This window comes from Prosopis cineraria, unplaced genomic scaffold (assembly GCF_029017545.1).
Source record: "Prosopis cineraria cultivar Desert tree isolate PC_DT_omini unplaced genomic scaffold, ASM2901754v1 PC3, whole genome shotgun sequence".
Taxonomy (NCBI): Eukaryota; Viridiplantae; Streptophyta; class Magnoliopsida; order Fabales; family Fabaceae; genus Prosopis; species Prosopis cineraria.
The window spans coordinates 4,010,273-4,068,374 of record NW_026555334.1 but is presented as its reverse complement, the minus strand read 5'-3'; the positions used below and the strand labels follow the sequence as shown (position 1 = coordinate 4,068,374).

The following is a 58,102-nucleotide window of genomic DNA, read 5'->3' as shown; positions in this document are numbered from 1 at the left end:
TGTTTATTCACAAAAGTTCATATGAGTTTACACTTATGCTAGAAAAAGAAAATATTTATAAGTTAACTGAAGGAAATTTATAACCGAAGATCCAAAAATAATAAAAAAATTCAATTATTTACAAGAAAAAGTTTGAGTTTATATGGATTTACACTTTAAGCTTTTTAACTCATTAAGGGTAATTGGGTAATTTTAGAGAGGAAAATAATTGCTTTTGTGAGCATTAGGCTTGCTGAGTAATATCAAATTCTATTGAGTATGCAGAGAGAATTTTTTTTTTTTTTTTGATACAATGCAGAGAGATTTTGTTCCTTGAAGTGGACGTTATATGAGATCCTCCCATAATTTTATGCAAGGGGAAAAAAAAAAAGAAATACCTACATGTAAAACAAAATAGTGACTGTACTGAATAAAAAATCATACCGAGAAAACGAAGCCAGGGATAACTGAGAGAGCTTCATTTTCAAAACGACAAGACAAAACTACTTTTAGAAAGAAAACAAAACATGAAAAAGGATTTTAATTACGAACAAAAAATGCTCTTTTGCCTTTTGTCTGCTGCAAATCCAAACCGGCATGTGAGAAAACCATAAAGTGCAATTGAGCACTTAGTTCAACTGATTAATCTGTAAATAAAAAATTAAATTAATTTATTTTAAAGTTTTAAGTTTGAGTTTTAGGGTTAAGAGAGACAATTGAGTTAAATAAATATGTTAAAAATATTTTCAAACATTATTACAAAATCATTGCTGGTAATAATAATCTCACCCAATAAGAGTTCAAAATGATAATATCCCAAATTTTCTAAGAGAAGACTGATGGAATCAAAACAAAAAATCATAAAGTGTATGCATGCAAAATCTGCCACCCAACTTTTTAATTTTTCTCATCCGTCACGAAAGGCCCCAAGCAGCTTCTAAGAAATTAAAGAGTACAGCTAAGAATGAGTACAAAGGTCCAAATATTCTAAATAAAGACGACCTCATAAGAACTAAATCTTAGCATCTTGAACATTCTTGGAATTGACTCAACAATAATGGCGTACACTCACTGGCATATAGCTGTTGGGGCAAGATTTATATACTTATACTTACATATTTAATATACTTTCATTCAATCAAATTAAAGTATGTAAATTTTTATATGTTAATAAAATAAATAATAAAAATTTATTATAGAATAAGTAATCTATTATATATATACATATATCTTGATTTAATTATAAATAAGTACTTTAAATATATAAGATTAAATGTCTAAGTTTTTTTTAGTCGTGGCTATTGTGTTTTTGTTTTAAATTCCCTTAACTATCCTTTTTCATAGGTAATAAAAACACACATCGCATACAAACATCAATAATAGATTCAAATTTAAAATTTCTGTTAAAGGAAGGTCGCATTATTACTAAGATAATTAATCATTAACAATCATTATCGCTATTGTGTTGATCCCAGGATGGGTAAAAGATAGGAAATTACAGGTTATATATCGGCATACACCACAAATCCAATAATATTGTTTTGATTCTTTTACTTTTTAATGTACACACACTTCTAGTTGGCCTGGAGCTCATTAAATTAGATAAAATATATATAAATGACATACCATTAGAATGAAAAAAAAATATTAGAGTTAACCTCTATTTTTGTCTCTAAATTATTTTCATACAAGTATCCAATATTCTAAATTCTTTGTTATAATAATATCATCCTTGAAATAATTAAATTTTAGCAATGTTATCCTAATATTAAATTTGAGTCAATAAAATTAACGGACAATATGTCTGCTTATGTAATATTAAAGATAACATTGCTACAATTTAATTATTTTAACAATGATATTGCCATAACAAAGAATTTAAAATAGTGAAGGTTTCTATAAAAATAGCTTAGGGACAAAAATTGAAAATAACTCAAAATACTAAGCAATTTGGCTAAACTTCCATGAGCCTTCCAGGTCGGCTGGGACAATGAATTCAGGCACACAATTACTTGAGGTCAAACAATGGCTCATTGCACCTTCCCTCTAATTGGTTGTCATATAGACTCAACTTGCAATGTTTTGATTTAACTTTTTGGTTTTTTATGCCCCTCCTAATTAATTAATACAAACAAGTAAAAAAAAAAACTGATCGCTAAATTACAAAATTGAATCGCTCAAAGCATGCACCCAAATTTCGCATTTATTGGGTCAAGCAAGCCAAGCTTCAAAACCACCTTTTTCATACTATAAATTTTCTTCATGTGTGGACAAAAATTAAACCCACCTTGTTGGTTCATGCACTAATTTCCTTGAAGGAAGGGAAATGGAGATTTTAATGAGCTGGATTTGAAAGAAATGAAAAATTAAAATTATAAAATATGTATTTTTAATAAAGGGAAGGTGTAAAATAAAAGAGTGGTGAAAAATTAATTATAAATGTAAATTATTAAAAATTTTCCTTCCTCCTATCCAAATAAACACGCCTTTAGTTGGTACAGCATTCATTGTCGTTTTGCTATTGCCATCCAACGTCAGGTGTGCCGTGTCAGGGAGGACATATACGATGAAAGTGAAACAAGCAGCCCTTACAAGTTAACGCAAATTAATTGGGTAATATGTGGGACCTCATAGGATCGTTTATCTCTACGGTCGACATTTTTCAAGTGTAGGATACAAAATATTAAAAACCGAAACAAACATTAAACTAATTAATATATTAATTTAAAAGTTAATAGTCAAAACTATGATTGAACCATCATCAATCAATTATAAATAAAACACTTGAATAAACTCAAGATACTGATTTGACAGTTTAATGATAGTTTGATCGAGTAAATTAACTCAAATTTTCATTATATGGTGGTATATCATTTATACTTTCACTAATTAATATTCAATATGAACGTATAAATAAAATAATTTCATAATATTTTTTATTTCTCATATTAATACTCATTTATACTTTTTAACTTAGTCCTCCAATTCATATACATATTTTCTCTTTAATAAGTTTTTTACAATTAATAAGTTTATTAGAGAGTATAAACAACGTAAGGTCAATGGTCAAAAAAAAAATAAACAACATAAAGTCTCCAAATTAAAGTAACATTTTGAATAAACGTAATAATTTCACAATTTCCATGAGCCTTCCGAGAGGCTTTTAATTAGTACGACCACTTCAGTCCAAAAAATATATATTAGCAGGGCCACTTTTGTCATGGTAGCTTCCAGATTGCCCCCATTATAGAAGGGTCACAACGTATATGGTCAGAAAATAAGTCACGATTTAAATATTGAATAAATACATAATTTTTCCATCTGCTTCAATTTCACAAAAAAAAAAAGGCAACCATTTAATGGCCTCATGAAAACTGATAAAATTAGCTGTGGAAATTAACAAAAACTATAGCTTACGTTTAGTTCGTCAAAAATTTGATGTCCATGACGTCTTGAACGATTTGAAACTCATAAATTTCTTCATTTCTCCCTTACCTCCTTCCTATATCTGTCCACCTATTTTTTTTATAATATTCCTTTTATCTTATTTATAAAATACTTCTAACATGTTTTACAGAAATTAAGAAAAACTTTAAAATTTATTAACTCTGTCTAAAAATTTAATAATTTTTTAACTTTTTTCATATTAAATATATATTTTTTAATAACATATTTTTCTTTCTAACATTCAATTTAATGGAGGTTAAATAAAAAAAATTACGATAAAAATTTAATGAAGTGATTTGTAAATAAAAGAAAAAATTGCACATAAGTTTTATACAATACATTTTTTAATACAAGATCACAGTAAAAATCATGTAAAAAGATCAATTCATGTCTTGTCAGAAGATATAATGTTTCTACAATTTATGGGAGGATTATCAAGTAAAGTAATATTAAAATGCTCATTTGAAGTTTTGTAGGTTAGAAAATTTGCACAATAATTAATTTCTTTATAAACGTGATCAAAAGTAATCTCTCAATTTCTCATGATGAAATTTTTATGTTTTTAATGATTGTTGAGAGAAGGTGGTTACTCATACAATATATTTAATTACCAAAAAATTATTGACAAGTAAAGAAAAATGATAACAGTTACATTTTCTTTTGCTAGTTATTGTTAATGGACTTTAAATGTGTTGTGAGAGAGGAAGTGATTTGCCCTATTCGCTACTAGTTACTAGACATTTTCAAACATAAGGCTCATTTAGTTGTTGAGTAGGAGGTGAATGAAATGGATTAAAAAATTAAAATAAAAATAAATTAATTTTTTTTCATAACAAAATGATGAAACTCAATGCTATATACTATAAATATAAAATCATTATACCCTCTAAAAGCTTCATTAATTATGAATCTCAACTTCATCAATTAAATTATATTTCTCTCTTAAAAATATGATTCACCTTTTCTCTTTTATATTTTGATTTAGTATTTTTATCTTTATTTTTTTCAATTTATTCCATTCTAATAACCAAATAACTACTCCCTCCATTTAAAAATGTAAAGCATTTTTAATCGAATATCACTTATCAATAAAGTAGTTATTTACTTTTAAATTAACCCTATCTTTCTATATTTATCCTTATTAAACACCCTACAATAAATATAAAGTCATTATTAATAGAGATACTTTTGAAAAAAAGATAATAATTAAACCTCTAAAGATTAAAAATGTTTTATATTTTTGAACATCTAACTCTTTAAAAAATACTTTATATTTTTTAACGGAGGGATTAAATCTTTTCAAAAATATTGAAAAGGTGCAGATGGAACAACCTTTTTAATAGAAGTAAAAGAAAAAACAGTAACTAATTATCTCCTAAAAGGGTTAATTTTAAATTAGGACTTTTAAAAAAAATTAGTGTTCAAACGTAGAAAAATGAGTATTGAATTTAGGAAGTTAAGACCTAAATTATGACGAAATTTTAAGTTGACATTAATTTTTTGTGAGATTTTTAATTGTCATTTTCTTGAGATAAAATTGAAATTTCTGAATTTTCTTTTAACAAATTTAAGAATGTAACAATATTTTTTTAAGACACTTGAAAATATTGGAAGCACATTGTTACAAGGACACGAGAGGATATAAGGAATCTACATTATCATTTTTTGTGGAAAAGAAACTAATTCTAAGCATATTTTTCTTTTTTTTTAAATAAGATCAAATTTTATTAAAAAAATATATAAAAGTGATTTTAGAAACAAAAGTCCAAGGAAGAACTAAGGGCCCACACGGAAAAAAAAAATAATTAAATAAATGCAGGTGTGTGAATGGCATTAATGCAATTAATTGGAATCAAAGGGGCACGTTGGTTGGTGCACAAAGTCCAATTGGCTGTATAAATACCACACACAGGCAGAACGAGCTCATTGCTCCTCTAAAGCTCTAATAGCCATTGTAAACAACCATAGCCGAAACCCTTGTTGTCCCCAAAACAAAACAAACATATATATCTGAAACCCTAGTTATGGCTTCAGAAAGCTCAACAGTGAAAGTAAACAAACAAAGTTCATCGCTGTCGCGACTCTCGGCTGTTGCGCCACATCGGAGTGTGAAGGTTTCTAGGATTAACGTCCAAAGAACCTTGGAAACAATCTATGAAGATGATGAAGAAGAAGTCAGTTTTGAGAAATCCGAGGTTGCTTCGCCATCGTCGTTCATACCATTGCAATTGCTTATGCTTTTGTTCAAGCTACAAGGAGCCCCTTTGCCATCACGTAGTCGTAATTGTCAATATTGTGCTTAGCCTCCTCCCAAGCTGTAGATCAGAGTCTCTGTAAGAGCGTGTGAGTATATTATATAATCCATGAATATTAAATCCATTTTTTTCAAATAGTTGATATCATGGATAGTGTTATGAGTCCTACGTGCAGAGTGTGAGGTGAGGTTTATGTGTTTTCTGTTTGAGGGTCGATGAACCGATAGCGGCAGCTTCCGACATTTCACTCGACCTCTTATGATAATATATAGGAACCCGGTAATGAAGAGCATGAGCATTAATGAAATGATTAAACCGTCACGAAGGGCCAATGTTTGTTGGGTTTCAACCATATATAATTAACGTCCCGTGTGCCGTAACTTGGGGGGTATGTGTGACCCGGTAGGATCATTTTCAAAGAAAATTATTATTGTACGTAATTGATTCTCCCCATTGTGTGTGTATAGTGCATGACATTATCAATCTAAACAGAATAAAATAATATTCTTTATGTTTCAAAGCATTTATGTTCAAGTTTAATTTGTCTTTTGCTAGAAATTAAATTATTACATAACTTACTTCCTTTAGTCCTATTTACATGATAGAGAAAGATAAGATTTTTTTTTCAGATCCTATTTATAGATTACCTCATCAAATTTTTATTATAAATTTCTTCAATTGCCCTCCAAAAAATATTGGAGAGAGAAAATAAATTATTAAAGTATGTATATTTAAATGGGGTAAAGTTAAGAAATTATTAAATTTTTAAACAGAGTTAATGAGTTTTAACGTTTTCTTTAATTTCGGTAAAACATATTAAAAGTAATTTATAAATAGGATCAGAAAAATAAAATGTAACAAAAAATAATTATTTTTTAGCCTAGACCAACAAGCTTTTATTTTAGTAAAAAGAGTTATGACTGCTTAAATATGAAGTTTTGAGTTTGAGTTTATGTAAATTTAAAAAATTAACACTTTTGAAAGAGCTGCTCTTAATTGGATTTGACAGTGCTTGAATTTGACTTGGTCAAGTAATCATATAAAAAATATACTATTGTAATAAATATGATTCTCTTGTTATCTTAATTATACATTATCTCTTCCTGGAAGTCTATTAGGACCATTTTGAACCCTAGGATGGGTTGGGGTCATGCTTCTAAGGGATGAGTTTAGGGCCGTTAGGAGGGTTTTGGGTCAAAGAGTCGAAAAGGGGCAGGAGCCACAAACAGAGCCTTCGCCAGGGATACCTCATCAATTGGCCCAGGATAAAAGGGTCAGAGATAAGCTCCGCATTTTCAGCCAATCCAGCGCCAGATACGTCATTTTCAACATGACCAACGTTGGATATATGATTCTGCACGATCCCCATTAACTTTACACCAAATTAAAAAAAAAAAAACCAACCTTTTTCCAATTCATTCAAATAGCCTAACATTGATCATTAAATTTTAAAAATAAAACTTAACAAATTAAAAAATATTAATCTTTTCTATAAAAAAAATTAATATTCAATTTGAACCTTAAACTATATGTTTAAAGATAATTTGAACCTCGAACCTTGAACTATTAAAAAGTACATTTTAAATTTTAAATAATTAAAATTGAGATAATTTTTTTCCTATCATTAAATTTAAAGTAATGTTGGTCAAAATGATTCCTAATTTATGATTTTCCTCAAATGAGGACAGGAGGGGGAGGGAGAATAAAATTAGATGAAAATCGCACATTATGCTCCATTTTGACAGACGCTAGCTTAAGTTTGACAATAGAGATAAAATTGTTCAAACTTTAATTATTTATAATTTAAAATATATCTTTTAAAAGTTTAGAATTCAAATTGCTCATAAATCAATGGTTTATGATTTAAATTATATATTAACTATTTATAAAATTAATTAATACTCATGCACCATTGTTAACTTAAGAATATTAGAAGTTCTTGGAGAAAAACTTCATGAATATTTTTATAACTCAACCCTATTTATAAAATGTTATTCAAGTGATGAAGCACGAAACCATTAAAAGCTGCATGGTTAAGAGTTAAAGAGATTTTAGGCATTGCTACTTGACTTTCTAATTCATTGTGCACACAACATTGACGTTCAAAAAAGAGAGACTACGAAGAGGAAATTTTCTAAGAGTTTCCACTTTAACTGATAGTAATCAGACAAAACTAGAAATTTTATACAAGCATGCAAATAATATGATTTTAATGGAAAAGGACATAGATACATACTTGCATCTTTTTGCGGTTCTCTATAGCAAGTTTGATTGCATTGGTTGCTCGAATTCGGTTAACAACCATGATAATGTCAGAATTTGAGCAGTTATCAAGCAATGAACGTAATTCTTCAAAGGTCTTAGGAGCTTCAATTATAAAAGGAATGTCTGACTTTGCTGAAGATTTTTTAGCCCCGAAATCCATCTTCTTGGCATCTGAGTAATCCCTATCCTTTTTAACATGTTCAACATTATCTTTTTTCTTTGCATTTATAAGAACTGTAGCATTCGGCTTCTTCACAGCGTTGCCCCAGTCATGCTGTCCTGCTTTTTTCTCTCGCTCTTCTTCCTCACCACTATCTTCTTCCCCTTCATCCTCTAAATTTGGCTTGACATTCTTTGTCATAATCACTTTGTTCCCAATCCTTCAAAAAATGACTGATTTCATATTCATCAGGATCTTCATCAGAACTTTCAGAATCATCAGAAGCTTCACCATTCTCACCAGCAGAATCTTGTGCATTTTTTTCTTTCAAGAATCTCATCAATCCAGCCCCTTTTGCTCATAGTTTATTCACTAACAGAAAAGGAACCACCAAGTTCATCCCCAGAGAGCAACTTTGGTTCGTTGTTTTTTTTTTTTTTTTTTTGGGCGGATTTTCTGAATTTTCATCATCTTCATCACTTGAAGAGTAAACTGGCAAATGTTACAGTCATCCATTTCTAAAAGCCAGCTTTGCCAAGCATAAGGAATTTATAAATACCTCTAATCGCTCTAAGCGTTCTCTTTCCTCTTGAGCAATCTCTCCAGGAGTCTTTGTCCTGTCTGAGGGGCGAGCTCTCATTTACAATACCAATTCTTTGACAAGTTCGTCATAAGCATCAGGTTTGTCCTGCCATAAAGAACAAATAGGATATTGCTACAAGAAGAAACTCTCGGGGCCTACAAAAATCTTCTGAGTACCAGATAAACTATTTGTTGCTAGGTTCAATTGTAATACTCTTGTTCACCAGAGCCTCCAAGGAATTCACCTTCCTGGGTACCGCACCGTCAGAGATAATAATGCTTTAAACTGAATTAAATCAGTGAATTTCTGATCTAAATCTTCCACCAACTGTTCATTTTCTTCCTCTTCTTTTGCTTGCTGAGCCTGGAACATATTAAAGGAAAAGGATATGTGAGCATATATAGATTATAAATAAACCAATAGCCATTACTAAAGAAAACCCCATACCTTGAAAAAATTGCTTTTTGAGATAATTTCGTCCATAATTTCGCAGGTGATAAAAGTATCTATCAATCATGTGATACTCCTTCCATCGTTCAAGTTCCACGCCCAATCTCTGCTAGATTTGGAACATATCCATATGATCTTAACAGCATTGTCAATCCTCTCAATGTCCTATATATATCCTCTGTATCAGGGTGTCTCTCATCTAAGGAATAAAATTCCACCACATTATCATTGACCTCTATCACACTACATCCCGGTTGTTTCTTGAACCCAGTATCTCTTATTGCAACCTTCAATCGTGCAACATCTTGCCATCTTCCAAGATCCTTATATATGTTGGAAAGCACAACAAAGTTTGCAGGGTTGTTTGGTTCAAGATCAATGAGCTGTTGAAGAGCCAATTCAGCTAAATCAACATTCTTGTATATTCTGCATGCCCCCAGTAGGGAAGCCCATATAACTGAATCTGGTTTCATTGGCATCTTCCTCACAAAATCTATAGCCTGGTCTAAAAGACCAGCTCTTCCTAGTAAATCAACCATACATCCATAATGCTCAATTTGAGGGACAAGTGAATAACAATCCACCATTGATTGGAAGTATGAAAACCCATCTTGGACTAAACCCATATGTGTACAGGCAGCCAAAATTCCAACAAAAGTAACCCCATCTGGTTTTTCTCCTGCATTCTTCATCCGATCAAACAAACTCAAGGCATCAACAGCATGCCCGTGTATGGCTAGGCCATTGATGATGGTGTTCCATGTAATTATATCTTTTCTATCCAGAGTGTTGAACACATCAATTGCACTTTCTATATTCCCACATTTTGCATACATGTCAATCAAAGCATTTCCAACAAACTGGTTTCTTGTTAGACCAATACCATCTGCATACATATGCACCCACTTACCCATATCAAGAGCTCCTAATCTTGAACATGCAGACAGCACCGTAACAAGTGTTGCATCATTAGGAAGCACATCAGCTTCAATAAGCATCTGTTTAAAAGAATCCAATACTTCAGAAAAACGTCCATTGCGAGCATAACCTCCAATCATTCCATTCCAAGAAAAGACATTTCTTTGAGGCATATCTTTGAACAACTTCTCACAGGATTCAACATCCCCATTAGTCGCATAACCACTCAATATTGTGTTCCATGACATAATATCCCGGTTGGGCATATTATCAAAAACTTGTCTTGCTGCTGCCATATCACCCAATTCTATATAACCCGAAATCATAGTGTTCCACAAGATGATATCACGCTCTGGTGCTAAGTCAAAAAGGCGTCGTGCAGAAACTATGTCATGACAACCGACATATGCATTAATCATAGAAGTCCATGCAACTACATTCCTATCAAGCATCCCACCAAACACTTTATAAGCAGCTCCAACTGACCCCCTAGCTGAATACATATCAATCAATGTGGTTGCCACAAATGGATTTGATTTATAACCTCCTTTTATTACAAAACAGTGAACTTCTTCTCCTTCAGTTGTTGCATTGACCTTCCCACAAGATCTAAGAACAATGGGAAAGGTGAAGCAACTAGGCAGTGCGCCGGCTCTATTCATTTGAAAGAACAGCACAATGACTTCCCAGTAAGAATCATTTTGTGAATACCCTCTAAACATGGCATTCCATAGAGCAGTGCTCCGATCAGGAATTTGATCGAACGCCTTTCGGGCATAGGCCATCTTCTTGAGTGCTGCACAAGCCGTGAAGAACTTTGGGGTGACGTACTCATTTTCCTCAAATCCATGGGCAATTATCTGACCATGAATCTGGAGGAGTTGTTTATGGGTTCTACATGACTGTAGAAAGGAAATGAATTTTTCTTCGAGTACTCTGTGCGGTGGCTTCTGAACTAAACTCAACAGAATGTTCGCTATTTTCCAGAATAAGGCAGCTAGAAGCTTCTCATAGAGCGAATAAATCACAAAAATATAGGATGAAAACCAGCAATGGAACCAAGCTGCTACGCGACGTATGGGAGTTTCATCCGGAGGGACTGGAGACGAACCCAAACTTTCAGATGTTAAATAAAGTAGTTTCAGTTACAATCAAATGTTTCAACTTTCAGGACTATTCATATTATATCTCAAGCACTAAAAAGCATGTCAGTGATGAACGAAAGGGAAAAAAACGGATCACTCTATTCTTTTGATTGCAATACTCAGCAATACAGACATTATGAAAAAATTGGGGGCCAACCTTCTTCCAAAATCAACAGCTGAGAAACAGAGAGCAAACGCAGGGAAAGATAGAAATAGAAACTAGCAGAGAGCGAGTAGACAGACTGAAAAGGAAAAATAACACCACATCAGAGGGGGATAAAAAACAGCAGCGAGAGCGAGCAGACAGAAGAAATAAAAAATGGAGAGGAGAGAATAAATGAGAACGAGCAGCGCATAGAGAGGAGAAACTTGCGGTAAACCAATGGTGATGGCGACTGGGGACGGCCGCCAAGACAAGTGCGTAGGCCGAGGGAGGTGCGGAAGAAAAGAGAAGCCGAGAAGGTGTTGGAAAGGCTTGTGTTGTGAGTGAAGCGAGGCCTATTGCTAGCTTAAAATCGTTTATTGTAATAGTGCTGTACAAAATGATGAAAGGCTGAAAAGGGGAAGCGGACGAAGTTGGAAATTGCGGATATGGCCAGAACCGAGAAATGGGCTCCTAAACCCAATTTCTCTAAAATTGACTTTTTTTTTTTAAAATCAACTCTTATTTAAAGAATTCAGCAGTACTCGTGAATCCATTTTTTTAAAAAAAAAAATTGTACGATTGCATTTTATTTTTTAAAAAAATTTGTACGATTGTGATACTCAGGATTAGTATTTTAAAACTCAAACCGGTGGTGGTTTTTATAGTTCAATCAGTTAGACTGATGGTCAAATCGATGACATAAAAATTAAATCAAAAATAATATTTATATGCACAAATATATAAATAAAACATTAATTTTTTGATCATGATTGGGATCTCGACTTTGAAGACTAGATGCCTGGATCGTTGGAGTTGGAGGCAGAAGCATGTTGGTACAAGCTCGCAATTTCAAAGGAAAACACTGGAGTTGGAGGCATGTTATCATGTCACAACTCACAAGATTTTGATCTTGATGTCAAAGGCTGGACCATTAGATCTTGAGGCAGAAGTTGGAGAAGAAGTCAAAGATTGAGCATGAGCCATAAAAAAGAGATTAAAGATTAGAGAAGAAAAGATAAAAGAGAATTAGTGATGAGAAAAGAGAAATTGTGAATCTCAACGACTTAACCTAAATTTATTTTTTTATATTTTTTTTGCTTTGACTAGGTTGACCTGCTTCAGTTTTCAAATTAAAGTCGATTCTCTCAAAACTAGCCTAGTCAATTTGGGTTAACCCAGTTTAAATGCCAGTTTAAAAGAGGCCATGGCCATATCCTGTTTACATTCAGTGAAATACAGCTAGACAAATGGGTTACGATTTGGTCTGCGTGAGCCAGGATTTTGGCAGATTGCATTCAAGCGAACCCGCCAAATAAACGGGCTGGGAAAACACAAAATACACCATTTTTTCTGGAATGATTTAAAAAATATAATCAGCACATAGTAACTAGAAATATAAATGAAGGTTAGTTTAACAGTATTTGGCTATTTGCTACTTTGCTAGAACTAGTAAATCTGCATCAGAATCGCTATTAGATATTGCCCATTTGTTACTCATAATTGTTGCTTGGACAGTGGACACCAAGGCGGACATGTGGTTCAATGTTAAAAATTTATTCTTCTGGAATCTGCGAATTCTCTATTGCTGCCATTAGGAACGCCAACAGAATGATCTTCAAGGAGATACTGCACCCTTCTTCCATACCTCTGATCTCTTCTCTGTGCAAGCTTCTTAAAATCCCAGAAAGTCCTTTAATTTGACTTCAGCTTGTGGGAATGCTGTTCTTCAGTCACCACGACGCTGGATTGATTCCAGTGCTATTCGATGTGCAGCTTCAGACGCTGATGGTGGCTGGAAGAAATTTATAAAATTATCTTCTTCTTGGGCTGATTATAGGAGTGATTTATAATCAGCATTTCATAACTAAAGCCAGTCGCTAGAGTTAATGATAGAGTATCTTATAGTCTAAATAAAGAACCAAACTTAGATGGAGCCTACACGGATCGAAGGAGTCAATCGAAAGGGGGAAAATTTTGTTCACGTGAAACTTTTCTTCCATGAAAAATATTTCCTTCGGCGTTGAGTTATAGACACCAAAAGGAAAAGTAATTAAACGAAACTTGTAAGGATGGGAGAAACGAGAGAAATGGGACGTCAAGTGAGTGTTAGTTTTTTGTTTTTTTGTTTTTAAAAAAGGGGCTAACCCATGAGTTTTTTAATGGCTTATTTTACGAGCCCATTCCACCAATTTCAAAGGGTTTGTAGGCTAACTCATCGAAATAAGATCGTTTTCATAGCTTTACAATGAAATGATCCATCACTATGTCATTTCAATAGCTGTGGACTCCCTTGGCATGAGCTGAGAGCACCACGTCGCCATTTTCCTTCGGCGTACTGTTGGGTAACAGTATCAGCCCAGTTCATCATGATAAACCACTGGCAGAATTTAAATTCAGTACCTCTTATTAACAAAAAAAAAAAAAAACTCAGTACCTCTATAGAGATTAATTTTAAGTGGATCTAAATTTTCTTTTAAAAAAATTTCAGTTAAGTCCAGAGAAAAAAAATCAAAAAAATTTCATCAATGAAAAGATCAAAATACCTTTCACTAGTTATGTATAATCATTAGTTGTTAATTTTTTTACTCCACTTGTTAACTTACAAATATGAGTTAACATGTCAATAATTATATAAGACTTTATATCACTTTTTCAATTATAAGCAGCAACATTACTTGTTAAATTATAAATTTTAATTATTAATTTATTAACATCAGTTATAAATTATTAATAAGTCTTGTAATTTATTAACATCAATTATAAATTATTAACGGGTCTTGTAATTTACAACTAATGTTAACAAATTAATAAATAAAGTTACTGATTGTTTGGCAAATGAATGTAATTTATAAGTGATATTGGTAAATTAACAAGTGTGGTAATAAAATTAACAACTAATGATTCTGCATAACAAGTAAAGGGTATTTTGATCTTTTTACCAGTGAAATTCTTTTGACTTTTCTCCCTTTGAATGAATTGAAATTTTAAAATTTTTTGAACTCACCTGAAATTAAGTCTCTGCAAAGGTACTGAACTAAAATTCTCCCTAAACCACCCCATTGGCAAATTGCCTTGACCTCAAATTGGTTGAAGAGGAAGCCTGCTGTATCTTTTCCACACTGGCATATAGGGCTACACAAAGTATTGACCTGATAGGACTTCTGCCTAACCTAAAGTCTAGTTCTTTTTATGAAAAGGATTGAGTTAAACAACCCGTGATTTGGTTTGATTCTAGTATAACCTTAAGCAAAACAAGACTGGACTGGTTAAGTAGAATTAAGAGACTGGTCTCAGTCTTTTCTAGTATTTCATTTTGTTTTTTTTCCTTTTCATCTATGAAAGGTAGCAATTTATTTCAATATAAGAAACTCAATTAATATAATAAAATTTCTTATAGTCATATAAAATTTATCACAACATTAATTATAAATCCACAATAATATCAAACAACAAGAAAAAGTATTTTAGCTACAACACAAATGATTTAAATTAAATAACTTTTAACAATATTAAATAACATTCAACATGTCTAAAGTCCATTATACCAAGTTAGCAACAAATTTCACCAGTAAAAGGAAAAGATTGAGGTTAGTTAATGCTGAAATTTTGCTCAATATTCATGATTTCACAAGTATAAAACACAAAAAATTAATAATTATTATAAATTAACTTATTATAATAATAATAATTAATAAATTATTTGTAATTATATTAAATAAATTTATAGGACCATACTGGATCAAATGGTCTAGATGTTCAATCTCTTGTCCAGTCTAATCCAAAAAAAGAGTTTGATCTCTGGACAAAATATGATGGGTTTGGCTTAAGTTGGATTAGATTGGAGGATTTTTACACAGTTCTTCTGGCACACATTGCAACTCCAAGGGTTTGATGTTTTTACATAGCTCCAAAGATCAATAACATTATGCCATTAAGTGAAAGTCAATCTTAATTAAATTAAAAGTCAATATATCCATGTCTACTAGTCAAAGAATAACATTCAATGATTTTGGCACTTGAAAGTTGTTTCGATATAGTTTATAATAACCAATGTTATCCAAAATACTTCTAAAACAAAATTTTCTTTTAACCTAAATTTTTTAATGTTGATATTTTTCTTTTTCACTTTACATGGGGCGAAATATCTAGTGAATATGATTATTTGGTCATCAACATCAATATAAATTATAATTATTCACAAGCCATAATCAGTCCTAAATATCTCAAACCTTGTGTGCCAATGTACAATGCCTTTTAAAAGAAAAAAAATGAAATTACTAAGATTGGAGACATCCAAAATAGTTCCATATGAATCAATGAATGAGAAAATACTTTATTCTTGCTTTCTAATGGCAAATTTAACCAAGATTGACATCTTAAATTAAAAAAAAATCATATTTAAACTATTTATTAATAATTTTTAAGAAATAAAAAACAATTGCGCTATTTACATTTTTGCAATATTTGGAAGTTACCAAATTAATAAGATGGGCATTCATATCTTGTGTTCTATAATGTTTTCTAGGTTGTTGAGATTTAACTACCATGCCCATATACGTGTCCTATTTTAACACATAATCTAAGAAAAAGTAAAATTTCTTGTTTGTGATGATAGACCTTTTCAATTTCAATCACTAATTATTTGTCACTAATTGCCACCACAAATTGTTGAGTATTTATCTCTTATCTTTTACTAACTTGAGACTCTCAATATTGAATATATTTGCATAATTAACATTCCATATTGCTTGCTGATGTACATGTCTCCAATCTAAATTCTTTGGCAAGCCAAACCATTTTCCTTTTGTGTCTCTTTGATCTTGTCAGATCAAAGAAGAAGAGAAGGAAAATGGTTAAAGGATTGAGAGGCATCCAGAATAAGCATTATTGTGGTGAGGTTGCACCATCTCTATTCATAACCTATCAAAATAAAGGTTCATTGATGAACTTACCAAAGTTGGAGCCCATAATTGAAGAAACTTATAATTCTGATCGAAGCTTTGTTGTTGATGTTTATCCAAAGAGAGCTTTATATTTCATCCCTCTATTTCTCTTTTCTCTCCTACATCTTGTTGTACAGACAAGTTTTATATGGTTAGTTTTTCAAAAGAGAGAAAATGAAGAAATTAGTACTGTATTCGTTCAACTATTTATTAAATTATCTAGTTTCTGAATTTATATGTGCCATCTTTTCTTCACATTCTTCGATAGAATAAGGATTAGTTTTACTTTATGTTTTAAGGTTGAGTTGCAAAAATATACATTAATTTTTGTTTTGTATATGAACTTTGACTATTTTTAAGTTAATAATGATGTATGTGCACTTATCAAAACTTTATGAAAGAGACCAATATTTCTCAGTTTGTTAAGTTTTATTATTAAAACTTAATTGTCAACATTAGGTTATTTTAACAAATTGAGAAAAGTTAGCTTTTTTTATAAATTTAATGGGTATCCATGCGTCATTGTTGATTTGAAGATATCAAAAATTTTTGAAAAAAAGTTTTTGGATATATTTTTGTACCTTAACACTATGTTTTACTATCTAATATAATCTTTAAAATAAATATAATTCTCTCTCCTTGGGGAGATTTTTTTTTACTGCAACTTAAAGAAAAAGATGAAATTTTTGTAAATATAGAAAAATTTAATTTAGTGTAAAAGTGGATATGCAATCGATATTTGAATAAAAATTGATGAGAATTGGAATCATATACCATTTTTTGAAAAAAATTTATCAACTCATTGTTTAAACTGCACATCGAGCATGTATAATTGAACTTACTAGAATTAGATTGCAAAAAATACTCATAGCAATATGGGAAAACTTTGTGATGATCCTCCTCCTATGCATTGTAGAAGGTTGATCAAATTATATATGCAAGGTTTTTAGTTTTAAAATAGCTTTCTAGAAATATTTTTTATCTGTACATTCAAACTATGTGTGACAAAATAATTCTTTACAAAAATATTCTCAAACACAATTCATATGAGAATTACTATAGCTGCTGCCAACATAAAATTCTTGGTTAGACTATAAATCATGTTCAATAAGACTATCATCCATGAACATTCAGGTTTTATATATAATAACTGTAAGAAAATGGACTTAAAAAACAAACTTGATATGTTGCATTGGTTGTTGGGTTTACGTGGGAAAGGAGTTATGCATTCTAACTTTATTTTGATTACATATCAAGTGCACACAAAGTGAAAAGAGAGAGGGAAGTTTTTGTTGTCAGAATATGCAGAGTGAATAACTACCTTTTGCACTCATCCACATATCACTCCTATACACATGTGACAGTTTTTCAGATGTGCATACGATAATTGTTCCCTCTCTTGGTTTTGAATTCTTGAGGGAAATATTATATTCAACAACTTAGTTATATTGCAATTGGTGACCTAGACTTTTTCTTATTCTAACAAAGCTTTATTTTATAATTGGGTTTATATTTTGGACCTGATTCACTAAGAGGGAATATCCCTTTTGAGACATAAAAAATTTCTTATTAAATTCCATCGCTTTACCTTATTAACCTTTTCTTAAGAGGTTACGATGATCAAAAGAAAGATAAGCATTGGAACAATTAAGATAAACATAAATTACTTATGCCAAAATGCCTTGGGATGATATAATACAAAACTCTCATGCAGTCATGTACGATCTTATTTCATACCCTCCAAATGAAAGAGAACCATATATGTTAATTGGATCCAAGAAGTCAATTGTTGATGCTTGCATTCAATGCTCAATTTCACTTGGCAATTAATCTTCGTAGGATTTTGGAGTTAGAAGCTATCCTTACTATCTTCTTAATTGATTAGTGTTCCATGCCTATTAATTAGTTCCAATTGTATGTAAAGTTCTCCTTAAGATAGTGCAATAGTAATTAGGAACCCCTAAGACCCTAGTGAGTTTTTTCTAACCTCTAAGTGACACTTTATCAAACACCTATAATTTGCAATTAGTGTAAGTTGAGCAATCTTGCCCTCAACCTAGAAGTCTCTAATTGATTTCCCTCATTAACGAATCAATTCACTTGAATTAACAATACAAGACCTTGATTTACATGCTAATCACAAGAGAATTCAATGGAAAAGGCTAGGTATTTAAATTATAAATCAAATATCCAACAATTCTTCAATCAATCAGACAAACCAGCATCAATTATGAGCTCTAATGCAATTGTTCAACTAAACAAAAGCTCCAATTATCATAGTCATTTATTCCTAAGCCTAGAAAGGAAAGATTACAACAATTGAATCAAAGTAGAACTAGAAAACACAACACTTAGCCCTTAGGATCTAAGAACTCAAGCCTCCTATTCCATCCTCCCAAGAATCACGTCTCTTAGCCCTCAATGGATGCTGATTTGGATGCTTGATGACCAGGCAAGATGAGTTTAGACATGAAGAAATCTAAGGAGAGACATATGAGTTCAATCGAAGAATGGAAGTATAAATGAAAATTAGCAAGAAAATGCAAGAAAGTGTGGGGAAATGGAAGAAAATATATAGAGAATGAGTAGAGAGAGGTTAGGCATAAAAATAAATTGAGAGAGAGAGAGATAATGATGATGATGATGAGATACAGTGAAATTTGTTGAATAATATGAAATAAAAGCTTTGGATTGTGTAGGAGAAACAAATAGATTTATAGGGTGATAATTCTAATTAATGAAACTGTGATTATGGTCAAGTCATATTTCCTCTAATCAAATCCAAACATCTACTACCCCTCAATAGTTATATGATAATTAACTTATTTTTAGCTGGACATATCTATAGCAGTCATCCAATTTTAACATCATATATATACAAAGTCATTCTAGTAATAACAAAAGCATATTCACATGTTCAATTCAATTCAACATACTAGTTAATTCACAAGTTCATTTCTAGCATAGTGCCTACTTCCTAGCTAAACAATCAATAGCGTACATTATGACAACCACTAGAGACTAAAAACCATAATAAATTAGTATAAAATAATGAACTAGGGATATAGAAACCATAAACTATCTGCTTTGTCTCCCTTAACACCTTCAACATGCAATAAAACAAGGAGATGGTCATTCAAAGCTACATGCTCCCTTTTATTACATTCAACCATGCTATTACAAGTTAAGTCCGCCATGTCAAATTAAGTCTGACATGTCACAAATATGGATTCATCTCATTTGTCACTTCATGTCTTGTCGACCACCTCTAATTTTCTAATACCATTAGCTCCATCACAAGGATGTCCATGCTTGATCATGTCTAGATGGGTCTGTCTTGACTTGAAAAAAAGTAATATGTTCAGGACAAGATGAAACACAGGATCACTATCAGGATATCCCCTCTCAAATATATTATTATATTTTTTGTTTTCTTTTATTAATATTTAATACTTCCTCTGTCCTAAATTATAAGACACTTTTAGATAAAATTTTACATACCAATAAAACTCATTAAATATATTTTACAACCTTACTTTTTCAAAAAAAAATATAAACTTTAAAAAATGTTTTTCATTTAATAATCTATTGATGAAGAATATTGAAGGGAGAGAATATATGGGAAGGATAATATTGGAAAGTATCGCTAATGAAATATTATTTTTATTAAAGCGTCTTATATTTTGGGATGCTTACTTTCCCTAAAAATATCTTATAATTTGAGATGAAAGGAGTACCTTATTTATTCAATTAGTATCAAAGTACATATTTTTTGTTTGTTGATTTTATTTTCTTTTTACAAAATCATACTCAATTGCTCATTCAAGTTGTATGATTCAATGATTATGTTGTTGTTACAGTACTTATAACCTAGAAGTCATTTTTGATTGTTGTGCATTGACCTTAAGTTGTGGTTATTGTGACTTTGTTCTTTCACTTTAAATTGTAATAGTTGTAACTTAATGATTGAATTTATGCACTCGTGTTATTTTGGTTTTGGATTTAATAAGTTATATAATTTAATAAATAGTATTATTCATGTCTCTCTTTCACGTTTTATCTGCTTTATCAATTCCTAGTCTCAATCTCAAACAAGATAAGATGACTTTTGTAATGGGATAGGATGAGGGATAAAAATTTAATCAAATTTATTTTTCAAGAAGGGACATAATACATGATTGTCCTAATCCTATCTCATCCTATAAATACCCCTAGCTCCATCTGCTGGACCTCAGCCCATATTTTGTTTTTTCCAAGGGTAGATGCTAGTAACAAAAAAACTAGAGAGAGCTAGTTAAAATGAAATAACATAGGAAAATTAGACTCTGAGATACATTTAGAGAAAGAAGCTCTAACTTCTCTCTAGTTCTTGGAGAGAAGGTTCAACTTCTTTCATGTTCCTTAATCTGTCTTCTTCTTCTTGAGATGTCCTATGATCTCTAAGCCACCATTTGATCCCAACTTCACTCTCTTAGTTTCCATATCTCATAAGGAGATGATGAATCCCCCTGCATCTAAAGAAGAGATGGATTTACTATTAAGAAATATTTCAAAGGCAGATGAGGTGATGCACGAAAAAGGCTCAGAAATGCTACAACAATCAAAAGTCATCAGGCTTGCTATGAACGAGAATACTCCTAACCATCCAATAGATATACAACACAATAATGAACTACTAATTCAGATAACATCAGACCAGCATCATTCCATGTAACTAAAGCTCCTAAATCATACAAAGACTCCTTGATTAGCTATAATGCAGAATTAACATTGAGAGAAATGCAAGTCATAAGAATGAAGATCTTGCCAAGGAAAGATTGGTCACCTTCTAAAAGAACCAAAAGGCTCATGAAGCAATGCCTAATTCTTCATAAAGAGGAATGGAAAAACATATGCCTACCCTAGATGAATGCTATAGTCATCAACACATTGAGTTTGCATCTCAATCTTAAGTCACTCAAGCCTAGATTAGCTAGAATATGGCAGTTAAAAGATTTTGAGCTAATAGATCTTGTCAATAGTTATTATATTATTAGAACTAAAGACCTATTAGCTTATGATAGAATACTCAATGGTGGTCCCTGGATGATTTTTTATCATTACATATTAGTGCAACATTGGTCTCCTAATTTCAACCCCAATGCTAATATATTAGGGAAAATTCTTTATAGGTAAGCCTTACAAATGTTCCAATACAATACTACAACAAAGAAATTTTATAGAGATTGGGAAATTGCATTAGGAAAATGCTGAAGGTTGACTCAAATTCATTATCCGAATCCATATCCAAGGATGAATAGGGGAAAATTGAAAGAGGGCAATTCGTGTATATAAGTATTGAAATAGACCTCCAGGAAAAATTGGTGCCCAGACTTCTAATCAGAGATGAGCTATACAACGTTGAATATAAAAGCTTAAATTTGATTTGTTTTAGCTGTGAATGTTATGGACACAATAGGAATAGCTGCCTTTACAATCTTAAGAACACTAATAAGGAGAAAGCTACAAGACATGGGAAGCACGAATATCAACAAAACAATAACTCCTAACAACAAAATAACAGAGCAACCGAAACTAATCAAGAAAGAACTATACTGGATTTGCCAGAAAAAACTTCAACTTACAGGAGGAGTAAGGAGAATGGATGAAGTACAAGCATCCAAAAAATTGACAGTTCTTGAGATACCTAGTGGATTTTTGGCCTTCACATAACAATCGAGATCTTGGCTTCTCTTTCAAGTCGAGATTTGATGTCCTTACAACTCTAGATCGTGAACCCAATGGTACAAGGTAGAGAGAAATTATCTCCAACATTCTACTTACATTTGCTCCTATGAAAAATGTCAGAAAAGCATGGTGGAGAAAGGACATTACAGGAGCTAAGAGATCTTGGTCAAAGGAAATTGAGGAAACTGATGAGAATGCTAAGGCTAAGACATGAAATAAGGAGGAAATCTAAGTAACTAACTATAATATTGGGCCAACATTCAAATGGATTAGGCTAAGTGAGGTTAACTTGGACAAAAATGAAGGCAAGGGAAGTTAGTATATTAAGCTAATAATAGGGCCTCCAAACAAGTACATAACATGATTAAAGGTAATAAAAGAGACTTGGTCTCATGTAGCAAGATCATGATCGAAAATAGCATTGAAATTGGGCCTGGAAACAACATTAGGGAAGCTGCAATAGGAATTATTTTCTCACTTAATCTTAAAATCTAGAACAATTCAAATTCTGGAGGGGAAATTTTAGATCCAGAAATTCATCATAATTCTTCTTCTTCTCAAATTGATACTAGGAAACCTCTTAACCCAAATTACTCTCATGGCATTGTACCAAAAACTCAATTTAATGAGGATTCTCTAATGGAAATTCATAATCAATTATTAAGACTGGATAATCTACTTAATGACCTTGACCAAGTTGGTGTTAAGGATGATATACTGGATGATCATCTTCTAGACGAGGAATGCGATCAACCAATCCATAATGATGATTATGAAGATGACAATTTTAGTGATGATCAGATTGAGGACTCACAGGAATTACAAGAGGCTTAATCTTCTTTTAAGTTTTTCTATTCCTTTTTTACTTATGGAATTAATTTGCTGGAATTATAGAGGTACTTGTGCTAAAAAATTTCTTAAGCGCATAAAAGAAATTACTAAATCCTTGAATATTCAAATTCTTATTTTGCTTGAGACTAGAGCTAGCAAAACTAGAGCTGATTCCATTATTAAAAAGTTAGGTTTCTCTGACTGGATCTGTATTAAAGCTACTGGTTATGCTGGCAGCATTTGACTTTTTTGGAATAATGATTTTGTTAACATTGATTATATGTACTCTAATGTTTAATTATTGCACTGCAAGGTTAATATTTTAGCAAATAATCAATCTTTTTTACTCTCTAGTGTTATGATGATCCTAGTCCCCTTTACTAGGATCTTCTTTAGCAATCTATCAATTTTCTTGCTCTTAATATTTTTGATCTCTAGCTTATCATTGGTGATTTTAATTCCTATCTTTCTTGTGATGACAAAATTAGTAAGGGAAGTGTCAATTGGAGATCTATGAAACAATTCAGACAATGCTTAGATTCTTCCAATCTTCTTGAACTAAACTTCTTTGGAGATAGATTTACTTAGAAAAAAGTCAACATTAAAGAGCAACTAGATTGGGCTTTTTGCAAAACCAAATGGTGGCTAAAGTTTTCCCAAGCCAATTCCTTTCATCTAATTGGATATGATTCTAATCATCATCTAATTAGAATCCAATTACTTAAGGAGCCCACAAAGAATTTTAGTTCTAAAGCTTTTCGTTGTCACGCTGCTTGGATGCTGGAGGAATCTTTTCACCTTGTGGTTAAAGAAGCTTAGTCTAACAATGATTGGAAGAATGGTACAACAAATTTTGTCAATTCTGCAACTAAATGGAACAAAGAGAAAATTGGTAGTATCTCTGCTAAAAAGAAAAAAATTCTACAAATATTAGAAGGAATTGACAGAAGCGAGAATCATAAAGATAATTATTTCTTAAGAAAATTGGAAAAATCTCTTTGAAAAGAATATAACAAAGTTCTCTTGTAAGAAAAATTGATATGGTTCCACAAGTCTAGATGTAAGTGGCTCAAATGGGGAGATCAAAACACTAAATTCTTCCATACCACATTTATGATCAGAAGGAAAAGGAATCATATTTATCTCTTAAAGTGGATGATGATAATTGTATTGAGGATCAAAATACCCTTAAAAACATGGTTGCCTCTTTCTATGAAAATCTTTTCAAGAAAAATAATGAGGATAGACCCAAGCTCATCACTGATAGATGCTTTCCCCCTTTATCTGCCATCCAACTTCATATTCTGTATAGAAAAATGATTGATGATGAAATTAAAAATGCTGTCTTTACTATTGGTGCTTTTAAAGCTCCTAGGCCTGATGGTATCAATGCTAGCTTTATTTACTCTTATTAGGATGATCTTAAAGTTAGCATTATTAACCTTGTTAAAGGAGCTTTTAGAGAACCAGATTCTATCAAGGAGATTAACGACACTTATATTACTTTGATTCCTAAGATAGGTTACCCTACCAGTATGAAAGACTTCTGTCCTATTTCTTTCTATAATGTTAGTTATAAGATTATCATTAAAATTCTCTCTAGTGGTCTACGTGAATGTATGAATCATTTAATTGGTGATACGCAAAGTAACTTCATTCAAGGACAATAAAGTAGTGACAATTTTATTATCACTTAAGAAACTATCCATTCTATATAAAATAAAACTAGAAAGAAAGGCTTTATGGCAGTAAAGGTTGATCTTGAAAAAGTTTTTGATAGACTATCTTGGAACTTCATTGATGATAACCTCAACTCCATTAGGATGAATAATTACTTCAGGAAACTTATTCATGCTGCTATCTCCACATCATCCTTAAGGGTCCTTTGGAAAGGTGAACTATCTTATGAATTCACACTCTCTTGTGGCATCTGTTAGGCGAATTCTTTTTCTCCTTGTCTCTTTGTTCTTTGTATTGAACGTCTAAGTCATTGTATACTTAGTAGTATTGATAAAAATGAATGGAAGCCAATTAGGCTAACACCTAATGGGCCTCCTATTTCTCAGCTCTTTCTCACTAATGATCTTTTACTTTTTACAGAAACATCTCTCTCATAAGTTCATATTGTTCAGCAATGTCTTATAGACTTCTGTAATGCTTCTGGTCAAAAGATCAACACTAGAAAATCTAAACTCTACTACTCTAAAAACGTGAACATTAATAGAGCTTTACAAATCAGCGATGAATTGGGAATTCCTCTAACAAGCAACCTTGCAAAATATCTTAGGATCCCTATTATTCATGAGAGGATTACTAAACTTACCTCTGCACCCTTTATTGATAAGACTTACTCGCGTCTAGGTAGCTAGAAGAATCACTACCTCAATATAGTTAGGAAATCTGTTCTCATAAAATCTGTGCTCGTAGCCATCCCTAGTTGTACCATGCAAACCATGCTCTTACTTGACAATGTCTTGGCCGAATTGGATAAAATCTCTAGAAACTTTCTTTGAGATTCTATTGATAGAAACAAAAAACCCTATCTTCTATCTTGGGATCATGTTACTTCTGACAAAAAGAATAGGGGTCTTAGCCTCAAAAAGCTCAAAAATCAAAATATTACTTTTATAATAAAGCTCTATTAGGATCTCATTACTAAACTTGATTGTCTTTGGGTGTGAATCATTCATGACAAATACAATTACAAAAAACCTACTATTCCTATGGTGATCAAATTGAATTCTTGCTCCTATATTTGGAGTAGTATATGCAAAATTTGGGATATCTTCTTATCTCACATTGGTTGGAAAGTTAGTAAAGAAGATCACATCTACTTTTGGTATGATAAATGGACTTCTCTTCCCGAACCTCTAGTATATCATGCCTTTGATAATATTGATCCCATCCTTCATGCTAGAGTCTTTGATTTTTGCAAGATTAATGGTAGATAGAACTTCAATATTATAAAAAGATATCTCTACCATGATGTAGTCAAACATATCACTCACATCCAACCTCCTAATTGGTATGGTGAGAAGAACATTCTTGTTTGGAGACCTTCTTCTGATGACAATTTTTCTATCAAATCAGCCTATAAAACTATAAAGGATCACAAATCTTAAAATCACTCATATATTTGGTCTATAATTTGAAAATAGCCCACATATGAAAAAAATAAAATATTTTCTCTGGAAAGCTAGTTTGGATCGTCTCAAAATCATGAACAATTCATCTGATAGGAATAACATTCAGCAATCTACCTGCCCATTTGGTTGTAACTCTCCTGACTCTTCCATCCATATTTTAAGAGATTGCAGGCCAGCTATAGAGGTTTGGGAAAAATTGGTAAATCCTAATAAATTTAATACTTTCTTCTCTCTTTCCATGCAAGATTTAGAATGAGAAAAATGAGGCTAGAAGCATTTCCACGAGAAGATTGCCTTAGAAGAAACTCTTTGCACAAGTTTGTTGGAAAATATGGAAAGCAAGATGCAAGAAAGCCTACTATAAGGATAACAATTTGGACAATGATATTGCCTTCACATGTACATAACAAATCATCAATGACATGAAGTTGCAATCCAAACTGGATCTTCTGAGTAATCATGACACTCATAATACAGCTAAGTGGATCTCGCCAAATCCGGGATAAGTTAGATTAGATGTCAATTATTCTATCAACCTCAATGGAATTGTGGCTTGTGGTGGTCTCATTAGAGATGATAAAGGTAAATTAATTAAGGGTTTTTTTAAAAATATTGGCTATCAACCTAGCATTGTTGCGGAGCTAATAAGAATCTTGAAAGGTCTCAACTTTTGTTGGAATACTAAGATTTTTAAAGTCAATATCTATTCTGATTTTATAGAGGCCTTATCTCTTATCGATCGAAGTTCTACTCATATTCACCCCTATTCAAACATTATCAGAAACATTAGAGATCTCACCATGCGCAATTAGGAGATAACCTTTAAGCATGTCTACAAATAAGCTAATGAATGCACTGACTTAATGGCACACAAAGTTTCAAAAGAAAATTTTAATATTTATCTATTTGATAGTTCGTTTACTGATTGTATAAGCCTTATGACTTTTGATATTATCTAATTTTGATTTTTGCATGATTTTATCATGGCCTTACATTAAAAAAAAAAAATATCGAAACTTGTTGAAAGTATAAGAATCAGTGAATTGACTTTCTCTTAAAAAGAATAGAAATTTGAGAATTGGTCCACAGGGATTTCGTTCAATGAACGGCCAAGATTTTCCCCGACTTGTCAAAACTATGCGTTTAGGTGATAAGTCTCCGGCATCCACTGGACATTTCTAATTGGAGATTCCTCATCCCCTAAGCCGCCCGACTTTCCCCCATCGCTGGACGCCTGGACCTCAAGTCCTCAACCTCGTCCTTGTCGCCGCTCATCGTCCTTAAAGATTCTTCACCGTCCTCGCCGTTGCCCACCTCACTCGTCCTCGGCACCTCGTCTTCAGAGTGGTCTTGTCCTTCACCCTTCTGACAACCGTGCACTCCACCATCCAGATCCTCGTCTTCACCGTACCTCGCCGTTGCCGATCGTAGTCCGTTGTCCTCAGATTAGAGGTAATGACCCTTCTTCCGTGCATTGTCTTTTTGCTAATGCAGGCCGTCTGGTAGTGTAAATTTATATATTTGAATACAAGAAAAATCTAAAACCCATTAAAGCCGTCAACGTCGCTTTAATACTATGTTTCAGTTTCTTCATAATCTGTTTTGGTTTCCTTCAGTCTGCGTTTCTATCACCCCTACTCCAACCTCTCAATGATCCCATAACTTCAGAGGCCAAAGCCTCACCTGAAGGCTTTGCCGATCTGGTTGGTGCCTTCAGAAAATGGGATTCTAGTTGGGTTGTTCCAGGTTCAAGGAGGCATCTGATGGGACGAAGCTGAATGCATCGATGGGTTCTCCTTTGCAGGAGACTGGAGGTGATTTGAAATGTGAGGGTTTGAAATTGAAAAATGTCAGCGTTTTGGTGAAAGGGTGGACTTGGATTATCGATTATTTACATATTTTGTACTCCTGCCAATGTGGGTTGAGCTAAGTAACAATCGTAATCTGAGACAGCAAAAGTCATAATCTTGGATGACCTTTAAGTTTTTAAATGCATCTCAAGTTCATTAATTCCTAACTTTTAGAGTTCTAGTTATAACATGTCTTTTTGATGCTGTAAAACATAAGTTTCTTATGACAACGTTCACATCAAGATAGGAAAAATTCTAATATCTGTTGTTTCTTATATAGTTGTATTCGTATGAGGTCTTCGCTGATGTGTTGCTGCCTTTGCAACATATCATATTTTAGTAATTGAATTATTAATTGTTGACTTAGTCATTGAGGTTTTACTTTTGGACAAATATAACTGCCATAGTAGTTACATATGAGGGCCCTGTATGAAAAGCTCAGCATTTGACTATCAAGAGTTTCTTCTAATTTGATGCCTTTTAATTGATTGTGAGGAATAGTTATTTATCTCATTGCTCAGTGTTGAATACTTAAAATGCTTTTATTGTCACCTGAAAGATTGATTGTTAATTACAGGAAGCATGGAATAAGTTCAATTCTGAGAAGATTTTCTTATCGTTCAAGGCATTTTGTTCATCTATTTTGTTGGAGGGGCCGCAACCTTGTATTAGCTGCTATGTTTACTCAAAGGTGTTTATATTACCTTAAACGGACATGAATTATGTTTCATGGTTGCATTTTGTTGTTGTATGGAATAATGTACTATACGGCTAAACATAAATTTAATCATGAGTTTGAGCAGTGTCCTGCAAAATTGGCTGTGAATTGAGTGTCCTGTTAGCACACATGGGTGAAGATTCTCCTCCTGTTCAGCCTTCCTCTACAGTGTCAGAATGCGATCCTCCACCCCAAGCAGCTCCTCCTCCTCCTCCACCGTTTGATCCCAGTCGAAGTATGAATTACTATATCACCCTTTTGTCTCATCATATTTCCTTTTTTATTTTTATTTTTGAATAAATTTCATAAACTTTGTGCAATATAACTGCTTGTTGCTAGTGAATGGTCTGCTTTTAAAAATTTTTTCTTCATGTTTGGTTTACTTTGGTTATTATGTTTACTAAAATTGTGGGGATTTGGTCACTGCAGTGGAGATTGACATACTTTTAGGGTTTTGATTTGGGTGGAACAGGGTTTTTGTTGTCTAGCGAGTATAATTCCTGAAAAAATTGCAGTAACATGGCAGCAGCTTTTTCTACATGAGTTTGATTGACAAAATGAGGTAATGTGTCTTTGTGAGGAAGGATCTTTCTCTTTAGAGTGGATGAAATCATTCTAACTGAGCTTAGTGGTAAATTTGTGTGTTTTGGATGAGAGAGATTTGTGGCTGAGAATTTGGTAGGGTGCAGGGGTGGGGTTAAAGAATAATAGAGCAAGTGATAGAGGGTCCAAATTCAGGACTGGATCAATTTGTATGGTATATGGCTTCCTTTATGGCTAATGGCTATATGGCTATATGTGGATTAGGAATGTGCTCCAGACTTGTTATTGATAGACACGGGTGTCCTGCCTGATAGATTAATGAATAAAAGTTTCATTTTCATTTTCATGCGTGTTGTTTGAAATACTGTGGTTACTATGCATTATGGAAGCAAAGGATATCATTTGTTTTTCTAGGTACGGATGTGTAAATTTTTTTAAAGGGACTTTTTATTTTTTTGCTGATTCTTGCCTTTTTTTTATTTGTTTTATTGTAGTGGTTGGTATCATTAAAAGGAAGGCCCTGATAAAAGATTTAGCTGCTGTGTTTCATGCGGAATGCCTTTCATACTGCCAAGAACTATTAGAACTTCAGAGAAAATGGGAGGAGGTTAGCTGCAATCCGTTTTCCCAGTTTCACATTATTTGATTATTTTTATCTCAGGCAGACATGTCTTGCTAATTCGATTTTGACAATTTCTTCTGGTGATAACCTGTAGATATGAGCAGTATCTTTATTGCTATTATTGGCATGCATTTAACTAACGCTTTGTTTGGATGGAGAGGAAAGAGGAAGGAAAACTAGGAGAGAAAAACAACTTTTCCTTTGTTTGGATGAGGAGAGAAAAGTGGGAGGAAAGAAGAATAGGAGAGGAAAGGGGATGTATGACCCACTACATTTCCTCCCAAATTTTCTGTCCACATGGGGAGAGATTTTGGGGGGAAAATTTCATTCAAAAACTGCCCTCCCACTTAATTGCTCCGGACTCCCTCATTTATCATCTATGCGTCTTCTCCACTAATTCTGAATAAATGAATATTGGACGAGTGGGTTCTCCCAATGGCATCCGAAGAAAAGATGACCTTTTGACTAGAGGGGAGTAAAGGGATGCTCCCAGGTTCAAGCCTTCATAATCATATCTGAATTGACCAATAATACTCCGTCCATTTCTATTTGTAGGAAAAAAACTGTATTACACAGTTTAAGAAAATCAGTTAATTATATTAATTGTGTCTAAAAATAAAAGAATTGGACTTCAATACCCTTCATTAATTATGTTAATCAAGTCTTCATTAATTGTTTCTTTTGACTATGAATGATAAAATTAGTAAAGATAATTTAAGAAGTTTGCAATAAATGCTTATTAGAAATTATGATTTTACTTATATTTAAAAAAAGTTAAAAGTGATAGTTTCTTCTATAAATAAAAATAGAGGGAGTACTTCTTTAGTTTTTTTCCCCCCTTATTCTTGGGGGATTTTATCAAACTTTTTCGTTGGAAATCTTCTTACTTGGATTGCATAATGGAGGCCATAGGCTTTATCCCTATAACATGTTACTCCCTCCCTTTAATATTATGAGGCACTTTTAACCGAATTATATTTCCCAATGAGTTAGTTCATTGTATTTAAAATTACACTCTTTTTATGTTTCTCAGTTAGAAAGCCTTATTAATTACACTCCTCAATTAAAGGCATTTTTAGAAAAATCTCATTAGTTGCACCTTGTAAGATCCAAAATGCTTTATATTTTTGAGTGGAGTAAATCCTTCCATTCATTGCCAATAAAATAAGGCTTGCCTATGAGTCTTTGTTGTGAGTTGAACCATTTAGTTGGTTTGTATATTATGCTTACACCTATTTTCCTATATATGGTTCGCTTCAGCCATTCATTGACTTGACTGCTCCAGAGGATTCAAGAAAGGACACTCTGCGGCCCTCCAAACGCACGAAAAAGCTGCGTTAAGGTTTGATGCAACATCATACTTATTAGGATCCAAGTCTTTTCTTTAAAGTTATCTGAATGTAGATTCTCTATTATTCTGGGTCTCTGTCCCAAGCATTGGACGGATATATGTGGATTCAATTGACTCTGATGCTGTGATCTACTTCTGAAATTTACACGTTCTTTCTTGTTTTTAGGATTTCTTTTTCTGTACGTAGTATGCATTCCTATTTCCTAATTTCGTATGATGCTTACAGGACGAGGGGGAAAAACTGGCTCAGCCTGGGACTTTTGATTGGTTCTTTGTACCCTGTTTTTGTTGTAAGTATAACACTTATGGAAATTATTGAAAAAAACCTTCAATGACGTCGTGCAATTCATATAGCTGGTCTCACCCATCGAGGTAAGATAAGATTTATTATTGTCGTAAATTTTGTGCATGATTAAAATGGCAGGGAAAGAAACCCAGGAAATTGAGCTTTCTGCCCGTTTTAGGTTTGTCTGTCGGGCAATGCGTCATTTCTTACTGGTTATAATTATTGTTGACAGAACCGGACTGGGCCAACGAGTCAGATCAAGAACTGACCGTATGTCTGGTCCAAAACCCTTAAAACTAGCAATAGTGAAGCGGTGGAGAACTAGTCAAATCGATCAAAACTGACTAGAACTGGTGGAAAATCAGTTGGAACCGGTTTTTCTTATTTTTTAATTTAAATACCTAAATATTGTTATTTTTTTGTTTAAATTTGTCTCTTGGTTCGTTTTTCTTTAGTTTTATATATTTGATGATTTATTAGTGGCTTGGATCAAATTATGGAAGCGTGTAGCTTAGTTGGACAATTAATTAGCATACTTGGATGATTAGTATGTATGAAACTGATATGGACATGAATGAATATTTCAAGACATATATGGGTTTTTCTAAAATTATATTGGTAAATATTGTCTAAATTATTTTTTTCACATGTATTATTTAAAATATATTTTAATTGAGATTGGTTTGACTATGGTCTGGTCATGGTTCAACTATAGTTTAGTGAACCAATGTTCGAACTAATTCAATGTCTAGTCAGGTTCTAACAATAGTTATGAGGGATTTTTTCTCCTTTTGCCTATTTAAGCTGTTTTCTGAGATTGCGTCTATTAAACGATATTTAGTTTTAAAATTTGAAGATTAACTAGTAAGGATGGATTTTGAAAAATAACAACTTTGTTGCACGCTATGTTTCATCAAGTGTTTTTATTCTTTTTTTTTTTTGAAATAAAAGAATCAACTTCCACCAAGTATTTTTTTTTTTTAATTTGCAAACAGAAATTTTGACCTGATTTTTTCATTTGGTCCCGTTGCTTTCAGTTGGCGTAAAAAATTACCTTGCCAATAAACGAGAGACGTTGACGGTGCGCGATAAATGTTGATGTGGCAAAAAACTAGAGAAAGTTTTACATGGACTTGGCTCCATGTTATGTACAAGGAGAGGGGCCTCTCCTTTTCTTTTATTCACCATTTTTTTTCTTTTCCTTTTATCATCATTAGATCAAAGTTTTAATGGGTTTGACTAAATATTTAATAAAATTATTATTTTAATTTTACATAAAAGTATATAAAGAAATTTGAACTATTAAAATTTGATCTAAACAATATAAATTTATAATATTTTATTTATATAAGATTATAATAATGATTTTATCAAAAATTAAATATCAACTGTTGAGGGCTCGTGCATAATTAATTATGAAAATAATTAATTAAATGATTGATTTTAATCATGATTAATTATATTATAATACAATTTGTTTGAATACTGTTTTTTTTAAAATTAATTGTAATATAATTGAAGATGTTTGAATAATTTATTTAAAATTAATTTTAACTGTATAAATTATTATAAAGAACATTTTTTTTTAAAATTAAATTATTAATATATTTGTATTTAATATTATTAAATTTGTTAAATTTTACTTAACAAGTAAAATATATTATTTAAATTACATATTTGATTAAGTATAAAAAATTTAAATTATATTAATATTAATAATTTAATTTACGTAAATAAATAACTCAATATATCTTTGTTTAAATAAATTTAATAAAAAGAAAGATTAATTTTTAAATGTCAAATATCAATTTTACAATAACTATTAAAGAAAATAATATACAATTGATAATGATATTATGGATATGAATCATATTTGATGAAATTATTAAGTACTGTTTTGAAATTTGGCAACTTAAAAAATGTAGCAATGTAACAAATGACATAAAACCTCTCTCTTTAGACTTTTGTAACAATCTTTGTCATGATTCTAAATTAAATTAATTTTCCCTCACTAATTAATATTTTATTTGAATTAGTTTTACAATAAGGTTAAGTGAAGAGTAGTGATTGATAGAAATTTATGTTGGCAACTTTTTTAAAAGATCTACAGTTTTAATTTTACTAAGAAAAAAAAAAGAGAGAAGAGAAGAAAGTTTGATTTTATTTTTATAAAATTGTGTCTTTTTTATAATTTTTTCTTAGACTTTTCTTTATAATTTTCTCCAACATTTTTTCATCAGCGTTTCGGAAAAAGCTCAAAATCTTAGCTTTTGAAAAAAAAAATCAATTTTAATGGTTGAAATTGATTTTTTGCCTTTTCAAGTGTTTGGTTAATAAACAGAATAATTGATTTTTTTAAGTAAAAAAATTGATTAAAAACAGATCCAAACACGCACTGAATAGCTTTGATCTAACGGCGATGAAAAGAAGAGGAGAGAATTGGAGAGTAAGGAAAAGGAAACAGCCTGTGATGTGGCCAAAAATTATGTAGGTGCTGATGTGGTCATGAATGTGCTTTCATTAATAATTAATAATTAATAAATATATAAAGCGGCGTGCATGGGCAAGCCAAATGGGAGAAGGCAGAGGGAAGATGTTGCGCATGCAACAAACAAATAAACGATTTTGCTGTAATGCTTGAGGAGGAAGTCGTAGTAGGGGAACAGATTAACTCCGTTTTGCTGTTTTTATTATCTTATATCAGTTGCAAGGTTTAAAAAAATCAAATTCGTCCTTAAACTGGATGAGATACTTGTTTTAAGGCTCAAATAGTTAAATCCTGATTGGATCCGATTGGTTATAATTAATATAATATGCTTTAATATATATATGTTGAAAGTGACATTTTACATAATATTATTCTAATTTTGTCGGTTTTGCTTGAAGGGGCTAAATATCTATGTTCGATTTTCTTATACAAATTTTCTTCCTTATTGTTTTCCTCTTCTCATTCTTTATCGATTCTGGTTTTTTCCAACAAGCTACAGTGTCCCGGGGGGGGGGGTAAATGGATCCCCAACATCATCCCAGTTTCCTTGCATCTACCAAACTACGCTGCATGCCCAAATTGGTCCAATCAATCATTTTATTCAGGGAGAATAACAGTTCAATTTTTTTTTGAAAAAAATTCATGATAGTTAAATCTCTAACAATTTTTTTTTTAAAAAATTAGTTGTAAATATTTTAAACAATTTTAAATTTAAAAGTTTCAGCTGCAAATATGATGTTTATTCTAAATATAATAATTAATTTACAATTTGAATTAATATTTATAAGTTATTTTACAAAAAAATTTTCAAAAACTTAACCATCATTAATTCATCCTTAAAACTTTGTCATTCTCCTTTTTATTTACTAGATGTCTTGGACATGCTTCCAAGTTTAAACAGTTTTTATAGAGATTCTTACATATTTTTCATGAAACTGCAGTAATCATTTTATTTAGGTAGAATTTTAACTAAAGAACAGATATGTGACTTAATTACTAGTAGGTCTAAAAAAAAAATCTGAAATTTTAGTTTAGTCCATGATGATTGAAGTGAAAAATAATTTTAATGATAAAAAGATTAAAATGCCCTTCATTTATTAATTTTGTCCGAAATGCATAATCACTAGTTGTTAATTTTTTTATTTCATTTGTTAATCTATCATTATGAATTGTAAATAATATGAATTAATTTGTCAATAATTATATAAGACTTAGACATCAATTGTTCAATTATAAGCAGCAACATCAATTATTAATTTGCTAACTTTACTTGTTAATTTAGTAACATTAGTTATAAATACAACTCATATTGAAAAATTAACAAGTGAAGTAAAAAAAATTAACAACTAATAATTCTTCATTTCGAACAAAATTAATAAGTGAAAAATACTTTAATTTTTTTCACCATTAAAATTATTTTCACTTCAATCCTCTTAAATTAAATTGAAATTTTAGATTTTTTTTAAAACCTACTAGTAATTAAGTCATATCTTTGACCCTTACTAGAAATTCTCCAATTTATTTAAATGTAATTATTTTATTTGAATCTCCTAACTGAAAAGGGATCGTAGCGGTTTGATAGAGAATCCAAACGTAGTGTTAGTGTGAGAACAAAGGGCTAATTGTGTGTATTATATTCCCATTCATAACGTTTACCTTTTGATGTTTTGATGATGTTGGATTTTGGGACAAACTTACTTTAGAACAGAAGTTCAATCCGAGAAACTCTTATCTTAATGCTTGCCATTCGTAACTTATTTTTTCAGAACTACTTATGTGTGTGTAATTCAATTCAATTACTTTAGCTAAAGGTTATCATCCATTTTTATTTGGTTCCTTTTAAGTATATTTTGGTATGAAAGAAATATGTCACAATGAGCTAAGGTTCCGACCCATAAACATGAAGCATTTATCAGTGACTCAACCATTCTTGTTTATTCTACATACACTATACACTACAAATAAGCTCAACGCAATTCCAAATCCTGAGACTTATCAATACGAGCCTAAACCTTGTACACTACGTAAAGAACACGTAGGTTTCTTACTCATGAGCATGCATTTCATTAAGAAGCTAAGAAAGCAAACTAACTGCTTAGGCTTGACAAGAGGGAGCTTCCCTCCTTGATGAGAACGAAGACACTGCCACCATCTCCCCGAGAGATACGAAGTTCTTCGTCTAGGTATGTTGTGAGCAACCATGACTGAGCATTGCTGTTGCTGATTGGGATCTTCAATGGAGGCTGACTGGAAATTGTTCTGGCAACATTTGAGGCTGTGTCTTGCAGAGAGTTGAGTATTCCTTTGAAAGGTGTCAGGTCTATCTTCTGTCCCAAGAACTCAACATTTTCTGGTATTACTAACGAGTCTGTCAGCTGTGGCGTGCTGATGATCCCTTCGTCGAACTTGATCTGAAAAATGTTCATGGTTTCAGCAGTAAAGACCTTAAACTTAAAATATGGTTCATAAAAAAATGTCAACCAAAGACCTTGGTCATTGAATTGATTCTTCTATAGGACTTTAGTCCCTCAACATTTGCAACACATAGTAAGATTGAAGGCGAACCTGGACACGTTTTTGGACTGCGAACTTCAAATTTGGCATTGGTGCTGACAGAAGTGGTAGCCAAAGGGCCAGCAAACTGAACTGAGTTTTGGACGGTGAAGTTTTGGGAATCAATTGTCTGAGATATTTCCTCTACCTTCACCAGTGGCAGTGTTCCTCTTGACAACAGTGGGAACAAACCTGCAAATGATGTGTACCTGCACAGCCACAGATACCCCTGTGAGTGAGTGAGAGGGGGGGGGGGGGGGAGAGAGAGAGAGAGAGAGGCAATTTGCACGTGGGCCACACATTTTTTGGATTCAACATCAATCCTTGCATGAGTTCAAACGCTACAACACAAAGTCCGGGATTCACATTCATAATAATAATATCCTTCTAGCCCAGAGTGGGTTGACTCATCATTTTTATATAGAGAGGGGGGGGGGGGGAAGGACATGCCATATGTTTGGATGGGAAAATGACAAGAGAAGGAGAATGATATGGTTAAGTCATTTCTTGAGAGAAAAGAGAATATATGCCCCATGTAATATATCATTTTGATTATTGAGAATCAATCAACAATAATCAAAATTATCCTGAGATAGGCAAAGGCTTAACAAATTATCCTGCTATAATAAAAACGTGAAAATTCTATACTTCAGTGCAAAGTATAGGACAACATGTATACAATTAGAGGTGGAAATAAGCTAGGGTGAGTTAAGCTTTAGTCAAATAGGCTTGAGCCTATATAAGGCTTTTCTCTCGACTTAAGCCTAGTCCTACTTAAATTAAACCTTTTAAATAGACTCACATGTTAGTTTTAAACTTCTCAAATATACTTAGGACTATTATAATATACAACATGATTTATCAATCACAATATATAATAAGATTGAGAGAACTTGCCAACTATAATACAATCTAACAATAAACTAACAACATTAAAATAATATATAAGTCCAATATGATTGAAATGTAATTAAAAATAAAAAAAGAATAAAATGATTAAAAATCAAATAGTAAAACTGATGTGTTTGTGATATATTACATTGTGTCTGTGTGTGTAAATATATATGCTGGCCTGTTAAGCTTGTAGGTTAATCCTTGAAAAAATAAGCTTAGCCTATTAAACTAAATAGGCCTAGTTAAAAATACAAACTTGACTTGAGTCTATTTAGTAAATAGGTTAGGTTAAACTAAAAGTAAGTCCAAGTTGTAGGCCCCTATTAGGACCCTGGCCTATTCCTACCCCTAAATATAAATAGTATAAGATGACAAAATATGAAATACTACTCACTTCATTTCAAATTATAAGATACTTTTAAATAAAATCTCACATATCAATAAACCACATTAAATGCACTTAATAACCTGATCTTTCTAAAATAAAAATATAAACTTTCAAAAATACTTATCATTTAATATATTAAAAAGAGAAGGAATGAAAATTAATTATAGACAGAGAAAGGATAATATTGAAATTAGTACATTTAATGAAATTTTAATTTACCCAAAGTATCTTATTTTGGGGATAAAGAAACTTCTTCAAAAAACTCTATAATTTGAAATGGAAGGAGTATAATTAATAATTTTAGGGACTAGTGTATTTATTAATTTTCAAATTTAAGATTGAATGAATCTAATAATTTAAAAATCAAATTGTTAATTTGATCAAATCCATTATAAAGTCAATTCATCCTAAATCCCATAATTAATAATTAGATCTTTTGTATTGGATGAATAAAATGTACTGTGTATGTTTACATAAATTAAAAAAAAACATTAGTACTAGTTAATGGTATATACTTAATACCACTTTTGAACTTCAATATATCAATTAAAGGCATATAACATAGGAAAGAAACTCAATCTTGTATTTAGTAATTAATCAATATATACATGAATAAAAGTAGGGGGGAAAGCTAAACAAGATAGAACTGACTCACAATCACTTGTACTGTAGTATCGTTTCTCTTACATGGATAAGAACAGAGCTCCATCTTTCACAATTAGTTTTTTTAGACCTTTTTTTCTGTTAAACAATATCACCTAATTCAAATTTGAGTAATGTCAGGTCTTACGTGAAGATAACACTCCTACTATTGTTTTCATCCTAAAATCTTAGAGATATTGCCTAAGAATATTGAATTCCTTCAACAACACCGACCACCGTGTTGGCATCTCGCGGCTTAAGGATATCTCACGAGTCATTATTTGCATCATGGACACTTAACTCATACTCCAACACATTCGATTGATCAAACACAATCACAAGTAAATATCTTAATACATTTTAGTAAGCCCAGACATATATAACATTTTATCGACTATTTTTGAATGTTTGCTCGAGAAGCATAACAGAAAATTAAACAATTCCAACAACAACTAAGATATATAGGAATAGGAAACTCTTACGCGAGAATCCATTTTCCATTGAGCAGGCGTCAGGGCCTCAGTAGGCGCAGGGTTTGGGTTCTTAGCCTCAAGTGGCGTGATAAGCTCCACGATCTCCGCTCTCGTCTCGCTCGTAGCCTTCAATCCTCGATCGGTCCCATAAAACGAATCCACCAACGCCTTTTTCAGGCGATCAGTCTCCAGCTCCTCCACCGCCTTCTTCCTCCGCCACTGCCCACAGGCACCGCCGAATCCTCCTTCTTTTCAGGACCCCACTCGTCGTCGTCTGTCACTGCTCGAACACAGAACACGGGCCGTGGCGAATTGTTAGGTTTTCTGATGGATTGACCGGAAAATTCAACCATGCACGGCAGAGAAATTGAAGTTTTAGGCGTGAGATTAGAAGCCGGAGGGGTGACTGAAAGGGCTTTGCAGCGGAATTGATTGAGCTGGGACAAAGACGCCATTGTTTTTATCTCCAATTTGGAAGTTAGCAATAGGAATGAACAGAGAGAAAGCACAAACAGCTATAAGAAAGAGCAAGAGGGACCGATATTTTCATACCCAGAAACGAGAAGCGGTTCCTACATCTTTTAAAGGCATGGGTTGAGTGAAAGGACATATTTTATCCTTGCATCGCATCGTTCTAGTTTTCTTCCATGGCCCACCCCCTAGAGAAACTGGGGCAATACCGTTCACAAAATGAATAAGACAGACATTGAAAAACAAACAACCCAAAAAGAGTTTCATATAAATCCGTTTACCTTTAAGTTTTAAGATCTAAACAAAATTTTTCGAAACCAATAATTATTGAAATAGTAATGAAATTTGACATATTATTTATCAAATAGAATGATTTAATCAAATTTTTGGAAACAATTATTATAATTTCATTTAATACTAAATATGAATATTAAAAAATTTATATCAATATTAAATCTTTTTTTTTTTTTTTGGGTGCCCACGTTTTAGCTGAGAAAGCATTGGAATGAGAAAGAATCCAAAAACGCCAAGGAAATGGAGTGTGAGGTAGTCAATTTCTCTCTCTTCTTTTTCATATATTCTGTACCCTTCTATTTTTTTATTCATTTAGGGTAAGCGAACGTTTCAATTTATGTGAATGCGAATGGCCAATGCAGGAAATCTTGCTATGAACGAAACTAGGAATGGCCATATGTAGCTGCTCTGGAACTTTCTTATTTGTTGCTTCGGTTCATGTCAATTCTTGCCTTTGATATTTATGATGCTCAGAAGATGAGCAAAATTTGAGAAGCACTTGTTGTGCTTGGGCCCATATTGAACAAAATCAAATCCAATCCCCCTCATGCTCCGGAAGCCTAGATTTATTATCAAAATCTACTTTTTTACAATAAAGTCAGTTGGTAAAAGCTCATCACTCATTCATAAGGTTATAACATCAAATCAAACAATTTTAACCATATGATTTTACATATCAACAATTTCAATCACATGCTGGTTCAAGTCCAAGCTTGTTTCAAATGCTTATATAAGAACTGAGTCCATAAACCTCTATGTAAAAAAAATATCTCTCTGTGTTTTATTATTATTAATTATTATTATTATTATTTGCAACACAGCCTAAAAAAATGGAGTTAAATGAATAGTCTAGAGATTTTTTTTATTCAAGGGCTTTACTTTTCAACCAATTTTTACCACCCCACATTTTAACACAACTCACCACACTCATATAGTCATGTATACCCCCATCTCTTTATCATCGGGTATAGAACTTGCGATCTCTCTTTCATGGGAGAGCCGTGAAAATTGTAATTATAGTTTATGCTAAAACTCTAATTTCTTTTTTAAAGTATATTAATTTTTCTGTCCCCCAAAATCCAATTCTAAACTGATGAAGAGGAGATAGCTATTCCTTCTACCATACGAAGAATGTCCATGAGCGTTAAACTTCTTCTGCAGCACCACACCAGAAAGACCACCAAAACAGAGAATCGTGGCTCTTCTTCAGAACGCCAACCTAACACGCCTCCTTCAACTTCATGCTCTTTACATCAAAACATGTTTCTTCTGTCCTGGCATGAACACTTCCTCAAGTCAAAGTTCTTAAACGCTGTCATTTCTCTTCTCTTGGCCCCATCATGACGCTGATTTGTATTATGCTCGTTCCATGTTCGATTCCTTTTCCCTTCCTGACACATTCACCTGGAACACCATGATGCGTACTTACTTGAATGCTCAAAAGCCTGCAGAATCTCTTGCCCTTTACTTCCAAATGCGCTTCCACGACGACCTTCCACTCGATAGTTTCAGCCTCTCGCTGGTTCTTCAAGCATGTGGGAGGTTAATGGATTGTGATAATGGCATGATGATTCACGCCTATGTGGTGAAACTTGGGTTTTGCCGTGATTTGTTTGTCCAAACTGCGCTTATTGAAATGTATGCAAGATGTGGTTGCACAGAGTATGCAGCTAAGGTGTTTGATTTTATGGAAGAACCAGATTTAGTTGCTCACAATGTTCTACTGTCAGAGTACGTTAAAATTCGAGATATTCAAAAGGCCCGTGAACTGTTTGACAGAATGCCCCAGAGAGATTTGGTTTCATGGAACACCATTATTCATGGGTATGCCTCATTTGGCGATGCGTTGGACATTGCCAACCAGTGAACAGAGACAACAATCTAACCAGGCTAACCAGGCTTGAAGCTCTTTGATGATATGCAAGTAGCTGATGTAGTGCCTGATAAGATCACGTTAATCAGTGTCCTGAATGCGTGTGGAAATGTTGGTGCCTTAGGAATGGGCAAAACGATTCATGAGTACATTGAGACAAACCGAATTGGAATAGACATGAAGCTGGGGACATCTCTTTTGGACATGTACGCAAAGTGTGGGGACATAGATAGTTCAGTGAGAGTATTTAGCGATTGAAAGATAAGGATATTTTTACTTGGAGTGTCATGATCATGGGTTTTTCAAGCCATGGGCTTGGTCATCTTGCTTTAGAACACTTCACCAAGATGGTAGCTGAAGGAATTAAACCAAATGATGTTACCTTCATTGGTGTATTAAGTGCATGTAGTCATATTGGGTTGGTTGAGACTGGATGGATGTACTTCAAATCAATGAATAGTGTTTATGGAATTAATCCTAAGATTGAACATTATGGGTGTATGGTTGACATTTTAGGCCGAGCAGGGCGGCTTCAAGAGGCTATGGAACTCATTAGGACTATGCCCTTTGCACCAGACGCCATAGTTTGGAGGGCCTTTCTTGGAGCTTGTAGAATCCACAAGAACATTGAACTAGCAGAGGAAGCTACTGTAAATCTTCTGCAACTGGAGCCTCATGTAAACCTTTCAAGGTAGTGAATTTTAGAAGGATGGTGAAAAATGCAAATCTTCATAGAAGGTCCCGGTTGGAAGCAGCGCAGTTGAAGTTGATGATGCCTTATATGAATTTGTCTCCGGAGATAAGTGACAACCAATGATCCAAAATCATTTCAGATTTATGAAATGTTGGACGAAATTCTTCAGAGACTTTGATCTGCTGGATATGAGGCTCCAACATCAAGGTACGCAATATCTTGAGGAACATGAGAAACAAAATCAATTAGCTACTCATAGTGAGAAGTTAGCAATTGCTTTTGGTATTCTTGCGACGGCTCCAGGAACGCCCATAAGAATTTTTAAGAACCCTCGAGTATGTGAGGATTGTCATCTGATCATTAAGTGTATGGTTGGTTGCATCCTTAGAAAAGGGGAATGGTAAGAAACAGAATATCAGTGTCTGCTAACAATCCTCCCCAGAAGCCTCCTCAGGACAACGATACGTCATTGATGGAGATGACAGACATGATGGTCCAAATTAATGAAACGGTATAAAGGCACGACGAGGAAGAGCTGAGAAGGATTAGAGGAGGACAAGGGAGAGATGGTTAGGTGAATGGGAACTACTATGATGGTTCAAATCAAACATGGTGGATGAGCATGGCTTTCCAGATCTGTGACATGGTTCCAAATCTGCCTTCTAGAAGGCACGGCGACGGAGTTCTCAAGATGAATGACAGAGAGGAAGGGCACTGGTGTGAGGTGATAATGCCAGAGCTCTGGCAGCCAACGCTGGGGGCAACGATGCGAGCTGATTTGTTTTTTTTTTTTTTTCAAAAAAATGAGAGATGGTTTAGCCTTTTCACAAAATTTAATTTTATTTAGGTTTCTCAACCTTGCAAAGAAAATTCAAAATTTTTTTATTCTTTCTTATGATTAAAGTGTTTTTGTAGTCATTCACAGGAGTTGAGTCTTGTAAAAAGAATTAATTTTTCATAGCATAATAAATCAATACTTAAATTTTATTAAAAAAGTATTTATATTTAATACTCAATAATACCTCAATATTATTACCTCCATACATGTGGGTTAAAAAAAAAAAAAAAGCACTTCAATAGTCCTTAGATGCAATTTTCCATTTAAAAAGAATGATGTGAACTGATTGGCTTAACTGGTGCAAGTGATATTGTGCATGAAGCTAGAGACGAGCTGTAGCAAAAGCATCATAGCTATTTTTGCTCGTATCTACAGTAGTACGTGAGAGGAGTCGGATACACATGTCAGCTTTTTATTAACTAAAAGATGATTTTCATTATATTGAAGCAAAATACAAGCATTAATGCAAGACAAAAGAAAACCTAGCCAAGACAAGACTCGAGAAACTAAATAACGGTAAAGAAGTAAAAAATACTCAAATTATTAATTAAGAGCATTCAGTAATTTAAAGTAAAAAAAAAAAGTGCACCAGCATTTATAAAATTATTTTTTTTGATGCAATTGTAACAGAATCATTAAATTTTAAATCTATAAGATAATGATCGACGTCTTTAACTATTGACAGTTTGGTCATAAATGTAATGAAAAAATAACTTTATGGACTATCACATACTTTTCCTCATTTTAAAGTATTGAATGTTTTTGATTGATGGCTTGTTGGATTTTTTTTACCCTTTTGCCCATTAAACAAAGCGATGCAGCACCTAAAAATAAAGGCCAAACAAATATCTGAAGCCAAAGCCCTAAAATTGGAGAATGATAGACTAGACTCTTATCTAATAAATGATCTAAGGAAATGGCAACAAAGGGTAATATCTCGAGGACTTGCTCAATCATGTTAGCTTAGCTTGGCAAGATTTGATAAAAGACGTTGATTAAAGTTATTTCTAAAAAGATTGTGTGATTTTTAACAACATTAATCAATTTTAACTTACTTTTTTAGCATATTCAGTATGTGTTAATTAATTGAAGGTAACTTGTACATAGAAATGGAAAGAGTTATATTATTTACTATGAAATTCAAGGCCAAAAATCAAAATTGTTCTATGATGATTGGTAAAACCAATCTAACATTGGTACAACTTCGACGTTGAAATGCTGAAAATTAGCAAGTAAAGAAGTTATGTTTGCAGAAACATTGTTGCTGGAGTTCATGGACAATAGGTTCTGTGTAATGAGCTTTTTCCTGAAGCAAATTAGATTCAGTAAAGAGGAGTTGATATTGTAGTTGTTGCATCAGCTTTTGATCCGCCAAAGTGCATTTCTAAAGCATAAGAGATGGAATATTTAGTTATGAGCTCGGTAATGACTTGCAATTGGGAATTTCTTTTTAAATATATTCAGACAAAACATCTAAAACTAATTCAAACAAGAGTGAGCTCAAAATTATCTTTGATGCAGGTTGATCTTTATAAAAAAAAATCTTTTATTTCACCACCAAATATTCTTATACTAATTGCTACCCCCTGTACATATTTTATAGGAAGAATGGCACTAAAGGCCTTACAAAGCAAAAATTTTGTAGACAAAGCCTAATAGAATCTAAAATTATTTTGAGGGCCTAAAAGCCTTATTTGCAATTATGTTTTCTAGTGAAATGATCAATTTGTCCCTCCCATAACCAACTACTGAACAACAACTTTCTTTTTTTCCTCTCTTCTTCTTCCCTCTTCCTCTCTCTCTTCGTCTTTCAACACTGATGCAATAATTAAATTTATCTTTCTCTCCATCGTGCTTCTCTATTTCCTCTCTTCTTCTTCCTTGTTTCTCTCATTTGAATCTTTTTTGTTCAACAGGTATGAGTAGACTTATCCAGATAGCTATGGAGAAGATGATCAGGCATTCGCCCAATTACATTCCTCTCACACCAACCAGCTTCTTGGAACGATTCGTGATAGTGTGGAAAGAATGAATCAAGCTGCTGCATCTCCCATTGCAGAAGAAACTTTTTTGCTGCTCTTAGACTTGTAGCTTACTTCATCCATTCATCTTGATTAGAGTCTTAAAAGCTTCAGTTGATCCATTATCAGTTTTATTTTGTCAAAAAAAGACATAGAGAGAGTTTGAGTCATATCAGTTTTATCTAGTTATAATGTACATGTTCATGTTTATTTAATAAAAACAAGTTGTTATTTATGAACTTTTTATTGTTTCTAATGCATATTTTTTTGTAGCAGATATACATGCCTTGGTGTAGATGTTATTTATGAAATTTATGTCGTTATTTATGAAGTTTACATTGTGCAAACTTTGCAATTAACTTGTGCGGATATTTATGCATATCACATTGATAAACCTTGTGTTGTAAATATATAGACATTGTGTTATTAGCAAATGGATACTTTCATGTTATATAAGGACTTCTTGTTCTTCATAAACTTAAAAAACTTTTTCAAATGTTCAGTTTAATCACACAACTCATGTGAAATAGATAGACATTGTATTGTTAATAAATGGATCTTGTGATATTATATACAAACCTTTTATTGTTCATAAACTTGAGAAACTTTTTGTTAAGCCCAGCCAACTGACAAATTGGATACATATGGACTTTAAGTTTAGAATATATGAAGATTATATTGTGCATAATGGATATTGTATTATACATCATTTGTCTAACTTGTATATTTTATTAAATCTAGCCTACTGATAAACTAGACACATATAGACTTTGAATTGAGAATATATAAACATTATATTGTGCATAGTAGATATTGTGTTGTACATTATCTGCGTAACTTGTACATTTTGTTAAGCCTATTCTATCGATAAACTAGACACGCATGCGCTTTCATTTGAGAATATGTGAAGATTGTGTTATGCATAGTGTATATTGTATTGTACATTATCTGCTTGACTTGTACATTTTGTTAAGTCTAGCCTACTGATAAACTAGACACACATGGACTTTCAATTGAGAATATATGAATATTGTGTTGTACATAGTGGATATTGTGTTGTATATTGTCTGTTTAACTTATACATTTTATTAAGCTTGTCCTATTAATAAACTAGACGTGCATGAACTTTCATTTCAAGTATTTTATTAGCTTAGTCTAAACAAAAATGACAAGTTAGGCAGACCATGTCCGACATAACATCCATTATGCACAAAATGATGTCCACAAATGCCTAAATAGAAAGTCCATACATTTTTAATATTAATAAGGACAATTACATCATATAAGAATTTCATGTTGGTACTAACTTAAGTACTAAAACAAGTAGTCACATGAAATTTGACATGATATTTCAAGTCTGATATATACAAAAAGTTAGTCACTATATCCAAAACAGTTAACAATTACTTCTCTATATGTAAACAAAAAATATCTATCATTTCCAATTACTCAAAAATATTAATTGAGAATGTTTCCATATACATAATTATAGCAGCATATGTACACTAAAGAAATATAATGTGATTATTTCTTATGTTGGGTTAGAATTCTTGCATGTCTTGCGATTGTGTCCAACTTCCCCACATTTTGAACGATGATAAATCTTTTAATCTTAAAATTGAGACTCTATCCTCCTTGTTCATGGCCTCCCGGGAGGATGGCTGGTTAAAGGTGATTGCTAGTGAAATACTCAAAATGAAAGTCCATGCGTGTCTAGTTTATCAATAAGACAAGCTTAACAAGATGTATAAGTTAAACAAACAATGTACAACATAATATCCATTATGCATAACACAATATTTATATATTCTCAACTGAAAGTCCATACCTGTTTAGTTCATCAGTAGCTTAGGCTTAATAAAATGTACAAGTTAGGCAGACAATATACAATACAATTGCACTATGCACAATACAATCTTTACATATTCTCAAATGAAAGTTCATGCGTGTCTAGTTTATTGATAGACTAGGCTTAGCAAAATGTATGAGTTACGTAGATAATGTACAACACAATATCCACTATGTACAATATAACATTCATATATTCTCAACTGAAAGTCCATATGTGTCTAGTTTATTAGTAGGCTAGATTTAACAAAATATACAAGTTAGAATGTATAACACAATATCCACTATGCACAACACAATCTTCATATATTCTAAACTGAAAGTCCATATGTGTCTAGTTTATCAGTTGGTTAGGCTTAACAAAAAGTTTCTCTAATTTATGGACAATAAAAAGTCTGTATATAACATCACAAGATCCATTTATTAATAACACAATGTCCATCTATTTCACATGAGTTGTGTGATTAAACTGAACATTTGAAAAAGTTTCTCAAGTTTATGAAGAACAAGAAGTTCGTATATAACATGAAAGTATCCATTTGCTAACAATACAATGTCCCTATATTTACAACACAAGATTTGTCAAAGTGATATGCATAAATATCCACACAAGTTAATTGCAAAGTTTGCACAATATAAACTTCATAAATAATGACATAAATTTCATAAATAACATCTACACCAGAGCATGTATATCCGTTGCAAAAAAATATGCATCAGAAACAATAGAAAGTTCGTAAATAACAACTTGTTTTTATTAAATGAACATGAAAAGGTACATTATGACTAAATAAAACTGATATGGCTCAAACTCTCTCTGTCCTTTTTTGACAAAATAAAACTGATAATGGATCAAATAAAGCTTCTAAGACTCTGATCAAGACGAATAGACGAAGTAAGCTTAAAGACAAGTCTAAGAGCAGCAAAAAAGTTTCTTCCGCAATGGCAGATGTAGCAATTTGATCCATTCTTTCCACACTATGGCAGATCGTTCCAAGAAGCTGGTTGGCATGAGAGGAATGTAATCAGGTGAATGCTTGATCATTTTCTCCGTAACCATTTGGATAAAAGTGGATCGCCCACTCATACCTATTGAACAAAAAAGATTCAAATGAGAGAAACAAGGAAGAAGAAGAGAGGGAATAGAGAAGCACGATCGGGAGGAAGATGAATTTGGTTATTGCATCAATGTTGAAAGAGGAAGAGAGAGAAGGAAGAGGGAGGAAGAAGAAGAAAGTTGTCGTTCAGTAGCTGGTTATGGGAGGGACAAATTGATTATTTTACTAAAAAATATAATTGCAAATGAGACCTTTAGGCCCTTAAAATAATTTCAGATTCTATTAAGCCTTCTCTGCAAAATTCTTACTTTTTAGAGCCCTTAGTGCCATTTTCCTCATCTTATATGACTTTAATATAAGCAACCAAGTTCCTTTCTTTTATAAAGCTTTTAAAAATACTTCTTTTGATACACAATTTTAAACTTTTTCAAAAGCAATGAAAATTATATGTAAGCCTCTACCTTTACTTGGATACTTCTCTATTAATCTCCTTAATCCATGTATCACTTTTGTCGTAGCCTTGTCTAGCATGAAAATTTATTAGTTATCAAAACTACTAGTCTAGTCTTCAACTTCAACCTATATTTAATCACTCTTCCATAATTTCATTGTGCAACTTATAAGCTTAATCCCTCTATAATTTGTAATAATCTGAATATCCCCTTTATTCTTATAATAGGCACTTGTGCTTTTCTTCCATTCATTAGGCATTTTCCTAAAGTATCAGTTCTCATTAGATAACTTGGTTAACCATAACATTCTTTTTGTCATAACACACATTGTTGTTTTTATCATAATATATATTGTGAAAAAGAGAGCTTGGCCATCGTGTATAAACTAGAGGTGTTCAATTTGGAGTTATCCCAATTGGCCCTGTACCGTCACAATCATATCGGGACGAGTCTTGTCCCGACCCGAAAATAATCAAGATGAGACTTTACAGAATGACACAAAAAAGGGATTCAGAACGGGATGAGACACAAAATTACCATTGGGACATCCTATTCTGTCCCAAATATTATATATATATATATATATATATATTTTTTATTTTAAATATATTAATTATATTAATATAATTTATACTTATATTAATTATATCAATTATAATTTCAATACTTATAATTCTTATTTAAAACTAAATTTTTTGATATTGATAATTTTAATGACATGAAGTAAACATGGAGACATATTTCTTTATAATATATTAATTATATTGATATAATTTATTTTTGTATCTATCTATTTAATAACTTTTATTTATATCGTATTTCTTACTTTATTTTTAAAAGAATAATTAGCTTAGTATATCTCTACTAAAGTAGAAGTACAATGATTTGATATTGTGCTTAACTTGCCTGTTGTTACTACTCTTATAGCCTAAAGATTTCTTGTATTTGCTATTACAATGTGTAGTTGTGATTAATATAATTTCATAATTGACTTTAAATTGTTGTGATTTATGTACTTGTGTTGTTTTGATTTTAAACTTAATAAATTATATGATTTAAAATTTTAATGAATATTATTATCTAAACCTTTCTCCGCTATTATCCGATTTATCGGGATAACGTGATGTCCTAATCTCGTCCAAACGTCTAACGGGATGAAATGACTTTCAGGATAAAAAAGAACATGAGATTAAAATTTAATCTTAATTTTTTTTTTTAGGACAAGACATGAGATGAGAGTGTTCCAATCCCGTCATGTGAACACCCTTTACTATAAACCAAGCGTTGAAGTGGCGATATCGTCATATAGAAAATGTGCAAAAATTGAAGTTCTCGAAAGACAAAAGCTTAACTAAGCTGATAAAAATTGTAAGTTATAAAATCATCCAATCACTCGGTTCCATTTCAGCATAGAAATGCTACACTTGGAATACCACACTGTACGACCAAAGTAACAGCGAAAAAGACAGAAAGAAAAGACAAGTATCAGTCTTCTCTTCATCACGGAAAGTTTCCATGGAGGAAGCAATAGCATTGTCAAGTACGCCAATGTTTCTACTTTTTTGAGCTTGAAAATGACATTGGATTGTTCTTCAAACCAGAAATGTCAAACAATTCAATAAACCTCTGATCTGACACTCTAGCTTTGGCAGCAGCAAACCTTTGGTACTCATCAAACACAGATGATAGACACCATCTCTGCAACCTCCTTAAGCATCCCACTATACATCCGGTGCGATGCTGCTTATGGTAAAAACAGATAACATTAATCATTGATCAAGTCTTAATAACAAATGCGTAAAAGAAAAGATCCACTGATTACCTTTCCTCGTTTGCAATGAATTAACACAGGGTGGTTCCTAACATCTGGGGCAAGATAAACAAGCATGATTAAAAACAATAAATCACTGAACAAGCTTTCTCCTAGTTTAGGAAGGATATAATAATGAAGTTCAAGTGTAATTTATACCAAGCACTACTTGCAATGCTTCACGCACTGTATGCTCCGGAATGTTAACAAAAGGTTCCTGCCCACAGCACATGTTAAACAAAGTTACAATCAGCCCATCAAGTCAAATGACCTTTCTGGTACCAATTATGGCTCAACAGTGATCAAACAAAAAGCATAATCTTAGGAAGATATACACCAATATACTCCCAGATTTGTCAACTCTTCCCCTTTCCCAGGCATGTTCTGCCTAGAAGATACCATAAAAAAACAAGAAACATGTAAAAGAATTACGAGTTAAATACAGTTGAAGGATCCCCAGAGCGAGGATAAAGCTTCTATAACATTGACGGAAGATTGCAAGGAAAAAAAGTGAGGGTGAGGAAGAATGCAAGTCCAATATTCGGCCTCAGAAAAAGAAAAATATGAGAAACTGTGTTTACTGAGCAAAGGAAGTGGTAAGGTAGACAACTACTACAAGCAGCACTTGAAAGGTGCATCCACTAACTAAATGGTGACCACTATGGATAATACGATTCTGTAAGCTTAGGTTAACATCCTTCAATCATACATAAACTACTCATTCTCGTAGAATTATACATTATGGCTGCTTATCTCCTTGGCCAAATGATCACCCTGTATGGTTCATTTTCCATTGATGAACGTAAATCCGGTCATAACACATGATCAATCAACTAGAAAACCCTTTTACCATATGTGGCAAAGGTATGCAACATGAAAGTTTAACTTAACCTCATTTATATTTTAAAAAAGAGGTTGGATAGTTGCCAAAAAAGGAATTCGCATCTTGGAGAAAATGAAAATGATAAGAAAGGACAGAGTGCATGTCAAAAAGTACTTCCAGAACTATATTGAAGGACATCAGAACAGAAGCTATCAGTCACCAAGAGAACCAAAAAAGATTACATGAAAATATTCACATCTCTACTCTATTTCAGGGGGGCACACAGGTCAAGAAAATCTAACTTGAAGATTATAGTGTTGCAAAAGCCTGGACAGAAAGTAAAATCTCAAAAAGATTGTGCTGGAAATGGATGAGTACTCCATAATCATAGCAAAATAAAACACCATCAACTAATTATTATAGTTTGCCAGAGAACCCACACTAATACATGTCCAATGGGGACCTTTTTTTATTTGGATTAAATCATGGATGGTGTCCTTGGCTCCTAGCAAATTAAAGTCTTAATCATACCAAAAATTCAACATTTACCTAACAAAAAATATAAAATTATATGAAAATTAATAGGATAAAATTCATATTTCCTTCGTTAAAAAATGTAAAATATTTTTAACAAAATCTCACCTCCAAATAAAGTAGTTATCTACTTTCAAACTAACCCTATCTTTCAATATTTACTCTTATTAAACACCCTACAATAAATATAAAGTTATTCATCAATAGGGGTATTTTTGAAAAAAAAAATGATGATTACACTTCGAAAAACTAAAAATGTCTTACATTTTTCAACATTCAACTCAACTCCTCAAAAATAGTTTATATTTTTGAACGAAGGGAGTATCTAATTGCATATTCATTTAATAGAACATAATCATATGACATTGTCTTCTTCATTTGTAATTTCACATGGGTACCTGGTAAGTGGTAACTCATACAACTAAGTAAAGAATCAACAATATGTTAGTTAAATGGTGAACGTTAAGGACGAACTACTGTCATTTAATTTAATGTCCATTAACATATCTAACTTTCATATGAATGGATGATGATTAGTTTATAAATATCAATAAAATAAAGAAACTGAGCTTCAGTTAGAACAAGTTACTTGGTTTAGTTTGCCAACCTCAGAATCCCAATATTTTTTAATGAACTTGATCGTCTTTGATTTTTTGACATTGACATATGAATCGATCAGACCGATTTGTGGTCTTCAAATGACTCAATCTTCCAAATAAAATGTCATAGCACTTATGCATGTGAAAAAGCAAATTATGAGCAAAGCATTTGGATGCATGCCTACACTATTGTTAATAAGTTGGCTGATTTCAGAAGCATCATGTGACATGTTGGAAGCAACCAATTCTCGTGAATTACTAACAGACATACAGTTTAATTAAAAAAGTACACAGTGGTAATTAAGACCAGAAAGAATACAAAACCTTAAAGGCATCGATTCCAAATTGAATAAGCCTTATTCCATTAGCCTTCAAAATTCGGAAGTCGCTTCTGGATATGGTTCAGGGTCTGGACAAATGCAGAATCGATTCAAAATCAAAATCCCCAAAATGCAAAGTGAAGAATACAGCGATTTCGGTCATCAAACAAAACGAAAGAAGAAATTGAACTCACATAACAGAGCGGAGGCGAAGGGATTTCAGGAATCCGAAATTGGCAGAGTCAGGAAACCCCGCCCTGAAAATGCCATTATCAACCATGGCGAAGTTCAGAGGCGGCACGAATATCTCTTCCTCGTCTTTATCGACATCAAACCCATTAGCAATAGCAGAATTTGGCGACTGAAGACCATCGGAGAAGCTGACGAGGATTCAGAGGCATGTTTTCGGTGAAGATCTCTCCGTTTGAGGTCTCCAGCTTCATATTCTGAGAACTTAAAAGCGTGAACAGGGAAAGAGAGAAAGAGAAAATTAGTGAAGGAGGATTCAGGGAATCAGGAGTGTCGAAGAAGATCTACCTGATACGTTGTATCTCGCTTGAGGTGGCTTGATATATATAGTTCCTGAGAGAATGCTGCAAAGCGAAAGGATCTTCGTACAGAAAAAGGAACAACAGGAATATGCTCCGACCGGAAAACCACTTGGAAAATTACCAAACAACAACGACAATAATGATAATAATAATAACAACAACAACAATAATAATAACGAGTTTGCCAAACAAAATATATTAATTGTAATAATAGTAAACTTATAGATAATTGCTGCATCTTTCAATCAAAAATATAAACATCTCTTAACAATAAATTTTAAAATATACTTGATACACCACATTATCTATTATTACATCTTTTAACGAGAAATTAAATATACTCAATACATCATGTCACCTATTGTGACCCATAAAATTGAATCAATTTATAAAATAAATTTTATGTATCATTACTTTTAATTAATTTATTTTTATAATAGAACACCTATTTAATTTATTATATTTTTTTTACTATTATTAATGTCATAATCAATTTAAATTTAATATAATTTGAATGCTAGGTTTTTGTTGTAAATTTATATTGCTTTCCCTTATTAATATTAATTCTAATATATGATGAGTAAAAAGAAAGTCATAAATTCAAAAATATAAGAATCTAGGTTAATAAATATAAAAGATAAAATAAAATTTTTTAATAAATATTAAGTTACTTATATTTTAAATAAAATATTTATATTTGGATCGGAAAGAAAACACTTTATAATTTTATTTTTTAAAATCATAAATATAAATTTTTGAAAATATATTTCATACAACATAACATTATTGGTGAAACATTAAACAGAGTGAGAAAATATAATAAGGAGGAAAGGGTAACATTAAAAAAATATAATTAATGAAAATTAATCACTTTAAAAATATCTTATAAATAAAAAAAGAGGGAGTATTTTTTTTGGTAAAAGTGCACTTCAACCCTTTAAATTTTATAAAATTTTTTTTGATCTACTAACTCAAATATAGTCAGTTTCATTAATCAAAAAAATATTGACATTGAACCTTTAAATTGAACAAAATATTCTTAAATATTGCATATTAAATTTAGCTTCTTTTAGAAACAACAATAATTGATAAAAAATTATCATTGGAGATTAATAATGATAGAATTAAAAAATTATAAATATACTTTATGAAATTAAAGAATGATAATAAAAGCTTACGCAAAAGTTTGAAAGTTATATATTTTTAGATGAAAGGTTCATTCAGTACCTTTACATTTAACTTTTAAAAAGTATTTTTAACAAGTTTTGAAAGTTAAAAATTGTTTGGATAAAAAAAAGGTGATGAAAGTACTTTTATGAATGTGCTTTAAGAAAGTCAATAAATGTGGATTTATACAACTTGATTTTCTTAACTTTTAAGATGTGCTTTTCAAATGTGATTCATTAATTTATGATATGACCTTGCTCCCCTAATTTTTATATAAAAAAATTGCAAGTAATTTTTGACAAATCATATATATAAATAACCAAACACACTTATTGTAAATGTGTGTTAAGATGGGGGTTAAAATGTGGATTTATAAACTCTATTTTTTTTTGATGAATTTAAAATTACAAATGATAGTTTAAATTATACCTACTTTTATAAATGATCATAATACGCTTATTACTTTTTAATTTTTTTCAATATTAAACTATATATTTTTTAGTTGTATTATTTAACATATTAAATTTTATGTTATTTAAAAAAATTTTCATTTTAAAATATTTTTAATATATCATATTTATATAACAAAAATTATCAATTTTTATAAATCAATGTCTTTTTTATCATTATATTTTTAAAGTACATTTTAAAAACACAAATTTTTATTAATTCAAATAACTTTTAATTTATTAAATTAACTTTTAAAAAATTATATCTAAACACAAATTTTGATATAATAACTGATTTTTATTAAATTAATTTTTATTAAATAAATTTTTATTAATTTAATTTTTTAATAAAGTGAAAATCAAACACATAAGAAATTTCTACTTTTACCTTTTGTTATATAATAATTAAAATTAAAATATGCTCTGGACTAGGGGCCAATTGCTGAAAGTTCAGAGTCTGGCGTAAAGATAAAGAACAACAGGAATATGCTCCCGATCCCAAACCACCAAGAAGATTATCGACCACAAACGGCAGCAATAATAACAATATCTTACATCTATTGTTTCTTTAATGTGTGTTTTGAACTTTTAATTTAACATAAAATTTTATTTTAATCTCTTTAATTTATAAAAAAATTCAGTTTTTTAATTCTAACATTATGGGTCTCATTAACAAAAATACCAAAATTAAGATTATAAATATTAATAAAATATTCTTAAATATTAACATATTAAATTTAATGTTTAAATACAATAATTGTTAGTAAAAAATCATCATTTAAAATTAAGAGTATTAAAATTAAAGAATTAAAAGGATACTTTATAAAATTAAGATATTATAATGAAAACTTATATAACGTTATTGATTAAATGTGCGTTTTCATCTTATTATAATTTTTTTATGTTTTATGTGTTAGCTTCTAAAATTATACTACTAAGTTACGGCATTCCCCCACCCCCCCAACCTCATTAGGTGCAGGTACCACGTTAACAAGGTCATGTTTCGTATGTTTGGCTGATTGATGGTAGATCCAATAAGGGAAAAAAGGGAAATAAAAAAAAAGATTTTTTTTTTAAATTCTCTTCTTTTATCTATTTCAATTTTTCTCAAAGGGGATTTATCATATCAAACATGACCTAATAACCTGGCAAAATTAAGGAGAATGACAATTGAAGACTATGTAAGGAAATTAATACAAAATAAAAGCATTTGGGCTGTAAATTCTTATGTCTCAGTTGTAAATTCTTAACATTTCAGTTATAAAAAGTCCTTGATATCTTTCAAAAATCCTTATTTGTTATTCTCCCCAATTAGGGCTATATAAAAATATGATTATCCGTCCAACCCAATTCAACCTAAACAAATCCAGTCTGATCTAAAAAATTGATCCAAAAGATTGAAGAGACCAAACTAATATTTCGGGTTGAACAAGACAAGAGACCAAATTTTCAAACCACTTGGTCTGATCAAATTCTATAAAATTATTTTAATATAATTTTAATTATTTTTAACATATTTGAATATTTTGAAATTTGAACGCAATATTTCCTTTATTTATATTTCATCCTTCTATTTAATATAATTTTAATTTAGTTTGTTGTTAAATTATTATTGTAATGTATATTAGATGTGTTGCTGAATTTTGTTAAATGTTGATATTATTGTTGTTAAAGTTATAAATTTGAATCATTTGTATTGTAACTAAAATATTTTTATTGTTGTAGCTGTTAGCAACTGTTATAGATTTTTTTATGATTAGAAATATTTTTATTATCTTAATTGAGTTTATCAGGATGAAACGAATTGTTACTTTTCATATAAAAAAAAGTTAAATGAGTATTAAATTAACAGGATTAATCTTTTAATTCTATGAATCAAATTCAGTCTTATTAATCTTTGAATTATAGTTGGATCAAATTAAATTATGAGTTGGCTAATCTAATTTTTTTTTATAAAAGAGATAAAATTTTGAATTAAGCCAAAGTACACTCTTATCCCATCTATTGTGCAGTCCTATGACCCCAATAGTTATAAATAGGACACTATGAAACAAGAAACCTAATAGTAATATCCAACACTAGAACAACGCTTAGGTGGAACAAGACAGGCGCCGTTGAGGGTTAGAACCAATACATTGTCCGTTCCACGAAAAGAGAAACGACGGAAGATCAGAGCATTGTTCAGTAATTATTGGGCCCAAACAGCAGTGTCAACAGTCTTCCTTTTTCGTTTTCTTTCCAAGGATCTTACCATCTTACACTGCTACTTCCATTTTAAATTATAAAATAATTTTAAAAATATTTTATTATTTTAAAATATAAAAAAATTTAATAAAAATAAAATTTAATTAATAATATTTTTAATATTATTCTTTACATGAAGAGAAAATTAAATAAAAAATATTTTTATAAATTTCTATTTTTATTTTAAAAAAATAAGCTTATAAAGTGTTATTATTAAGCTTTATTATTATGTATAATCTTACTTTAAATTATCTTATAATTTGAGATGGAGTGAGCTGTATTTTTATTTTTTTCTAAAATATTTACTATTTTGAAATGTTTTTTTTTTTTAGTTTTTATTGCTTGCAGTGTTCAATGAATGAGATTTTGTGACTTTTCTTTTTAATATGGGCTTGGATGCCAAGAAAATTGTGGAAATTGGGCTAGGGGCTTCATGAGGAATTTGTCAATATAAAGATATGTGTTATGGGCCAGTGGAGGTGTAGATTTTGTGATTATACTCCTCTAATTTTATTTATAAATTATTTTTAATATATTTTATTAATATTAAAAAAATCTTAAAATTCATTAACTCTATTTTAAAATTTAATAAATTCTCAATATTGCCTCTGTTAAATATACATATTTTAAAAACATATTTTTTCTCTAATATTCAGTAAAGAGTAAAAGAGAAACTTTGTGATAAAAATTTAATGACTTGATTTATAAATAAGATCAAAAAAATTTTTTTTCTCTGTCCTATAAATAGGACCAAAAGGAGTACTCTTTTTTTTTTTTTTCTTCTTGTGATTTCCCTTCCCTTTGAACCTTCTTTTCTGGAATTTCCCTCACGTCTCTGTGACTGGCTTTTCTGAATTCACTAATAACTTTAGCGTGTTTTTAATGCATATTTGTCTTGAGTGTTTATTGAGTACATGGCAAGGAGTAAGCTCCGCCAACAATAAAAAAGAATATCTCTCTTGAGATATTATCACTCCCAACTAAATTACATAATACATGAGGGTTGAGGTTCGAAGTCTTAATCACCTGTCTATCATTTACATTAATTTTAATTGGTGCCTTTTTTTTTTAATAAATCAGATGGTGGTTGCTATGTTCTATATGCAGTAGCCTATTCAGCACAACCCTTGGAATTTTTCCAGGGATTCATGCAAGTGAGAGCTGATCATGATCATTGTCTCATTTTCGTTCCTTAACTATTGTAAGCTTTTATTTTGTTAATCTATATATCTGGCCATCGTTTAATGTTTCGTC

At 31.6% G+C, this 58,102-nt stretch overlaps 5 protein-coding genes and 1 pseudogene across 8 annotated transcripts; 3 read left to right on the top strand and 3 right to left on the bottom strand.

Annotated features, from left to right (window-relative positions):
- Positions 1 to 5,231: 5,231 nt before the first annotated feature.
- LOC129306156 (pentatricopeptide repeat-containing protein At1g08070, chloroplastic-like) lies at positions 5,232 to 10,991 on the bottom strand. Of its 4 annotated transcripts, XM_054946561.1 has the most exons (4): positions 9,137 to 10,991; positions 8,934 to 9,052; positions 7,918 to 8,794; positions 5,232 to 5,757 (listed from the first exon to the last, which is right to left on the bottom strand). In XM_054946561.1, exon 1 carries the CDS (start codon positions 10,840 to 10,842, stop codon positions 9,226 to 9,228), a length of 1,617 nt encoding a protein of 538 aa, XP_054802536.1. In that variant the 5' UTR covers positions 10,843 to 10,991; the 3' UTR covers positions 5,232 to 5,757; positions 7,918 to 8,794; positions 8,934 to 9,052; positions 9,137 to 9,225. The 4 variants fall into 4 exon arrangements, with proteins under 4 accessions (XP_054802536.1, XP_054802534.1, XP_054802535.1 ...); XM_054946559.1 differs by having other exon boundaries at positions 5,232 to 5,741; positions 7,918 to 9,052; XM_054946560.1 differs by lacking the exon at positions 5,232 to 5,757 and adding an exon at positions 6,898 to 7,035 and having other exon boundaries at positions 7,918 to 9,052.
- Positions 10,992 to 27,165: 16,174 nt separating this feature from the next.
- Positions 27,166 to 31,478, top strand: LOC129306835 (uncharacterized). The gene is given in 7 exon segments (XM_054947593.1): positions 27,166 to 27,446; positions 28,422 to 28,535; positions 28,648 to 28,797; positions 29,600 to 29,712; positions 30,988 to 31,015; positions 31,018 to 31,069; positions 31,305 to 31,478. Coding segments are annotated over 5 exon segments (408 nt in total). The 5' UTR covers positions 27,166 to 27,446; positions 28,422 to 28,535; positions 28,648 to 28,691; the 3' UTR covers positions 31,414 to 31,478.
- A 4,259-nt stretch (positions 31,479 to 35,737) lies between these two features.
- LOC129304519 (plastid-lipid-associated protein, chloroplastic-like) lies at positions 35,738 to 39,257 on the bottom strand (annotated as a pseudogene).
- Positions 39,258 to 40,936: 1,679 nt separating this feature from the next.
- LOC129304514 (pentatricopeptide repeat-containing protein At2g45350, chloroplastic-like) lies at positions 40,937 to 41,434 on the top strand. The gene has a single exon (XM_054944200.1). It carries the CDS (start codon positions 40,937 to 40,939, stop codon positions 41,432 to 41,434), a length of 498 nt encoding a protein of 165 aa, XP_054800175.1.
- A 51-nt stretch (positions 41,435 to 41,485) lies between these two features.
- LOC129304510 (pentatricopeptide repeat-containing protein At5g56310-like) lies at positions 41,486 to 42,135 on the top strand. Its single transcript, XM_054944196.1, has 2 exons — positions 41,486 to 41,646; positions 41,748 to 42,135. The coding sequence occupies exons 1-2, from the start codon at positions 41,486 to 41,488 to the stop codon at positions 42,133 to 42,135; spliced, it is 549 nt and encodes a 182-aa protein (XP_054800171.1).
- Positions 42,136 to 49,674: 7,539 nt separating this feature from the next.
- On the bottom strand, positions 49,675 to 52,519 carry LOC129304397 (probable tyrosine-protein phosphatase DSP4; the record flags this gene model as incomplete). Its single annotated transcript, XM_054944032.1, has 5 exons — positions 49,675 to 50,091; positions 50,174 to 50,217; positions 50,321 to 50,378; positions 50,499 to 50,549; positions 52,442 to 52,519. Coding segments are annotated over 5 exons (417 nt in total), but the record flags the coding sequence as incomplete, so codon positions are not given.
- Between the last annotated feature and the right edge of the window lie 5,583 nt (positions 52,520 to 58,102).

What these genes read in the sequence shown, in the direction of transcription:
- LOC129306156 (XM_054946559.1), bottom strand. Translation starts at nt 10,842, where the DNA reads ATGGCCTATGCCCGAAAGGCGTTCGATCAAATTCCTGATCGGAGCACT.
- LOC129304514 (XM_054944200.1), top strand. Translation starts at nt 40,937, where the DNA reads ATGTTCGATTCCTTTTCCCTTCCTGACACATTCACCTGGAACACCATG.
- LOC129304510 (XM_054944196.1), top strand. Translation starts at nt 41,486, where the DNA reads ATGCAAGTAGCTGATGTAGTGCCTGATAAGATCACGTTAATCAGTGTC. An exon ending in GGGACATCTCTTTTGGACAT is followed by an intron (nt 41,647 to 41,747) that starts GTACGCAAAGTG and finishes GGGTTTTTCAAG; the next exon opens with CCATGGGCTTGGTCATCTTG.